General features: G+C 45.8%; 1 protein-coding gene across 1 annotated transcript; it reads right to left on the bottom strand.

Annotated features, from left to right (window-relative positions):
- Positions 1-27,828: 27,828 nt before the first annotated feature.
- On the bottom strand, positions 27,829-64,427 carry LOC137425965 (carbohydrate sulfotransferase 9-like). Its single transcript, XM_068114685.2, has 3 exons — positions 64,298-64,427; positions 28,790-28,913; positions 27,829-28,561 (listed from the first exon to the last, which is right to left on the bottom strand). The coding sequence occupies exons 1-3, from the start codon at positions 64,377-64,379 to the stop codon at positions 27,829-27,831; spliced, it is 939 nt and encodes a 312-aa protein (XP_067970786.2). The 5' UTR covers positions 64,380-64,427.
- Between the last annotated feature and the right edge of the window lie 7,662 nt (positions 64,428-72,089).

Below are 72,089 nucleotides of genomic sequence, written 5' to 3'. Positions count from 1 at the left end.
GTGGTGGTGAGGTGTTTTTAATAACGTGGTGGTGAGGTGTTTTTAATTACGTGGCGGTGAGGTGTTTTTAATTTTGTGGTGGTGAGGTGTTTTAAATTACGTTGTGGAAAGGTGTTTTGAATTTAAGTGGTGGTGAGGTGTTTTGATAACATGGTGGTGAGATGTTTTTAATTACTTGGTGGTGAGGTGTTTTGAATTACGTGGTGGTGACGTGTTTTGAAATACGTGGTGGTGAGGTGTTTTTAATAACGTGATGGTGAGGTGTTTTTAATAACGTGATGGTGAGGTGTTTTTAATAACGTGGTGGTGAAGTGTTTTTAATTTTGTGGTGGTGAGGTGTTTTTAATAACGTGGTGGTGAGGTGTTTTTAATAACGTGGTGGTGAGGTGTTTTTAATAACGTGGTGGTGAGGTGTTTTTAATAACGTGGTGGTGAGGTGTTTTTAATAATGTGGTGGTGAAGTGTTTTGAAATACATGGTGGTGAGGTGTTTTGAATTACGTGGTGGTGAGGTGTTTTTAATAACATGGTGGTGAGGTGTTTTTAAAAACGTGGTGGTGAGGTGTTTTAAATTACATGGTGGTGAAGTGTTTTGAATTATGTGATGGTGAGGTGTTTTGAATTACGTTGTGGTGAGGTGTTTTAAATTACGTAGTGGTGAGGTGTTTTAAATTACATGGTGGTGAGGTGTTTTTAATTACGTGGTGGTGAGGTGTTTTTAATAACATGGTGGCGAGATGTGTTTAATTTCGTGGTGGTGAGGTGTTTTAAATAACGTGGTGGTGAGGTGTTTTTAATAACGTGATGGTGAGGTGTTTTTAATAACGTGGTGGTGAAGTGTTTTTAATTTTGTGGTGGTGAGGTGTTTTTAATAACGTGGTGGTGAGGTGTTTTTAATAACGTGGTGGTGAGGTGTTTTTAATAACGTGGTGGTGAGGTGTTTTTAATAACGTGGTGGTGAGGTGTTTTTAATAATGTGGTGGTGAAGTGTTTTGAAATACATGGTGGTGAGGTGTTTTGAATTACGTGGTGGTGAGGTGTTTTTAATAACATGGTGGTGAGGTGTTTTTAAAAACGTGGTGGTGAGGTGTTTTAAATTACATGGTGGTGAAGTGTTTTGAATTATGTGATGGTGAGGTGTTTTGAATTACGTTGTGGTGAGGTGTTTTAAATTACGTAGTGGTGAGGTGTTTTAAATTACATGGTGGTGAGGTGTTTTTAATTACGTGGTGGTGAGGTGTTTTTAATAACATGGTGGTGAGATGTGTTTAATTTAGTGGTGGTGAGGTGTTTTAAATAACGTGGTGGTGAGGTGTTTTTAATAACGTGGTGGTGAGGTGTTTTGAAATATGTGGTGTTGAGGTGTTTTTAATAACGTGGTGGTGAGGTGTTTTGAAATATGTGGTGGTGAGGTGTTTTTAGTAACGTGGTGGTGAGGTGTTTTTAATAACGTGGTGGTGAGGTGGTTTTAATAACGTGGTGGTGAGGTGTTTTTAATAACATGGTGAGGTGTTTTTAATTACGTGGTGGTGAGGTGTTTTAATAACGTGGTGGTGAGGTGTTTTAATAACGTGGTGGTGAGGTGTTTTTAATAACGTGGTGGTGAGGGGTTTTTAATGACGTGGTGGTGAGGTGTTTTTAATAACGTTGTGGTGAGATGTTTTAAATACGTGGTACGTGAGGTGTTTTTAATAACGTGGTGGTGAGGTGTTTTTATTAACGTGGTGGTGAGGTGTTTTGAAATGCGTGGTGGTGAGGTGTTTTAATAACGTGGTGGTGAGGTGTCTTTAATTGCATGGTGGTGAGATGTTTTGAAATATGTGGTGGTGTGTTTTGAAATACGTGGTGGTGAGGTGTTTTTAATAACGTGGTGGTGAGGTGTTTTTAATAACGTGGTGGTGAGGTGTTTTAATAACGTGGTGGTGAGGTGTTTTTAATAACGTGGTGGTGAGGGGTTTTTAATGACCTGGTGGTGAGGTGTTTTTAATAACGTTGTGGTGAGATGTTTTTAATACGTGGTACGTGAGGTGTTTTCAATAACGTGGTGGTGAGGTGTTTTTATTAACGTGGTGGTGAGGTGTTTTGAAATGCATGGTGGTGAGGTGTTTTAATAACGTGGTGGTGAGGTGTCTTTAATTGCGTGGTGGTGAGATGTTTTGAAATATGTGGTGGTGTGTTTTGAAATACGTGGTGGTGAGGTGTTTTTAATAACGTGGTAGTGAGGTGTTTTTAATTACGTGGCGGTGAGGTGTTTTTAATTTTGTGGTGGTGAGGTGTTTTAAATTACGTTGTGGAAAGGTGTTTTGAATTTAAGTGGTGGTGAGGTGTTTTGATAACATGGTGGTGAGATGTTTTTAATTACTTGGTGGTGAGGTGTTTTGAATTACGTGGTGGTGACGTGTTTTGAAATACGTGGTGGTGAGGTGTTTTTAATAACGTGATGGTGAGGTGTTTTTAATAACGTGATGGTGAGGTGTTTTTAATAACGTGGTGGTGAAGTGTTTTTAATTTTGTGGTGGTGAGGTGTTTTTAATAACGTGGTGGTGAGGTGTTTTTAATAACGTGGTGGTGAGGTGTTTTTAATAACGTGGTGGTGAGGTGTTTTTAATAACGTGGTGGTGATGTGTTTTTAATAATGTGGTGGTGAAGTGTTTTGAAATACATGGTGGTGAGGTGTTTTGAATTACGTGGTGGTGAGGTGTTTTTAATAACATGGTGGTGAGGTGTTTTTAAAAACGTGGTGGTGAGGTGTTTTAAATTACATGGTGGTGAAGTGTTTTGAATTATGTGATGGTGAGGTGTTTTGAATTACGTTGTGGTGAGGTGTTTTAAATTACGTAGTGGTGAGGTGTTTTAAATTACATGGTGGTGAGGTGTTTTTAATTACGTGGTGGTGAGGTGTTTTTAATAACATGGTGGCGAGATGTGTTTAATTTCGTGGTGGTGAGGTGTTTTAAATAACGTGGTGGTGAGGTGTTTTTAATAACGTGATGGTGAGGTGTTTTTAATAACGTGGTGGTGAAGTGTTTTTAATTTTGTGGTGGTGAGGTGTTTTTAATAACGTGGTGGTGAGGTGTTTTTAATAACGTGGTGGTGAGGTGTTTTTAATAACGTGGTGGTGAGGTGTTTTTAATAACGTGGTGGTGAGGTGTTTTTAATAATGTGGTGGTGAAGTGTTTTGAAATACATGGTGGTGAGGTGTTTTGAATTACGTGGTGGTGAGGTGTTTTTAATAACATGGTGGTGAGGTGTTTTTAAAAACGTGGTGGTGAGGTGTTTTAAATTACATGGTGGTGAAGTGTTTTGAATTATGTGATGGTGAGGTGTTTTGAATTACGTTGTGGTGAGGTGTTTTAAATTACGTAGTGGTGAGGTGTTTTAAATTACATGGTGGTGAGGTGTTTTTAATTACGTGGTGGTGAGGTGTTTTTAATAACATGGTGGCGAGCTGTGTTTAATTTAGTGGTGGTGAGGTGTTTTAAATAACGTGGTGGTGAGGTGTTTTTAATAACGTGGTGGTGAGGTGTTTTGAAATATGTGGTGTTGAGGTGTTTTGAATTACGTAGTGGTGAGGTGTTTTAAATTACGTAGTGGTGAGGTGTTTTAAATAACGTGGTGGTGAGGTGTTTTTAATAACGTGGTGGTGAGGTGTTTTGAAATATGTGGTGGTGAGGTGTTTTTAGTAACGTGGTGGTGAGGTGTTTTTAATAACGTGGTGGTGAGGTGGTTTTAATAACGTGGTGGTGAGGTGTTTTTAATAACATGGTGAGGTGTTTTTAATTACGTGGTGGTGAGGTGTTTTAATAACGTGGTGGTGAGGTGTTTTAATAACGTGGTGGTGAGGTGTTTTTAATAACGTGGTGGTGAGGGGTTTTTAATGACGTGGTGGTGAGGTGTTTTTAATAACGTTGTGGTGAGGTGTTTTGAAATGCGTGGTGGTGAGGTGTTTTAATAACGTGGTGGTGAGGTGTCTTTAATTGCATGGTGGTGAGATGTTTTGAAATATGTGGTGGTGTGTTTTGAAATACGTGGTGGTGAGGTGTTTTTAATAACGTGGTGGTGAGGTGTCTTTAATTGCATGGTGGTGAGATGTTTTGAAATATGTGGTGGTGTGTTTTGAAATACGTGGTGGTGAGGTGTTTTTAATAACGTGGTGGTGAGGTGTTTTTAAAACGTGGTGGTGAGGTGTTTTTTTTAAGGTGGTGGTGAGGTGTTGTGAAATGCGTGGTGGTGAGGTGTTTTTAATAACGTGGTGGTGAGGTGTTTTGAATTATGTGGTGGTGAGATGTTTTTAATAATGTGGCGGTGAGGTGTTTTTAATTTTGTGGTGGTGAGGTGTTTTAAATTACGTGGTAGTGAGGTGTTTTTAATTACGTGGCGGTGAGGTGTTTTTAATTACGTGGCGGTGAGGTGTTTTTAATTACGTGGCGGTGAGGTGTTTTTAATTTTGTGGTGGTGAGGTGTTTTAAATTACGTTGTGGAAAGGTGTTTTGAATTTAAGTGGTGGTGAGGTGTTTTGATAACATGGTGGTGAGATGTTTTTAATTACTTGGTGGTGAGGTGTTTTGAATTACGTGGTGGTGACGTGTTTTGAAATACGTGGTGGTGAGGTGTTTTTAATAACGTGATGGTGAGGTGTTTTTAATAACGTGGTGGTGAAGTGTTTTTAATTTTGTGGTGGTGAGGTGTTTTTAATAACGTGGTGGTGAGGTGTTTTTAATAACGTGGTGGTGAGGTGTTTTTAATAACGTGGTGGTGAGGTGTTTTGAAATACGTGGTGGTGAGATATTTTTAATAACGTGGTGCCGAGGTGTTTTTAATAACGTGGTGGTGAGGTGTTTTTAACAACGTTGTGGCGAGGTGTTTTTAATAACGTGGTGGTGAGGTGTTTTTAATAACGTGGTGGTGAGGTGTTATTAATAACGTGGTGGTGAGGTGTTTTTAATAATGAGGTGGTGAGGTGTTTTTAATAACGTGGTGGTGAGGTGTTTTTAATAACGTGGTGGTGAGGTGTTTTTAATAACGTGGTGGTGAGGTGTTTTTAATAACGTGGTGGTGAGGTGTTTTGAATTAGGTGGTGGTGAGGTGTTTTGAATTAGGTGGTGGTGAGGTGTTTTGAATTACATGGTGAGGTGTTTTGAATTACGTGGTGGTTTGGTATTTTGAATTACGTGGTGCTGAGGTGTTTTGAATTACGTGGTGGTGAGGTGTTTTGAATTACGTGGTGGTTAGGTGTTTTGAATTACGTGGTGGTGAGGTGTTTTGAATTACGTGGTGGTGAGGTGTTTTGAATTACGTGGTGGTGAGGTGTTTTTAATAACATGGTGGTGAGGTGTTTTTAAAAACGTGGTGGTGAGGTGTTTTAAATTACATGGTGGTGAAGTGTTTTGAATTATGTGATGGTGAGGTGTTTTGAATTACGTTGTGGTGAGGTGTTTTAAATTACGTAGTGGTGAGGTGTTTTAAATTACATGGTGGTGAGGTGTTTTTAATTACGTGGTGGTGAGGTGTTTTTAATAACATGGTGGCGAGATGTGTTTAATTTCGTGGTGGTGAGGTGTTTTAAATAACGTGGTGGTGAGGTGTTTTTAATAACGTGATGGTGAGGTGTTTTTAATAACGTGGTGGTGAAGTGTTTTTAATTTTGTGGTGGTGAGGTGTTTTTAATAACGTGGTGGTGAGGTGTTTTTAATAACGTGGTGCTGAGGTGTTTTTAATAACGTGGTGGTGAGGTGTTTTTAATAACGTGGTGGTGAGGTGTTTTTAATAATGTGGTGGTGAAGTGTTTTGAAATACATGGTGGTGAGGTGTTTTGAATTACGTGGTGGTGAGGTGTTTTTAATAACATGGTGGTGAGGTGTTTTTAATAACGTGGTGGTGAGGTGTTTTTAATAACGTGGTGGTGAGATGTTTTTAATAACGTGGTGGTGAGGTGTTTTTAATAACGTGGTGGTGAGGTGTTTTTAATAACGTGGTGGTGGTGTTTTTAATAACGTGGTGGTGGTGTTTTTAATAACGTGGTGGTGAGGTGTTTTTAATAACGTGGTGGTGAGGTGTTTTTAGTAACGTGGTGGTGAGGTGTTTTTAATAATGTGGTGGTGAAGTGTTTTGAAATACGTGGTGGTGAGGTGTTTTGAATTACGTGGTGGTGAGGTGTTTTGAATTACGTGGTGGTGAGGTGTTTTGAATTCCGTGGTGGTGAGGTGTTTTAAATTACATGGTGGTGAAGTGTTTTGAATTATGTGGTGGTGAGGTGTTTTTAATTACATGGTGGCGAGGTGTTTTTAATAACATGGTGGTGAGGTGTTTTTAATAACGTGGTGGTGAGGTGTTTTTAATAACGTGGTGGTGAGGTGTTTTTAATAACGTGGTGGTGAGGTGTTTTTAATAACGTGGTGGTGAGACATTTTTAATAACGTGGTGGTGAGTTGTTTTTAATAACGTGGTGGTGAGGTGTTTTTAATAACATGGTGGTGAGGTGTTTTAAATAACGTGGTGGTGAGGTGTTTTTAATAACGTGGTGGTGAGGTGTTTTTAATAACGTGGTGGTGAGACATTTTTAATAACGTGGTGGTGAGTTGTTTTTAATAACGTGGTGGTGAGGTGTTTTTAATAACGTGGTGGTGAGGTGTTTTTAATGACGTGGTGTTGAGGTGTTTTTAATAATGTGGTGGTGAGGTGTTTTGAAATACGTGGTGGTGAGGTGTTTTGAATTACGTGGTGGTGAGGTGTTTTTAATAACGTGGTGGTGAGGTGTTTTTAATTACGTGGCGGTGAGGTGTTTTTAATTTTGTGGTGGTGAGGTGTTTTAAATTACGTTGTGGAAAGGTGTTTTGAATTTAAGTGGTGGTGAGGTGTTTTGATAACATGGTGGTGAGATGTTTTTAATTACTTGGTGGTGAGGTGTTTTGAATTACGTGGTGGTGACGTGTTTTGAAATACGTGGTGGTGAGGTGTTTTTAATAACGTGATGGTGAGGTGTTTTTAATAACGTGATGGTGAGGTGTTTTTAATAACGTGGTGGTGAAGTGTTTTTAATTTTGTGGTGGTGAGGTGTTTTTAATAACGTGGTGGTGAGGTGTTTTTAATAACGTGGTGGTGAGGTGTTTTTAATAACGTGGTGGTGAGGTGTTTTTAATAACGTGGTGGTGAGGTGTTTTTAATAATGTGGTGGTGAAGTGTTTTGAAATACATGGTGGTGAGGTGTTTTGAATTACGTGGTGGTGAGGTGTTTTTAATAACATGGTGGTGAGGTGTTTTTAAAAACGTGGTGGTGAGGTGTTTTAAATTACATGGTGGTGAAGTGTTTTGAATTATGTGATGGTGAGGTGTTTTGAATTACGTTGTGGTGAGGTGTTTTAAATTACGTAGTGGTGAGGTGTTTTAAATTACATGGTGGTGAGGTGTTTTTAATTACGTGGTGGTGAGGTGTTTTTAATAACATGGTGGCGAGATGTGTTTAATTTCGTGGTGGTGAGGTGTTTTAAATAACGTGGTGGTGAGGTGTTTTTAATAACGTGATGGTGAGGTGTTTTTAATAACGTGGTGGTGAAGTGTTTTTAATTTTGTGGTGGTGAGGTGTTTTTAATAACGTGGTGGTGAGGTGTTTTTAATAACGTGGTGGTGAGGTGTTTTTAATAACGTGGTGGTGAGGTGTTTTTAATAACGTGGTGGTGAGGTGTTTTTAATAATGTGGTGGTGAAGTGTTTTGAAATACATGGTGGTGAGGTGTTTTGAATTACGTGGTGGTGAGGTGTTTTTAATAACATGGTGGTGAGGTGTTTTTAAAAACGTGGTGGTGAGGTGTTTTAAATTACATGGTGGTGAAGTGTTTTGAATTATGTGATGGTGAGGTGTTTTGAATTACGTTGTGGTGAGGTGTTTTAAATTACGTAGTGGTGAGGTGTTTTAAATTACATGGTGGTGAGGTGTTTTTAATTACGTGGTGGTGAGGTGTTTTTAATAACATGGTGGTGAGATGTGTTTAATTTAGTGGTGGTGAGGTGTTTTAAATAACGTGGTGGTGAGGTGTTTTGAAATATGTGGTGTTGAGGTGTTTTTAATAACGTGGTGGTGAGGTGTTTTGAAATATGTGGTGGTGAGGTGTTTTTAGTAACGTGGTGGTGAGGTGTTTTTAATAACGTGGTGGTGAGGTGGTTTTAATAACGTGGTGGTGAGGTGTTTTTAATAACATGGTGAGGTGTTTTTAATTACGTGGTGGTGAGGTGTTTTAATAACGTGGTGGTGAGGTGTTTTAATAACGTGGTGGTGAGGTGTTTTTAATAACGTGGTGGTGAGGGGTTTTTAATGACGTGGTGGTGAGGTGTTTTTAATAACGTTGTGGTGAGATGTTTTAAATACGTGGTACGTGAGGTGTTTTTAATAACGTGGTGGTGAGGTGTTTTTATTAACGTGGTGGTGAGGTGTTTTGAAATGCGTGGTGGTGAGGTGTTTTAATAACGTGGTGGTGAGGTGTCTTTAATTGCATGGTGGTGAGATGTTTTGAAATATGTGGTGGTGTGTTTTGAAATACGTGGTGGTGAGGTGTTTTTAATAACGTGGTGGTGAGGTGTTTTTAATAACGTGGTGGTGAGGTGTTTTAATAACGTGGTGGTGAGGTGTTTTTAATAACGTGGTGGTGAGGGGTTTTTAATGACCTGGTGGTGAGGTGTTTTTAATAACGTTGTGGTGAGATGTTTTTAATACGTGGTACGTGAGGTGTTTTTAATAACGTGGTGGTGAGGTGTTTTTATTAACGTGGTGGTGAGGTGTTTTGAAATGCATGGTGGTGAGGTGTTTTAATAACGTGGTGGTGAGGTGTCTTTAATTGCGTGGTGGTGAGATGTTTTGAAATATGTGGTGGTGTGTTTTGAAATACGTGGTGGTGAGGTGTTTTTAATAACGTGGTAGTGAGGTGTTTTTAATTACGTGGCGGTGAGGTGTTTTTAATTTTGTGGTGGTGAGGTGTTTTAAATTACGTTGTGGAAAGGTGTTTTGAATTTAAGTGGTGGTGAGGTGTTTTGATAACATGGTGGTGAGATGTTTTTAATTACTTGGTGGTGAGGTGTTTTGAATTACGTGGTGGTGACGTGTTTTGAAATACGTGGTGGTGAGGTGTTTTTAATAACGTGATGGTGAGGTGTTTTTAATAACGTGATGGTGAGGTGTTTTTAATAACGTGGTGGTGAAGTGTTTTTAATTTTGTGGTGGTGAGGTGTTTTTAATAACGTGGTGGTGAGGTGTTTTTAATAACGTGGTGGTGAGGTGTTTTTAATAACGTGGTGGTGAGGTGTTTTTAATAACATGGTGGTGATGTGTTTTTAATAATGTGGTGGTGAAGTGTTTTGAAATACATGGTGGTGAGGTGTTTTGAATTACGTGGTGGTGAGGTGTTTTTAATAACATGGTGGTGAGGTGTTTTTAAAAACGTGGTGGTGAGGTGTTTTAAATTACATGGTGGTGAAGTGTTTTGAATTATGTGATGGTGAGGTGTTTTGAATTACGTTGTGGTGAGGTGTTTTAAATTACGTAGTGGTGAGGTGTTTTAAATTACATGGTGGTGAGGTGTTTTTAATTACGTGGTGGTGAGGTGTTTTTAAAAACGTGGTGGTGAGGTGTTTTAAATTACATGGTGGTGAAGTGTTTTGAATTATGTGATGGTGAGGTGTTTTGAATTACGTTGTGGTGAGGTGTTTTAAATTACGTAGTGGTGAGGTGTTTTAAATTACATGGTGGTGAGGTGTTTTTAATTACGTGGTGGTGAGGTGTTTTTAATAACATGGTGGTGAGATGTGTTTAATTTAGTGGTGGTGAGGTGTTTTAAATAACGTGGTGGTGAGGTGTTTTGAAATATGTGGTGTTGAGGTGTTTTTAATAACGTGGTGGTGAGGTGTTTTGAAATATGTGGTGGTGAGGTGTTTTTAGTAACGTGGTGGTGAGGTGTTTTTAATAACGTGGTGGTGAGGTGGTTTTAATAACGTGGTGGTGAGGTGTTTTTAATAACATGGTGAGGTGTTTTTAATTACGTGGTGGTGAGGTGTTTTAATAACGTGGTGGTGAGGTGTTTTAATAACGTGGTGGTGAGGTGTTTTTAATAACGTGGTGGTGAGGGGTTTTTAATGACGTGGTGGTGAGGTGTTTTTAATAACGTTGTGGTGAGATGTTTTAAATACGTGGTACGTGAGGTGTTTTTAATAACGTGGTGGTGAGGTGTTTTTATTAACGTGGTGGTGAGGTGTTTTGAAATGCGTGGTGGTGAGGTGTTTTAATAACGTGGTGGTGAGGTGTCTTTAATTGCATGGTGGTGAGATGTTTTGAAATATGTGGTGGTGTGTTTTGAAATACGTGGTGGTGAGGTGTTTTTAATAACGTGGTGGTGAGGTGTTTTTAATAACGTGGTGGTGAGGTGTTTTAATAACGTGGTGGTGAGGTGTTTTTAATAACGTGGTGGTGAGGGGTTTTTAATGACCTGGTGGTGAGGTGTTTTTAATAACGTTGTGGTGAGATGTTTTTAATACGTGGTACGTGAGGTGTTTTTAATAACGTGGTGGTGAGGTGTTTTTATTAACGTGGTGGTGAGGTGTTTTGAAATGCATGGTGGTGAGGTGTTTTAATAACGTGGTGGTGAGGTGTCTTTAATTGCGTGGTGGTGAGATGTTTTGAAATATGTGGTGGTGTGTTTTGAAATACGTGGTGGTGAGGTGTTTTTAATAACGTGGTAGTGAGGTGTTTTTAATTACGTGGCGGTGAGGTGTTTTTAATTTTGTGGTGGTGAGGTGTTTTAAATTACGTTGTGGAAAGGTGTTTTGAATTTAAGTGGTGGTGAGGTGTTTTGATAACATGGTGGTGAGATGTTTTTAATTACTTGGTGGTGAGGTGTTTTGAATTACGTGGTGGTGACGTGTTTTGAAATACGTGGTGGTGAGGTGTTTTTAATAACGTGATGGTGAGGTGTTTTTAATAACGTGATGGTGAGGTGTTTTTAATAACGTGGTGGTGAAGTGTTTTTAATTTTGTGGTGGTGAGGTGTTTTTAATAACGTGGTGGTGAGGTGTTTTTAATAACGTGGTGGTGAGGTGTTTTTAATAACGTGGTGGTGAGGTGTTTTTAATAACATGGTGGTGATGTGTTTTTAATAATGTGGTGGTGAAGTGTTTTGAAATACATGGTGGTGAGGTGTTTTGAATTACGTGGTGGTGAGGTGTTTTTAATAACATGGTGGTGAGGTGTTTTTAAAAACGTGGTGGTGAGGTGTTTTAAATTACATGGTGGTGAAGTGTTTTGAATTATGTGATGGTGAGGTGTTTTGAATTACGTTGTGGTGAGGTGTTTTAAATTACGTAGTGGTGAGGTGTTTTAAATTACATGGTGGTGAGGTGTTTTTAATTACGTGGTGGTGAGGTGTTTTTAATAACATGGTGGCGAGATGTGTTTAATTTCGTGGTGGTGAGGTGTTTTAAATAACGTGGTGGTGAGGTGTTTTTAATAACGTGATGGTGAGGTGTTTTTAATAACGTGGTGGTGAAGTGTTTTTAATTTTGTGGTGGTGAGGTGTTTTTAATAACGTGGTGGTGAGGTGTTTTTAATAACGTGGTGGTGAGGTGTTTTTAATAACGTGGTGGTGAGGTGTTTTTAATAACGTGGTGGTGAGGTGTTTTTAATAATGTGGTGGTGAAGTGTTTTGAAATACATGGTGGTGAGGTGTTTTGAATTACGTGGTGGTGAGGTGTTTTTAATAACATGGTGGTGAGGTGTTTTTAAAAACGTGGTGGTGAGGTGTTTTAAATTACATGGTGGTGAAGTGTTTTGAATTATGTGATGGTGAGGTGTTTTGAATTACGTTGTGGTGAGGTGTTTTAAATTACGTAGTGGTGAGGTGTTTTAAATTACATGGTGGTGAGGTGTTTTTAATTACGTGGTGGTGAGGTGTTTTTAATAACATGGTGGCGAGCTGTGTTTAATTTAGTGGTGGTGAGGTGTTTTAAATAACGTGGTGGTGAGGTGTTTTTAATAACGTGGTGGTGAGGTGTTTTGAAATATGTGGTGTTGAGGTGTTTTGAATTACGTAGTGGTGAGGTGTTTTAAATTACGTAGTGGTGAGGTGTTTTAAATAACGTGGTGGTGAGGTGTTTTTAATAACGTGGTGGTGAGGTGTTTTGAAATATGTGGTGGTGAGGTGTTTTTAGTAACGTGGTGGTGAGGTGTTTTTAATAACGTGGTGGTGAGGTGGTTTTAATAACGTGGTGGTGAGGTGTTTTTAATAACATGGTGAGGTGTTTTTAATTACGTGGTGGTGAGGTGTTTTAATAACGTGGTGGTGAGGTGTTTTAATAACGTGGTGGTGAGGTGTTTTTAATAACGTGGTGGTGAGGGGTTTTTAATGACGTGGTGGTGAGGTGTTTTTAATAACGTTGTGGTGAGGTGTTTTGAAATGCGTGGTGGTGAGGTGTTTTAATAACGTGGTGGTGAGGTGTCTTTAATTGCATGGTGGTGAGATGTTTTGAAATATGTGGTGGTGTGTTTTGAAATACGTGGTGGTGAGGTGTTTTTAATAACGTGGTGGTGAGGTGTCTTTAATTGCATGGTGGTGAGATGTTTTGAAATATGTGGTGGTGTGTTTTGAAATACGTGGTGGTGAGGTGTTTTTAATAACGTGGTGGTGAGGTGTTTTTAAAACGTGGTGGTGAGGTGTTTTTTTTAAGGTGGTGGTGAGGTGTTGTGAAATGCGTGGTGGTGAGGTGTTTTTAATAACGTGGTGGTGAGGTGTTTTGAATTATGTGGTGGTGAGATGTTTTTAATAATGTGGCGGTGAGGTGTTTTTAATTTTGTGGTGGTGAGGTGTTTTAAATTACGTGGTAGTGAGGTGTTTTTAATTACGTGGCGGTGAGGTGTTTTTAATTACGTGGCGGTGAGGTGTTTTTAATTACGTGGCGGTGAGGTGTTTTTAATTTTGTGGTGGTGAGGTGTTTTAAATTACGTTGTGGAAAGGTGTTTTGAATTTAAGTGGTGGTGAGGTGTTTTGATAACATGGTGGTGAGATGTTTTTAATTACTTGGTGGTGAGGTGTTTTGAATTACGTGGTGGTGACGTGTTTTGAAATACGTGGTGGTGAGGTGTTTTTAATAACGTGATGGTGAGGTGTTTTTAATAACGTGGTGGTGAAGTGTTTTTAATTTTGTGGTGGTGAGGTGTTTTTAATAACGTGGTGGTGAGGTGTTTTTAATAACGTGGTGGTGAGGTGTTTTTAATAACGTGGTGGTGAGGTGTTTTGAAATACGTGGTGGTGAGATATTTTTAATAACGTGGTGCCGAGGTGTTTTTAATAACGTGGTGGTGAGGTGTTTTTAACAACGTTGTGGCGAGGTGTTTTTAATAACGTGGTGGTGAGGTGTTTTTAATAACGTGGTGGTGAGGTGTTATTAATAACGTGGTGGTGAGGTGTTTTTAATAATGAGGTGGTGAGGTGTTTTTAATAACGTGGTGGTGAGGTGTTTTTAATAACGTGGTGGTGAGGTGTTTTTAATAACGTGGTGGTGAGGTGTTTTTAATAACGTGGTGGTGAGGTGTTTTGAATTAGGTGGTGGTGAGGTGTTTTGAATTAGGTGGTGGTGAGGTGTTTTGAATTACATGGTGAGGTGTTTTGAATTACGTGGTGGTTTGGTATTTTGAATTACGTGGTGCTGAGGTGTTTTGAATTACGTGGTGGTGAGGTGTTTTGAATTACGTGGTGGTTAGGTGTTTTGAATTACGTGGTGGTGAGGTGTTTTGAATTACGTGGTGGTGAGGTGTTTTGAATTACGTGGTGGTGAGGTGTTTTTAATAACATGGTGGTGAGGTGTTTTTAAAAACGTGGTGGTGAGGTGTTTTAAATTACATGGTGGTGAAGTGTTTTGAATTATGTGATGGTGAGGTGTTTTGAATTACGTTGTGGTGAGGTGTTTTAAATTACGTAGTGGTGAGGTGTTTTAAATTACATGGTGGTGAGGTGTTTTTAATTACGTGGTGGTGAGGTGTTTTTAATAACATGGTGGCGAGATGTGTTTAATTTCGTGGTGGTGAGGTGTTTTAAATAACGTGGTGGTGAGGTGTTTTTAATAACGTGATGGTGAGGTGTTTTTAATAACGTGGTGGTGAAGTGTTTTTAATTTTGTGGTGGTGAGGTGTTTTTAATAACGTGGTGGTGAGGTGTTTTTAATAACGTGGTGCTGAGGTGTTTTTAATAACGTGGTGGTGAGGTGTTTTTAATAACGTGGTGGTGAGGTGTTTTTAATAATGTGGTGGTGAAGTGTTTTGAAATACATGGTGGTGAGGTGTTTTGAATTACGTGGTGGTGAGGTGTTTTTAATAACATGGTGGTGAGGTGTTTTTAAAAACGTGGTGGTGAGGTGTTTTAAATTACATGGTGGTGAAGTGTTTTGAATTATGTGATGGTGAGGTGTTTTGAATTACGTTGTGGTGAGGTGTTTTAAATTACGTAGTGGTGAGGTGTTTTAAATTACATGGTGGTGAGGTGTTTTTAATTACGTGGTGGTGAGGTGTTTTTAATAACATGGTGGCGAGCTGTGTTTAATTTAGTGGTGGTGAGGTGTTTTAAATAACGTGGTGGTGAGGTGTTTTTAATAACGTGGTGGTGAGGTGTTTTGAAATATGTGGTGTTGAGGTGTTTTGAATTACGTAGTGGTGAGGTGTTTTAAATTACGTAGTGGTGAGGTGTTTTAAATAACGTGGTGGTGAGGTGTTTTTAATAACGTGGTGGTGAGGTGTTTTGAAATATGTGGTGGTGAGGTGTTTTTAGTAACGTGGTGGTGAGGTGTTTTTAATAACGTGGTGGTGAGGTGGTTTTAATAATGTGGTGGTGAGGTGTTTTTAATAACATGGTGAGGTGTTTTTAATTACGTGGTGGTGAGGTGTTTTAATAACGTGGTGGTGAGGTGTTTTAATAACGTGGTGGTGAGGTGTTTTTAATAACGTGGTGGTGAGGGGTTTTTAATGACGTGGTGGTGAGGTGTTTTTAATAACGTTGTGGTGAGGTGTTTTGAAATGCGTGGTGGTGAGGTGTTTTAATAACGTGGTGGTGAGGTGTCTTTAATTGCATGGTGGTGAGATGTTTTGAAATATGTGGTGGTGTGTTTTGAAATACGTGGTGGTGAGGTGTTTTTAATAACGTGGTGGTGAGGTGTCTTTAATTGCATGGTGGTGAGATGTTTTGAAATATGTGGTGGTGTGTTTTGAAATACGTGGTGGTGAGGTGTTTTTAATAACGTGGTGGTGAGGTGTTTTTAAAACGTGGTGGTGAGGTGTTTTTTTTAAGGTGGTGGTGAGGTGTTGTGAAATGCGTGGTGGTGAGGTGTTTTTAATAACGTGGTGGTGAGGTGTTTTGAATTATGTGGTGGTGAGATGTTTTTAATAATGTGGCGGTGAGGTGTTTTTAATTTTGTGGTGGTGAGGTGTTTTAAATTACGTGGTAGTGAGGTGTTTTTAATTACGTGGCGGTGAGGTGTTTTTAATTACGTGGCGGTGAGGTGTTTTTAATTACGTGGCGGTGAGGTGTTTTTAATTTTGTGGTGGTGAGGTGTTTTAAATTACGTTGTGGAAAGGTGTTTTGAATTTAAGTGGTGGTGAGGTGTTTTGATAACATGATGGTGAGATGTTTTTAATTACTTGGTGGTGAGGTGTTTTGAATTACGTGGTGGTGACGTGTTTTGAAATACGTGGTGGTGAGGTGTTTTTAATAACGTGATGGTGAGGTGTTTTTAATAACGTGGTGGTGAAGTGTTTTTAATTTTGTGGTGGTGAGGTGTTTTTAATAACGTGGTGTGAGGTGTTTTTAATAACGTGGTGGTGAGGTGTTTTTAATAACGTGGTGGTGAGGTGTTTTGAAATACGTGGTGGTGAGATATTTTTAATAACGTGGTGCCGAGGTGTTTTTAATAACGTGGTGGTGAGGTGTTTTTAACAACGTTGTGGCGAGGTGTTTTTAATAACGTGGTGGTGAGGTGTTTTTAATAACGTGGTGGTGAGGTGTTATTAATAACGTGGTGGTGAGGTGTTTTTAATAATGTGGTGGTGAGGTGTTTTTAATAACGTGGTGGTGAGGTGTTTTTAATAACGTGGTGGTGAGGTGTTTTTAATAACGTGGTGGTGAGGTGTTTTTAATAACGTGGTGGTGAGGTGTTTTTAATAACGTGGTGGTGAGGTGTTTTGAATTAGGTGGTGGTGAGGTGTTTTGAATTACATGGTGAGGTGTTTTGAATTACGTGGTGGTTTGGTATTTTGAATTACGTGGTGCTGAGGTGTTTTGAATTACGTGGTGGTGAGGTGTTTTGAATTACGTGGTGGTTAGGTGTTTTTAATTACGTGGTGGTGAGGTGTTTTGAATTACGTGGTGGTGAGGTGTTTTGAATTACGTGGTGGTGAGGTGTTTTGAATTACGTGGTGGTGAGGTGTTTTGAATTACGTGGTGGTGAGGTGTTTTGAATGATGTGGTGGTGAGGTGTTTTGAATTACGTGGTGGTGAGGTGTTTTGAATTATGTGGTGGTGAGGTGTTTTGAATTCCGTGGTGGTGAGGTGTTTTGAATTCCGTGGTGGTGAGGTGTTTTGAATTACGTGGTGGTGAGGTGTTTTAAATTACATGGTGGTGAAGTGTTTTGAGTTAAGTGGTGGTGAGTTGTTTTGAATTACAGAGATAGCAGAGAGTCTTGATTTTGGCAGTTTCACCATAAGAGGGTTGCTGGTAGATCTTGTGCGACCTGAAGGAATATGTGGGGGACAGAGCACAGACAGAGCTGGGGGAGCAAGGCCGGAGAGGAGTCGGTAGAAGACAGAAAGACCACCAACCTGCCTGCGGTGAGCGAGTGAAATGCACTCAGAATCAGCTTCACTGTGGGAGATACCAGTGATTCTGAAAGCTTTGGTTTCTGCAGCGTGAAGCCGAGCTAGGTGTGAGGCAGGAGCACCAGCCCAGAGGGGAGATACAACTTTAAACGTTTATTTACAAAGAAACAGAACCCTCAGGAACATGAACCAAATATTTATTGAAAGCTTATGACATGATTTCTCTCACTGATTGCTATTGCAGTAAGTCACTGCCAGAGTTAGTGAGAGCCCAAGGTCTGAAATTGCCATTTACGCAAAATCCTTGTAATTGACGTTCCCGATGTGACCTTCGGCCCTTTCAAGTACCTCTCAGTGATCTCCTCAAGTGGTTCTGCTCCCCAGAAAATGTTGGTCTGGTTGTTGATGGCACCGTTGAAGTGGAAATGGGCTTCATCACTGAACCACATCTGGTTGATCCAGTTTGGGTACCGCTCCATCCTGTCATTGAGCCAATTGCACATATCAAGTCTCCTTCTCATGTCATCTTGACTCAGTTTATGCCTAATGGAGATGATGTTTGGGAAAAGCTTCAGTTCCTAGGTGAGGATACGCCCTACTGATGTTGGTTTGATGCCCAGCCCCTGGGAGCGTCGGCGGTGGGACTTCTTGGGACTGTCCACTGCAGAATCCCGCACGGCGTCGATGTTGGCTTGGCTCTTGGTTACTGATGCTGGCCTGCCACTGTTGCCCTTGCTCTGGTTGTGCACTGTACCCTTGTGCTCAAAATGTTTCACAATACGTTGAATGGCACAATTTGTGGGTCCATCACGTGTTCTGAGGTCGTATTCCCGGCAGAACCTCCGGCGGGTGTCTACATATGATTTAGTCTCATACCACAGAGTAACCACTTTTGTCTTCTGCTCCACTGTCAATGGCATAGTTGAGCTACGGAGCTAGAAATCCCAGGGAACAAATACCACGATAATACCACCAAACCCTGCAAAGGAAAACGGTATAGGTAAAAAAACAAAGAAATGGTAGGAAGTCAAATTTGTATCAATCTTTTTGAAACATCCTGTATATACAGTATCGTGGCTAAGACGAAGGGGATAGTTGAATTCGATATGTTTGATGTTTCATATGTGTTATTTTACATGTCTATCATTTCTCTGATTATTTTCCTGTTTTTATGATTCTATATTCCATGTTCTTCACGGTAGCTTCATGCATGACTTGACTTAAGTGACTGAGCCTCAGGCCACATCCTGATTGGACAGTCTGTACCAGGGTATGAGTGTTCCGCTTGCTGGACCAATCATAGATTGCAACCTTTGGATGTTTTCTACCAGTGTTATCTGAACTGACATCTGCTCCTTCAATCAGGACGTGGATAATCAATCCTCCAATCAGAAAGGCAGGATGACATATCTCCACAAGTTGGTGCAGAATTGGATGCTTGGCTGGATTGGTTCACGATGTACTTACTGCAAGAAGAGAAAAATCCAATGTGCTCCATTGAGTTCGTTTTGCTGAGAGCTCTGCAAACATCTCAGTCCCATGGAGTTTGCTTCACCAGGGGACCTGCCAACTCACAAGGTCCCCAGGAGTTTTTGACGAGTTGCCCCAGGTGAGTATACCATAATTTAAATAATGCATGATCAATGTGGAGTACAGAATGAATAACACAGGTGAAGAAAATTATAATTTCAATTTATTAATGCCACCAACATTTATTGAAATAATCTTTACACAAGTTGTCAATATGGGTTTTCCATGACAATTTATCATCAATTCTTAGACAAAGTAACTTGGTACAATAAACTTTGTTCATATTTATATATGAACACAGGTGAAGGTGAAGAAATAGGTGAAGGTGAAGAAAAGGTGAAGGCATAACACAGGTAAAGAAAATTATAATTTCAATTTATTAATGCCACCAACATTTATTGAAATAATCTTTACTCAAGTTGTCAATATGGGTTTTCCATGACAGTTTATCATCAATTGTTAGACAAAGTAACTTGGTACAATAAACTTTGTTCATATTTATATATGAACACAGGTGAAGGTGAAGAAATAGGTGAAGGTGAAGAAAAGGTGAAGGCATAACACAGGTAAAGAAAAGTATAATTTCAATTTATTAATGACACCAACATTTATTGAAATAATCTTTACTCAAGTTGTCAATATGGGTTTTCCATGACAATTTATCATCAATTCTTAGACAAAGTAACTTGGTACAATAAACTTTGTTCATATTTACATTGTCAATCATAATCCCTGGGAGGATAATTATGGAATTACTAAACACCATGTAATTCGTTTTCGGTAAATTAAGTGAGTCGGTACTAAGTCCACTACTTTTTGTAGCTGTGATGGAGGTGCTGGCTCAGAACGTAAAGGAGGGTTTACCGTGGGAGTTGTTGTATGCAGATGATCTGGTGTTGATTGCGAAAGTATGGATGGACTGAAGGAAAAGATGAACAAGTGGAAGGAATGTATGGAGACAAAAGGTCTGAAGGTGAATATCGGAAAGACGAAGGTGATGGCAAGTGGTAAAGCATGTGGTGAGGTGGAAAGAACTGGGAAGTGGCCATATGCTGTGTGCAGGAAGGGTGTCGGAGTGAACTCCATTCAATGCCCAATGTGCGCTGAGTGGGTTCATAAAAAATGCAGTGGTCTGAGAGGGTCATTAACCAGTGTGGCAGCTACATTCAAATGTAAGGTGTCCACAGAGGGAGGAAATGTTGAGTTGGATCTTGGAGACGGCATGAAGCTGGAAGGTGTGAAAACATTTTGCTCCCTCGGAGACATGCTGAATGGAGAAGGTGGATCAGACTCGGCAACGGTTGCTGGAGTGAGATATGCATGGAAGAAGTTTCGGGAACTGAGTGGCGTGCTGATGAGGAGGAGAGAGTCGTTGAAGCTGAAGGGAAAGGTGTATGCTGCATGTGTGAGAAGTGTTATGATTTATGGGAGCGAGACATGGGTAATGAACGTAGAGCAGCAACAAAGGCTGGAAAGGGTGGAAATACGAATGGTTCGGTGGATGTGCGGAGTATCGTTGAGAGAGAGGAAGACAAATGATGAATTGTGAAAGATGATGGGAATAGAGCCTGGGATTGATGCTGTGAAGAGGAACAGGTTGAGATGGTTTGGTCATGTGTTGAGGAAGGATGAAAGTGACTGGTTCAGAAGAGTGATGGAAATGAATGTAGAAGGAAGAAGAGGACGGGGAAGACCGAGAAAGACCTGTCTAAAGATGGTGGAAGAAGAAATGCGGGCAAGGGGGTTAACAAGGAGAGATGCAGAAAATAGGGCAAAACGGAGAAGATGCTAACCCCCGCTCTTGCAGGGAAAATGGCCTAAAATGCATGTTGTTGTTTGTTGTTGATTGATCTTAAGAGAGTCTTTTGTCCATGTTGATGTAGATACATTTTAAAGTTAGAATAACTTTTGATGTACACAATCATATTTTTGTCATAATCTGACATAAGAATGTCCATAAAAATATCAAAACATTGATTTACACTTTCTAAATAATAAAGCTTTGGCCAGTTAACTAGATTTAAGACTTTTGCATCTTCAGAGGCATAGGGCTGCTGGAGCAGTTTCTTCGCTATTGGGCACAATCCTGGATGGGTCGCCACTCCAACGCAGGACACTCAAATGGATCATTCATTCCAGTAAGCTGGTACTCATTTTGTCGACCTTGGAATGACGGCAGGCTGAGTCAACCCACCTGGTGTTATTTCATTGGAATGACAGGGGCTCAAAATCAGGACCCTGAGATGTTAAGCCAGCCACCACCTTTGGGGAGCAGTTGAATATTGGTAAAAAAAAAAAAATCAACAAATCAGGTTGGCTGACTGGCTGGACAAAGAGGAATAAAAGCAGTGAAATCTTCACTTGCCACTTTGCATCACTTTTGGAGACTTTCAGCTTTCGACTTCGATTACCTCTATTACTTACATTCTCAGTTTCACATACACCAAACAAGGAGTCTGGCCACGGTTTATTGCATGTAGTGTCCTTCACGTGCAAATCTTGCATTTTGAAATGATGCAACATGGAGATCCTTGCCATAATATCCTGCTCTGTATCGCAGATATCCTGCTATGTCATAATATCCTGAGATATCCTGCTATGTCATAATATCCTGAGATATCCTGCTATGTCATAATATCCTGAGATATCCTGCTATGTCATAATATCCTGCTATGTCATAATATCCTGAGATATCCTGCTATGTATCGCAGATATCCTGCTATGTATCGCAGATATCATGCTATGTCAGAATATCCTGAGATATCCTGCTATGTATCGCAGATATCCTGAGATACCTTGCTATGTATCGCAGATATCCTGCTATCTCATGATATCCTGAGATATCCTGCTATGTATCGCAGATATCCTGCTATGTCATGACTCATGATATCCTGAGATATCCTGCTATGTGTAGTGAAAATGTATCAAAGTTGAACCCAGGAGTGATGCTCACTTAAACCACTGAGGGGCGTCTATAAGACCTCGGACGTCCGCGATGCTGAGCCACTCCTGTGACATTTTACTATGACATGTAGTCTTGAATGGTACGTACCCGCACATATTCTAGGCTTGCTTGCATTGACTAATATTATCGATCTTTCTTATATGATGCCAAGATCCTGATATCTATTGCATGATTGTATTTTACAGGATGATGCCAAAGATCTGATTGTGATTAAACCTACCTATGGGACAAAGATGTGGACTCGATTAATTTCCACAACATTTAATCACAATCAAGATCTACGGAAATGGCGGGACACAAGATGATCCATGTACTGACATTCAGCGCCGACCCACAAGCTGTGGATTCGGGCTCGGAGTTAACTCACTGGCTCAAGTCACTGGAGAACCAGTTCAGAGCCCAGGATACCGTTCCCACTGCTGAAACGAAACTGGACGTGCTGCAGACTAAAGTGGACCACCACGTCTACAGGAGCATCGAACGATGTACGACGTACAATGCCGCTGTGGCAGAGCTAAAGCGAATTTACATTAAGAAACGGAGTGTGGTGTACACCAGGTATCTGCTCTCATCGCGGCGTCAACAGCCCACTGAGTCGATAGATCGTTCGCCCAGGAGCTGCGACAACTACTTGCGGACAGTACTCAAGAGGTACGCACTCACGAGCAAGTCCAGAATGATCTTGTCCGAGATGCTTTTGTCTCTGGGATCAGCTCTTCGACTCTTAGGCTAAGACTTTTAGAGACAGCTGACCTGACGTTCACGGAGGCTCTACGGGTGGCACACGTCTACATTGAGGCCCGGGAACAATCTATCGCCTATGACCACACACGGGTCGTTGCGGGGACTTCTCAACTCGCGCGACCGGACAGGGCTACCGCCGAGGATACGGGAGCGGACTCGACCACGCTAGCGGAGCCCCTGGCCGCTCCCGAGGTGGACCCGGATTCCGGCTTGGCGGCAGCTATGGCGGCCAGGCCAAAGCCTGCACGAAACGCTACGTGTTACTTCTGTGGCAACCGACAGCATCCCAGGTTGGCGTGTCCGGCTCGGGAAGCAATATGCCATTTGTGTTCGACTAAAGGACATTTTGCAAAAGTCTTCCGAAAGACGGCACAGGGCACACAAACTCGCGTGACCTTGAATGGGCTTATCGCCGAGCCAATGGACCGAGCACAGAGCGGGGCGCCTCACCCAGCTTTGATGAGCGGTCCTCCTCCTCGTGGGCCCCTGGCTGCACGCTCGACCTTGGTGAGATACATCGGGCCGCCTATACAAGTGGCGCGAACACGACCGACCACGGAGCGACCGTCCTTGACTGGAATCCGAATGCCCTCCGAAGGCTACTCATACGATCGACAAGCTCCTGCTTTGGCACGGCAAACAATGCACGTGACACGAGCGCCATCCGACGGCAGCTCATACGAACTACACGCTCTTGCTTCAGCACGTGAAACTACCGTTGGCTGCGATCCTTCTCGCGTGACACGAGCGCCATCTGACGGCAGCTCGTACGGACTACAAGCTCCTGCTTTGGCACGACCAACTATGTGTTTGACACGAGTGCCCTCCAGAGGCTGCTCAAACGACCGGAAAACTGCAGCCGGCGTGGGATCCACACGCGAGGCGCGATCTTCTCGCTCGGATGGCTCAATACCTGTCGGATCTTCCGGCCTTGCTCAGGCCATTATTCCACTCATGGTCGAAGGCATTTTTGCATGGGCTTTAGTCAACACGGGGTCTACGGATAGTTTTATCGATCATCGACTGGTGCGTAAACATGGGTAGCCGGTCCTCGGGACAACACGACGGATCTTTATGGCCTCCCAAGGGCTTAGGCTCAGCACAAAAGGGGAATGTCGATTGAAGCTTGTGATAAAGGGACGCATGTTTCCAGATGTACATCTCATGGTCTTCGCTGCTTTATGTGCTGACATTCTGTTAGGACACGATTTTCTAAAACGACATGGACGTTTGGAAATGGAATTCGGTAGGACTGACATGCTTGCTGTGTGTGCACTCGCGAAAATGGAAATTGAGCCTCTTTCGCTGTTCCCCAACCTGACCACTGACCTGTAGCAGTAAAATCACGGTGCTACTCACGAGCAGACGCGCAATTCATTGCGGAAGAAACGGCCCAGCTCTTAAAGGAAGGTATTATAGAACCCAGCCGGTCGCCGTGGCGGGCCCAGGTCTTGGTGGTGCGAAGTGAGGCACATCGCCGACGCATGGTAATCGACTATTCACAGACGATTAATCGCTTTACACAGCTGGATGCCTACTCCTTACCGGGGATGGACGCGCTGGTACGACAGGTGGCCCAGTACTCAGTCTACAGCACTCTCGATCTGCGTAGTGCATATCATCAGATCCCCATCTCTAGGGCTGATCGCATCTATACCGCCTTTGAATCGGGTCAAAGGTTATACCAGTTCACCCGACTACCTTTTGGGGTGACGAACGGGGTCTCCTGTTTTCAGAGGGCTATGGACGACCTCATTACTAAGGAGAACTTGACAGATGTCTTTGTATATCTGGACAAACTTACGGTTTGTGGGTATGACCAGGGGCATCATGATGCTAATCTGAAGTGCCTCCTCGAGGTCGCGCAGAGGTATCGCCTAACCATGAATGAGGCTAAGTGTCGTTACTCTCTACGCACGATAGATCTTCTGGGGTACACCGTGACCCATGGCTCTGTCGCTCCAGATAAGGAGCATCTGGGACCTTTGCTCGATATGGCTCCGCCTAGCGATCGAGCTTCGCTGAAGCGTGCTCTCGGGCTGTTCGCCCATTATTCTAAGTGGGTGCAAAATTTCTCCATGAAGCTCCGCCCCCTTGTGGCCTGCGACATGTTCCCCATGAGCCCAGCCGCCTTGGCAGCCTTTGGGGGCCTTAAGGCCGACATCGCTGGCGCCGCTGGGGCGACGATTGACGAGAGCGAATCTTTCATCTTCGAAAGTGATGCCTCGGATCATGCGATAGCGGCGACACTCTCCCAGGGGGGGGCGCCCTGTGGCTTTCCTTTCGCGGACTCTCACCTCCGCTGAGCGGAGGCATTCGTCTGTCGAAAAGGAAGCGTACGCGATCGTCGAGTCGATTCGGCGATGGCGACCGTACTTACTCGGGCGATGCTTCCAAATCATCATGGACCAACAAAGCGTAGCGTTCATGTATGACACCTTACATGATCAACGCATTAAGAATGAGAAAATCACTCGCTGGCATATCGAACTCGCCGACTTCTGCTACACCATCAAATATCGCCCGGGGAAGGATAACCTGGCCGCCGACACCTTATCGAGGCCGGCTACGTGCGCGGGTATCATAACTCTGGAGGGTCTGCGCACTTTGCACGGCACTATGTGTCATCCTGGGGTGACGCGTTTTGCTCATTTTGTGCGTCGTGGTAATCTGCCGTACTCGATTGAGGACATCCGCCGGATCTGCCGCGACTGCGCTATATGTGCGGAACTCAAACCGCGTTTTTACAACCCTCCCATGGGGACGCTGGTTCGGGCTACTAGACCGTGGGAGAGATTGGCAATGGATTTCAAAGGGCCGCTGCCGGTGTCGAGTAACTCTCGTTATCTGCTCACTTGAGTACTCGCGATTCCCTTTTGCTTACACGTGCGTGGATATGACGGCTGCCACGGTCATACGGTGCCTGCAGAATTTGTTTTCTATGTTTGGGTATCCAGCCTACGTACATACCAATCGGGGTGCGGTGTTCCTGCCTCAGGAAGTGAGAGGTTACTTGCTCCAAAATGATGTCGTTTCGAGTTACACCACACCGTACAGACCCCAGGCGAATGGGCAGGTCGAACGCTTCAATGGGATTATATGGAGGGCCGTCATGCTAAGCCTCAGGACCCTCGGCCGGGGCCTCGATAAATGGGCTTGGTCGCTACCTGCGGCGCTGAACTCGATCAGGGCTCTTCTATGTACGGCCACCAACCAGACTCCTCACGAAAGACTGTTCCACCACCCTAGAAGCTCGGGTAGTATCCGATCTTTACCCAGTTGGCTCGCTGAGCCGGGGCCGGCCTATCTCAAATGTGCGGTTCGCACAAGCAAGTACGACCCCTTAGTGCATAAGGTGCAGGTACTCCAGGCTAATCCCGAGCATGCTCGTGTGATGACGGCAGATGGACGTGAGTCCACTGTCTCCGTACACCATCTCGCCCCATGTGGGGTCATCGACCATTATAGGGATATCGACGAACCGATCTATGAGTCTATGGACTCTCCCAAAGCTTCCTCTATGGAACTTCTGCCGTCCCTTCCTTCGTCAAATACACCCCTGCCTGAAGGCTCTCAGGTGCCCCCTCCGACACCTGCCTCCAGCGGCTACTCCGAAGCAGGGGACTCCGGGCTTGGGGATGCCGTACCCGGTAGTTTCTGGACACGTGCTGGCAGGGTAATTCGCCACCCTGACCGCTACGGGTGGACTGACTGACATGGAATTACATCCCCAATCAATTAATGCTGATGCACGCTTGATTCCTGCCTGGCGGCAGTGTAGTTCTAACGGCGGGGAGAATGTAGTGAAAATGTATCAAAGTTGAACCCAGGAGTGATGCTCACTTAAACCACTGAGGGGCGTCTATAAGACCTCGGACGTCCGCGACGCTGAGCCACTCCTGTGACATTTTACTATGACATGTAGTCTTGAATGGTACGTACCCGCACATATTCTAGGCTTGCTTGCATTGACTAATATTATTGATCTTTCTTATATGATGCCAAGATCCTGATATCTATTGCATGATTGTATTTTACAGGATGATGCCAAAGATCTGATTGTGATTAAACCTACCTATGGGACAAAGTTGTGGACTCGATTAATTTCCACAACACTATGTATCGCAGATATCCTGCTATGTCATGATATCCTGAGATATCCTGCTATGTATCGCAGATATCCTGCTATGTCATGATATCCTGAGATATCCTGCTATGTATCGAAGTGATGACCTATGTCTTTTTCTGCACCAATTCATATATTTTCCTGTATTTCCTTGTATTTCATCTTTCAGATTGATTCATTCAATTATTATCGCCTAATGCAAGTTAAAATAAAATATTTTAATGATCATAAAACTATTATCTGTCTTCTATATATATAAAATAAAGTTTTTGTTTGTTTGTTTGTTTGTTTGTCTGTACGCGCTAATCTCCTGAACGGTGAAAGACAGGAGGAAACCTCTAAAACAAAAAATGTCGGGACGGGCCCCGGGAAAGTTATAGGCGAGGTGGCGAGGCCGGGCGAGGCCCATTTAGCAATAAATCTTCTTCTTCTTTAAAAATTCTCTTGAAGTACAACTTATGCACTTAATAGGAATATCTGACTGATTGCAACACATGCTTTCAAAGTTCTCTCTCGCGGGGCCCGACAGAAGAAAGAACAAGGAATCGTTGAGCACTAACTGATACAGGGCTCGTGTCAGACCTATGTACAGAAGATTAAATTCATTCAAAAATAACCCGGGCAACGCTGGGTGCATTCAGCTAGTCTACTATATAAGAGAGCCCTTGGTCTGTGTGTTGCCATTTTTCACAGAGATGGCTGAACAGATCTTCGTCAAACTTTCAGAGGTTCATCAGTGGGAGTGTTTTAGGCAAAAAAAAATTATTGTGAAAAAAAAAAAGTTTGTTTTTTGGATTTAGAAAAAATTGCTCTATAGTGCCAAACCCTTTTTGATTCATGACAGTTATATATAAGTACACATTCGCATAAATAAATACAAAACAATTACCAGACGTTTGAACACAAATAATAAAACAATTCCGGAAGCGGTCAAAGTTGGTGGTACGGCTTCTTCTCTTCCAGAATGTCGTCACACTTAACTCAGAAACGTGATGAACGGCACATTCATCAGCATATATTCAGTAAAAAGGTAAAATGATGATTTGACATTTGTGATGGATTCTTATTTGGATGCAATTGCTCTTCCATTATATTTGCCCTCATTTCACATATGTTAATGGTTTTTTTCGCTTGAGCAACGCCGGGTACTCCAGATATAAACGCTTTTGTACTTTACTTGGGGTTCAAATACAAATACAACGTTGTCTTGGGGGTAACATCGGCTATGTGGCTGCGGCCTCATTCGGGGGTGTGGGGGACAAGAAGAGGGGTGTAAATGCTCTATGTAAATGTGTACCATGTACCGCCACCTGGTGATTGTGGCAGAGGGTATTACAATTTCCTTTTTTTACATGTGCAACACTAAGGTTATAAAGCACTCTGAGAACGGGAAAAAAATTTCCTCCTTCCCTTCCCCCTCCCTTCCCCCACCCCCCCCCCCCCCCCCCCCCCACCAAAATATGTAAATGTAGTATATCTTTCCACTCTCCCCTCACCTCCCCCTCCCACCCCCCCCCCCCCCACCCCACTCCGGGTACTCCTGCTAGCTGAATATAATTCTGGTTTAGTTAGCCTCTGACTTCCAACATGCTCAACCAATACCAAACGTTGCCGTATCTGTGGTATAAATCTACAATTCTGGACGGGAATAGTTGAATATCTCGTAATCTCGCTGATAAAATTTATATAGTGCCTTGCGTTGCTCATGGCTTAGTTGTTGCACAAAGTGCTTTGTCAAAGCCACATCAGTCCTTGGATCATTTGTCGCCTTATGGCGTGAGTATGAAAGAGGCACTCCAACACTCTCTAAGAACCATGGTGCTTCAACAGAAATATGTTCAATTTTCCCAATGAAGTCATAGTTAATATCACAGGGATAACAGATATTTTCAACGGGAAACCAGTGTCTATCCTTGAAATTATTATGTTGGATGACAAATTGGGCAAATTCAGAAAAAGTTACATTATCACCAGTGGCAAGTAGAGATTTATCGGCATTGGGCCGAAACTCTCTTAGGATGACACGACCTATAGCTTTATGGTAAATAGGATTGGGTCGCTCCATCTTATCACGGTAACAAGAGACCAGGCGGGTGAAGGGCTCACGTACGAACAAGAACTTGGTATAGTTCTGGAGCCGCACACGTATTTCATCTTCACTGTAAGAGGAAAGCGAGCGCAGAGCTTGACTGGAATGTATATCGTTCCCTGTTAGTGAATCAGGTGGGACTTTCACATGACCACCAAGTACAATCAATAATCGACGCCAGTTGGAGCAACCCACCTTGGGCACCTCACAGTACAGCAGCTGAAAGTTGTCTTCGACAAATATTCTTTCCAGCATCTCTAGCTTCATGTTCTCACTGGTTTCAGCAAATGGAGACATGGAAAATATTAACTTGAAGAATGCATTATATACTGTAGAGTCTCATTTAGAGGAGCAGTTCTTCAGAAGGATTTTCTGAGATAATAGGAAAATATTGTTAAATATTTATTTATTTCCTTGTTGTTATTTTATTAAAATTAATCTCAAGTCGTGTAACAATTAAGGAAACCGTTGTGTACATGTATATTCACTATAATTTGTTTACCTTTTTTGACTGTTATTCCGCCTGCAGACAGAATTAATAATGGCTTTCCGTCTTATTTGTTCCAATTGCATGTCCTTGAATACTTCTCGCTGTGTGTCAACCTTCCACTTGCTTCCAAAAGGACCTGTAACACAATTTATGCTCATTTAGTAGCATTACAAGCTGGCCTGCAGGAGTATATATTATGTACTTTTAGGACCAATTTATTTCCTGTTGAAAGTGTGGATAATTGGTTGTAATTGAAGGAAGAAATATTTTTCCTATTGACATTGTTAGCATCATTATTTTTCATCTTCCACATTATTTTCAAATCACTGTTCATTTATAATTAAATCAATTCAAAGCCATCACATTGTCCATTTTAGTCCATGGGCCAGACCAGATATCGGTACCACCCGAGGTGGCAAAAGTTCCATGGTGCCAATTTATTTGTTACACCCATATAAGTAAAATAATATGTGATAGCAATTCCAAATGGGTAGCTTTTTCATTTTTCTTGCAGGAAAGCTGTTTTTGCATTAATCGCGATACCGCAACTCCGCGCTGTTGTTACTAGTATCATCTTCCAAATCATTTTTTTAGCTGAATAGACAATGTAACATGCTTAAATATCTTAGCAAATGGATGTTTGTAATAAAGACATGTATGTTATACTATATAATACATATTCTTGTATTTATTCATGTGTGGAAACTAACTTTTTCTTCAGTTTTAGTGTCTTAGTTAAGAACAAAATATATGTTGGATGCTGGCAGTGTCCAGTTTTCTTCCGTATTCCGTATACTTGGCCACTGGTGGATACTTCCTGGTAGGTGAGGCAAGAACAAGAGGCTCTGCAATAATTATGTCTATTTAGTTAAGCAGAAAATATATGACAGATATGTAAAGTGCTGATTTCCCCTCATCAGTGGTGATATACATTTGCAGCCTGGTTAGAATAAGTCCAGTCATGAATGCTTGATTTGCTTTCAGATATCAGTCCACTGGTTTCACCAGTCTAATTAAGTGTAATTAAATATAATTAAGGACTGGCAGACTACTAATTTGTGCAACATAGTAATGTGGATTGATAATTCTATGTTGCAGGTGAAAACTGACTGAACATGGCCTCTGACGGAGCAAGCAGCCTGCCACTAAAGCGGCCACGAGTGGAGTGCATCATCCACTGTTCCAATGACAATACAGACAAGCTGGTTTCACTACAAGACATTGACTCATGGAGAACATTGCTGAGGGCAGCCCAGATCAGAAAACATGCAGCAATTTTGAAACTAGCTACGAACCTTCCTGATGGACAGATTCCAACAATCCAGTACCACAGAAAATGTCGCAGTCTCTTCACCATGAAAAGACATCTTGATGGCATCCTCAAATGTGCCAGTGCCAGTGAACCTGCTCAAGACACAGGATCACAGAGAGCAGCTAGACAATGTGCAAGCACATCAAGGACTTATGAGGCAGAGTGCATTTTCTGCCAGAAAGACACCAAGTATGCTAAAGGACAGAAGACGAGAGAAATCCTCATACAATGTCGAGAACTGCGAGCTGACGCCACAATCAGGAATGTAGCCATGGAGAAAATGGACAGCAGAATCCTTGCCATAGTCAGCAGAGACCTGGTAGCTGCAGAAGGTCACTATCATAGGTCGTGCTATCGGTTCTATACCAAAAGAGAGGTTCGCAGTGGACAGGATGCAAGCCAAGATGATGATGCTGAAGCTCAGTATGGCGCTGCTGTGGATCAGGCCTACAATGAGCTGTTCCTGTTCATCAGAAGGGAGCTTTTTGGCAATCCTCAAGTGATGACAATGACTGATCTCTCTTCTAGACTGGTGGCTTCAATGAACTCTCTTGGTATTGCCCATGTAAGGGAATCAACCAAGAAACACATACGACGGAAACTGGAAAGCGAGTTTGCAGACTCCCTGCACATCTTCTCTGAGGGAAAAGGGAAACTCCTCCTGTTTCCAGACAACCTGTCCATATACGAACTTGCCAAACAATACCAATCGCTACAAGCAGAGCTGCATACTCAGAAAGGCCTCCATGCTGAAGATGTGGTCTCCAAAGCAGCCCTGAAAATGAGAGCTGACATCAAGAACCAAGATGCCCCTCAAGCCTGGCCACCGGAAGTCAAACCAGAAGCAGAGGACACTACCATTCCAGAGTCGGTCATGGTCTTCCTGTGCTATCTACTTACAGGTTCCAATGACCCTGATCATGCATCTCAAAGAGTCCAGCGGCTTCTGTGTTCACTCGGCTATGACATGGTATATGCTGTAACACGTGGACTGATAAAGCCCCCGAAGCACATCGTTCTGCCATTCGCTATCAAGTCACTGACCGGGAATGTAGAGTTGATACACATCCTCAACCGACTCGGCCATAGTGTGTCCTATTCTCAGATGGAAGAGATCGACACTGCTCTGTGTCTCCAAAAGCTCTCGCTATCAGGGAGTGATGTTGCCCTCCCAGGTAACATCCATCCTGGCATATTCACAACCTTAGCCTGGGATAATATCGACCGTCTGGAAGAGACCACCAGTGGAGAAGGAACATCTCACAGAGTGAATGGGATTGCCGTACAAGCAAAGCCAATCACTCCAGTGTCCACCAGAACCATGCTGACTGTAGGAAAAACAAAGCAGAGAAGTATTGATGCACCACCACCAATGCTACCAGCATACAACGCTGGACAACGAGTGGGACCACCACAGAGCAAAAGTGCAGATGCTGACACTGCAGCTGAGACTCAGCTCGCCAAAGAGAAGAATCTTGTCTGGGTCATGGCACGCATGTCGCAACAAGAAGAGCAATCAATCAGCAGCTGGACAGGCTTCAACATCCGGACTCGAGATGACGTGACAGTCATTCCAGACAATGTAGGCTACCTGCCTACCATTAATGCTCCAGCGACACAAATGTCGACTGTCAATGAAGTGCTAAACCAGTCACTGAACATCATGCACTCCTTGGACCTGACAAAGATTGTCTGTGTCTTTGACCAGGCACTGTATGCAAAGGCTGTGGAGATTATATGGAAACACCCTGACAAGTTCCAAAACACCATCATCACCAGGCTCGGAGTATTCCACACCATCTGCACACTGATGGGAATAATAGGGAAGCGATTTCAAGATGCTGGATTGCGAGATCTCTGCATCGAGTCTGGTGTGATCGCAGAAGGTTCCATTAATGGTGTCATGGATGGCCGCAAGTACAACAGGGCAGTCCACCTACACAAGAATGTCTATGAGGCACTCACTCGACTGGCCTGGAAGGGTTTCCTCTCGTGGCTGGAAGCCACTCACGCCAACGATGTGGTCCACATGGATGAGACACTGAGGATCATTGACAGCCTCTGCAAAGATATCTCACAGGCATCCCTGAAGCAGGTCCTCGGTGACCGCTCATGCGCACGCATCATGGAACTGTTTGGAATATACCTCGAGTTCCTCAGAGGTGGAAACGGCAGCCTCTCAGCATTCTGGATGTCGTATCTGGACATTGTCGAGATCTTGCTGGGTCTCATTCGAGCATCAAGAGAGGGAGACTGGGTGCTACACCTGGCATCAATTCGTGCAATGATCCCATGGTGCTTCGCATATGACAGGCTGAATTATGCACGCTACCTCCCATACTACTATGCCCAGATGTCCCAGCTGCCCACCACACACCCAGACGTGTATGCTGAGTTCATGCAAGGGGGATTCTCAGTTCAACTCGGTCCCAACAACCCCTTCGGAAGAATCCCTGTCGACCAAACGACCGAAGAGACAGTTAACAAAGACACCCAGATGGCAGGAGGGACAAAGGGGTTCAGCTTGAAACCAGGGGCTGTGAGCAAGTACTACCTGACAGCTGAGTACAGGACCATGTATCTGAGAGCACTGAGGGACATGATAGGTCAGGGCAGTTCCAAACTGTCTCATCCAGATATACATGCTCCAAGGATCAGGAAAGACGAAACTGCTGTCAAGTCCCTCATAGATCTCATGGAAAACAACTGGCTGAATCCAATGTTCCCTGACAACACTGACCTGATTGGTCTGTCCACTGGCACCATGGCTCCACCCGACGTGGCCAGGGACCTTCTGAAGGCGCTTGAAATAGGAGAAGAAGCGTACCAGACATTCAAGAAGACAAGGTTAGATGAGGATCAACCATCTGTCAAATTCCACGACAAGATGTCCAAGCAAAGCCTGAAGACATTCGCCAATGTCACCACAAAGACATCCCGTGGAAAGAAAGCACAAGATGTTGTTCTGAAGGCAGATCGAAAACTGTTCAGCCATATGATCCTTGTCGCTGAGAGCAGAAAGGTGAACATGAAGGATGTCCTGGCCCACCCACTAGGTCCGTTACCGTGGGCACTGGCAAATGCTGATGGATCCCTACGAAAGACGAACAAGGCCGTAGTTGCCAGGGAGCTTGAGAAGAATGTATCTCCTGCAGACACTATCCCAACACCTTCGACGTGCATCATTGATGGGATGAGTCTGGTGCAAAAGATTAATGGAAACAACAAAACCTTTGCACAGCTAGCAGAGGTGGCCTTGTCTAGGGTCCTGCATGAGTGTGGACAGAGTCAGAGGGTTGACGTGGTATTTGATGTTTACCGCCAGCCTTCGATCAAAGATGCTGAAAGGCTCAACCGTGGTGCAAGCACAGCCCTTCAGTACAAGAGCCTTGCAGGGGGGCACAACATCCAGCAATGGAGAAAGTTCCTGTGTAGCGCCTGCAACAAGACCAGCCTCATCAAGTTCCTGGTGGAGCAGTGGAAACTCCCAAGGTTCCAAGAGATGCTGCATGACAAGGAACTGTATGTGACTTGTGAGGAAACATGCTACAAGATAACAGAAAATGAATGGGTGGAAGTGTCAGAGCTGCAGTCGACACAAGAAGAAGCAGATACCCGTCTGCTCCTGCATGCATTTCATGCTGCAAATGATGGCTCAAAGGCAGTCGTAGTCACAGCTGAGGACACTGATGTCATGGTGCTCTGTGTAGCCTTCCAGAAGGAGATCCCCTGCCCCCTCTACCAGAAATGTGGCACACAGAACCGCACACGGTTTGTCGACATCAGCAAACTGGCAACCTCAATTGGAGACAGCATGTGTGACAGCCTGGTTGGGCTACACGCCTTTACAGGGTGTGACACTGTGAGCGCATTCGCTGGCCGTGGGAAGCTGATAGCACTGAAGCTGGTGAGGAACGACAGTAACTACCAGGAGACGTTTAGACAGCTTGGTCAGTCATGGGATGTCAACCCAGAACTATTTGAGAAGGTACAGCAGTTCATCTGTCGCATGTATAGTGCAGCTGCTAGGACTGGTGAGGTCAACGAACTGCGCTACCAGCTCTTCTGCGCAAAGAGGGGAGGAGTCGAGTCCAGCCAGTTGCCACCATGTAGAGACTGTCTCTTCATGCACGTCCTACGAGCCAACTACCAGGCAGCAATATGGAAGTGCTGTCTGCAGGCTCGCCCAGCGGTGCCAAACCCTACCGAGCATGGATGGACAGTGGATGAAGATGGCAAGCTCGCCATCCACTGGATGCGTTCACCACCAGCACCAGATGTGGTCTTGGAACTCTTAGCTTGCAAGTGTGTGCGTTCCTGCAAATTGCCAAAATGCACATGCCTGACCAATGGACTGTCATGCACAGACATGTGCAAGCTACAAACCTGCAGTAACCAGAAACAACAGGAAGATGAAGAATCCTTCGAACTCGGAGACTCCGATGAAGACGAGCAGTTCGATGACTGACTATGATATCGCTAGTTTGGTACATTGACATACTCAGTATTATTCTGAAGAGCACAGGACGTGCTTTCCCTGGAAACACCCTCAGAATACATGTAGACATGTAGACATTTTGATAATGTGTTGTGTCATTTCATCTTTATGTGAAGCACTACCTGACCATACCGGGTACATAGCCTACAGTCTGTTAGTTCTGTTAGTATGTGATTTCCAACCATTTTGTATAACATTTGAGTACTAGTACTGTTTATAGCTATTGTGGCATACATGTACTTGAGATGGGCTCAGCAGATGAGCTCAGTACAGCCTCTGGACTTTCTTTCCCTTGATTCAGAAAACCGTTTGATTAATATGTGTTGTGACCTTTTCATGTTGTGACATGTTTATGTGACAATTTCCATAACAATCACGTACGTGTATTATAGTAGCTGTTGTATTCCAAAATTACACTATGTGAAGATTGTATGTTTAAAATAAGACATAAAGCGATAATTTTGGGATCTACGTTGTCTCAGTACTTTCTGATTAATATGCCCAATTAGTCCATGGGCCCGTACCCAAAATTTCACACATGGACTAAATCAATCCGAACCGTCGAACGCCTTTTCACAGGGTGCGGGTATAAAATAGCTGATAACTACCACTAAGCTACCAGTCCAGAATTGCTATCACATCAGCATGTATCCCACATACATGCACCTTTCCAAAAATCATTACTAGAACTTGCCACCTCGGGTGGTACCAATTAGTGAAATTTCGGGTCCGGGCCCATGGACTATTTGTCATATATCAAATTTGAAATGAAAACATTCAAAACTAGAACGCCACTCAGTAGAGCGCATACTCCCACCGTGGGTCAAGTTGGAATAGTACGATTTCACAAAAGTTTGAGGGAGCAGTTCATTGACAACACAACACAAGACAACACAAGACAGACACTGCACAGATATATATTTAGAATATATAGAAGATAATGTTAAAACAAGTACAAAAAGTTTTAATTAAAACAAAAGCCGCGTCGATGTTACACAATGCCTAGATGCAGCTGTGCCTATAACGTCGATGTTATAGGCACAGGACATTCCTATTGATTCGATTACTTGATGTTATTTTTGTGCAAAGTGAAAATATATCTTGGCAATTTCCCGTGTGTGGCGACGAATTTTTAATATATCTCGGCATTTTCCCGTCTGTTATTTCAGGCGGTGTATGACTGACCATGCCGCGATTTAAAAAATATATATCTCGGCAATTTCCCGTGTGTGGCGACACGTGAACGAAGCTATGCTCCTCTCTCCACATTATTGTGACGACGTATAAATTAAATATTTCATCGTGACGATTGTCATCAAATGGACGAATTTTTAATATATCTCGGCATTTTCCCGTCTGTTATTTCGGGCGGTGTATGACTGACCATGCCGCGATTTAAAAAATATATATCTCGGCAATTTCCCGTGTGTGGCGACACGTGAACGAAGCTATGCTCCTCTCTCCACATTATTTTGACGACGTATAAATTAAATATTTCATCGTGACGATTGTCATCAAATGGACGAATTTTTAATACTAGGGCATGCCCGTACGTGGGTGCAATGTGGGTACGTGGGTACGTGGGTGCGAGTACGGTGACAATCCCCCCCCCCCTCTATTTACATGAAATGGTTTGGTCCATGAAATGTTTTGGTCCATTCGCAACGCCAAAGCGAACGGCGAACGCTTTACATGAAATGGTTTGGTCCATGAAATGTTTTGGTCCATTCGCAACGCCAAAGCGAACGGCGAACGGCTTGCGAGTACAGTGACAATCCCCCCCCTCTATTTACATGAAATGGTTTTAATTAGTTTTAAAACATAGTTTAACGCCAACATAGCGGCAACATAGTTTGCCAACGTGAAATAAATGAATACGCTCTCAAATGTGCCGTCCGAGGCAGAGTGTGTTCGCCACGTTCGGCACACGCGATAACTCGCTGCTCTCTGATTGGTTGAATCGTTTTTTGGACATAGCTCGGTAAGTACTTGTCCGATTAATATGAAACCTTGAAAAGGCACATCCTCGGGTCCCCAGCAATATACCTGGCAAGTTTAAAGTATATCGGACCCGTGGTTGTCGAGAAACAGCGGTCACAGACAAACATACACACATACACACATACACACAGAGATTAATGGAATTATAGATAGATATCTCGGCATTTTCCCGTCTGTTATTTCGGGCGGTGTATGACTGACCATGCCGCGATTTAAAAAATATATATCTCGGCAATTTCCCGTGTGTGGCGACACGTGAACGAAGCTATGCTCCTCTCTCCACATTATTGTGACGATGTATAAATTAAATATTTCATCGTGACGATTGTCATCAAATGGACGAATTTTTAATATATCTCGGCATTTTCCAGTCTGTTATTTTGGGCGGTGTATGACTGACCATGCCGTGATTTAAACAAAATATATATATCTCGGCATTTTCCCGTCTCTTATTTCGGGCGGTGTATGACTGACCATGCCGCGATTTTAAAAAAAAATATCTCAATGGACTTGAAGTTACAGGCCTTTGAGAATTCATTTCGTTCTATAAAGGGCAACTTTCATCGGATTTTCTTCCCGTTTTTTTTCAACCGAGTCTAAAACTATGTTAGCGACTGTGAAAAATGAAATGATATATCGAATTTGATTTGAAATAAAACTGTGTGAGAGAGGAAGACACCACGGGCCTACAAAACAGGCCTCAAAGCTATGCGAGTTAATAAAATGGTGGATATTTGTTTATATGAAGGCTCTCCCAGAATGGGTGGAGCTATGGTTCCCAGAATGGGTGGAGCTTTGAGGTTTTGTCTTCGATGCAAGAACAAGAACAAGCAGAACAACAACAACAACAGCAGAGGGCACTCTATGAGCAGCGTCTGCGACGCGGCTAAAAAAAAAACAAGCCATTTCCCTTACATTTTAAGATTCAGCGTTCAATTCTATATAAGTGAGTGTATTTTGAGGCATGTGTGACTTCAAATAAAATTGTAAGCCAGGAAAACGTTCGTTTCATTCCTTAGGGATACAACATGTAAAACTGGCCCAAACGTCAAAATAAAACTCGCTCATTTTAAGTCGTACAAGCTAATGCGACCACTCATTCTTCTGGGAAGAATCCCGTGCACATGCTTGTCACACTTATAACTCACCTAAGTCTTTATAAGTTCATCAAATACTGACACCGCGATTGACATTCGCTGAGGTATATGTTGATATCTCTGAGCTAAAAAAAAAAAAAAAAAACAGTTTTAAAGTATTATACGTATCAAACGATACATTTTATGAAACAGGGAAACCGAATACACACTTTGGTGGTTTTAAAATGCCAGAATATGTCTTTATTAGAAAAAAAAATGAACATTGAAGACGACGCTTCTAACAAAATACACCGCTCTAACACATAACCACGAGTTTAAACTACATTTACAACAAATATGAAAACTATTTTCATATCACAATGTTAAATATAGAATATATAGAAGATAATGTTTAAAAAAAAAGAGCCCTATCTTCCAATGGTGAACAATCCTTCAAAACATTCCTGGATCTGGAATAATATCCTGAGCTTCACCAAACACTAATCAATTCTTCCTTATCCCAAGGGCAATCATCCCACCAACTTTCATCCAAATCCGTTCAGAACTTTTCCAGATATCTTGTTCACAAACACACACACACACACACACACACACACACACACACACACACACACACACGATCGAATGCATTACTCCCTGACGGAAGTAAAAACTAGAACGGCAATCAGTAGAGAGCATACCTCCACCTAGTGAACAGTTTACGTTTTGTCTTTCAGAGTAGACCAGAAAATCACAATACAGAATCACATTTAATCAAAATCAATCACAGGAATCACCATAGATCCAGTCTTTCATACCCTGATCTACCCCTCATTTTTGGGCATATCACTTAGGCCTAATGGTGAAGAATCACTTAGGCCTAATTCAACTAGCTGGATCCGGATCCGGATCCGGATCTTCACCAAAGTTGAATCGACTCTTTCTTGTCACACACCCAATCGATCCACCAAGTGTTGTCGAAATCCGTCCACAACTTTTTGAGATATCCTGCTATGTATCGTTTTTGGCCCTATCTCCCAATGTTGAAGAATCACTTGAAAAATTATAGTAGCCGGGTCTTCACCAAAATCTAATCATTTCGTCCTTGTCACATACGCTACATCTCTGCCGAATTTCGTCCGAATCCGTCCACAACTTTTTAAGATATATTTTTCACAAATTGACATACAAACAGACAGCCAGGGGTGAAAACATAACCTCCATCCACCTTTGGTGGCGGAGGTAAAAATGTAGCAATGTGTTATATTTTGCTGTTATTAACATGCAGTTGTAGCGGTTGCCGCTAAACATACACAATCGCCTTACACCTGCTGAGGACGCAACCACGGAGCGATCGCTGTGCCGGGCTCGCCCAGACCGCCCGGAGACGCTCAGTCTCGCCTTTCCTGGGCATGTCCAGACTTGCCTTTCCCGGGCTCGCCCAGGCCGCCCGGGCACGCCCACTCTCGCCGTGTTTGATTGTATATATATATCGCTACCCGATAAACGGGCTTCACAGAGTGTGCTGGGTTCTGTACGAATAAACATGCTTTGAACTCAACCAAATGGCCTCGTTCTCTCGCCGTCCACGACTCCTAGACTGGTGACCTCGTCTACCCCCGAACGGATTCGGGGGCTGCAAACGAACACGGCGGTTTCTATCGTGCTGCCGGAGTTTTGGCATCGACGAGCGGCCATGTGGTTCGCGCACCGCGCTCGGCTCCTCCTCTACGACCGGAGGGACGAGCCCGCTCCAGGACCCTCCGAAGGAACGCAGTTACGCGATGTGGGTGGCACTGCTGCTCATCTCTTGCGCGCGCTCTGACGTTCGCGGCACGGCTGCTTCGTTACCTTCGCGTGCACTGCTGTTAGCCACCTTCGCACAACTTCACTCTACAACTACAGCCGCAACTACTTCTCCGACCCTGCATCCTCGGGAGGCCCGCGAGGAACCTTGGCAGCCTCCCCTGAGGCCTTGACCAGCCCCTCGGTTGGCTCAACCGCTTTTCGCGTGCACCGACGCCGAGCGCTGCTCGAACCTTCTCGGCACTGCACCCGCGAACTGCAACCTCGGGAGGCCCGCGAGGAACCTCGGCAGCCTCCCCCGAGGACTTGACCAGCCCCTCGGTCGGCTCAACCCCGGTCCTGCGTCCCCCCAGCGCTTCGCACAGCGGAGTATGTCGCGGCGAGGCCGCCCCCCGTCCACGGTTCCCCCCGCTCGACCACCCACCACCACACCGGACCCCCCCCCCCCCCACGACCCTCCAGGGGTCGCTTCGGCCGGGTCATCCGGACCCCCCTTAAATTGACCCTGCCGGTGCAAGCCGATTCTGGGGGGGCGCGTGTAGCGGTTGCCGCTGAACATACACAATCGCCTTACACCTGCCGAGGACGCAACCATGGAGCGATCGCTGTGCCGGGCTCGCCCAGACCGCCCGGAGACGCCCGGTCTCGCCTTTCCCGGGCATGTCCAGACTTGCCTTTCCCGGGCTCGCCCAGACCGTCCGGAGACGCTCAGTCTCCCCTTTCCCGGGCATGTCCAGACTTGCCTTTCCCGGGCTCGCCCAGGCCACCCGGGCACGCCCACTCTCGCCGTGTTTGATTGTATATATGTATACTGCTACCCGATAAACGGGCTTTACAGAGTGTGCTGGGTTCTGTACGAATAAACATGCTTTGAACTCAACCAAATGGCCTCGTTCTCTCGCCGTCCACGACTCCTAAACAGTATTCAAATAGTTTGAAATATTCACATGATACACCAATATGCTAATTAAGCCATTTGCTACGCCTCGGAGTTAAAACTCGATTGGTCATCCGTCACCCAGGAGTGTTAATCCCGGCGGTGAACATACTAACTGGCGTCAGGAGTTTGGGATGTGAACGCGGCGGACACTCAGTGTCCGAGGGATGCGAGTTCGACACCCGTTGAGGGCGAAATTGTACCCAGCTTTCGGAATCAAAAATTGTAATGATTGTCTTTCTCTCGTCGAGGGGGAGGTAATTGTAGTGACCGGGGTGTCATTTTCTTTTTCTCTGAGGTAAATTTAAATTATTTAAATTAAAATAAATTTAAATTTTCTTTTTGTCTGAGGTAAAATTAAGCACGCGCGGGACAACCGCTTGGTCGGCAAGTAATGGCGGATGTGAATGAAATGGCCGAGCAGAGGGAGCGCTCTGAGGAGCTCGGAAGCGAGCCGGGGATATAGGGGTTTGTGGGAGCTGTGCTCGCATGATAAAGCCAGACAAAATGGATGACACAGGAACGAAGTTTCACTGAGCTATTTATTTTAGCTCAACCCGAAAGAACTCAAAAACACTGAATCAGCCCATCGAACGGGCGGCAATTTATCAGGGAAAACTCAACACACAAAAGCCACGCCTCTCAGGCGGGGCGTGGTATACAAATAGGTAAGCCACGCCTCTCAACGGGGCGTGGTATGCAAGACAAGTGTTCACCTGGGAAAGGCAAGTCTGGACACGCCCGGGCGAGTCCGGACAAGTGACCGCTCGCTGGGTGCGTCATCGGCCGGTGCACGGTAATTGTGTCATGCTTCCGGTAACCGCTGCATGTGCCCCCCCAGAATTAATATGCACCGGGAGAGTCAGTTTGAAGGGGGTCCTGATGACCCGGCCGAAACGACCCCTGGCGATTTGTGTGGGGGTGGTAGGTGGCGTGGCGGTGGATGGTCGGGCGGGGGGCTTGGTTGACGGGGGATGGCCCCGTCGTGGAGGAAGGGCCAACCGTGGAGGTTGGTCGAGGTCCAAATGGGCCGGCTTGAGGCGGTCCACAGAGATGCGGTCCGGCTTGCCACCGATGTCGATGATGAACGACTCGTCGTCCCTCTTCAGGACCCGGAAAGGTCCATCGTACGGCGGCCGGAGCGGTCAGCGGTGTGCGTCGTGCCGGATAAAAACGTACTCCGCAGTGCGAAGTGCTGGGGGGACGTGGGGTTGGGGGCAGCATTGGTGGAACGTGGGCACGGGGGCAAATCTCCTGGCGGCCTCCAGGAGGACCGAGCGTTGGCAAGCCGCGGACCAGGGGCCGGTGGCGTCAGGGATGAATTCGCCCGGCACGCACAGTGGCTGGCCGTAGATCAGCTCGGTGGTGGAAGCCTGGAGGGTCCTCTTTAGGGGCCGTTCGGAGGCCCAATAGGACGCACGGGAGCCTGTCGGCCCAACCGTCGTCCTGGAGGCTGGCCCTGAGAGCGGCCTTCATCGAGCGGTGGAACCGCTCGCACAAGCTGTTGGCTTGGGGGAGGTAGGCCGTGGTGCGGTGAAGCTTGACCCCCAAGGCCTGGGAGACCGCGTCCCAAAGCTCGGAGGTGAATTGCGAGCCTCTGTCGGAGGAGATGTCCGAGGGGGCGCCGAAATGGGCAATCCAAGTGCCAATGAAGGCCTGTGCCACGTCGGCGGATGTTGATGATGCCAGCGGGACGGCCTCCGGCCACCTGGTGGTCCTGTCCACCATCGTGAGGAGGTGGGTGAAGCCCGCGAGGAGGAAAGGGGTCCCACCAGGTCCACATTGACGTGGTCGAAGCGCCGCGCGGGCACGTCGAATGGTGCCAACGGGGCCTGGGTGTGCCGGTGGACCTTCGCGCGCTGGCAGGTGACACAGGCATTGGCCCAGTCGCGGACGTCTTTACGGAGCCCGTGCCAGACGAATTTCGCTGCCACGAGCTTCTGTGATGCTTTCCGGCCCGGGTGGGAAAGGCCGTGGAGGGCGTCAAAAATGTGCCGCTGCCATCCAGTGGGCACGATGGGGCGAGGTTGGCCCAGGGAAACTCTGCGCATGCGCAAACTTGATCATCTGCGCATGCGCAAGATTGGTCGTCACGTCTCTTCAAAGCTGTCCCCGCGCGCACGCTTTCGAAGTTAAGTAATTTTTCACAATTGTGTTTTTGTCGAATCTGTATCTTTCTTTCGGTGTATGTACCTTTTGGGGTGACTTTAATAGGTTTCTCGGTGTTGGTTTTTCATACCTGTGTACAGAATCGTCGTTTTTTTCGTATCGTGTATTCTGAGGCCTAGTGTAGTACTAGTAGGCTACCGTGTCAGCCCTTGGCTTGAGGCTTTATTTTTGTCTCAGCGGTTCTTCGATCGCGCTGCAAATTACTTTCGGTCTCTATTTTTCACGGTCTTTTCACCCCATACTTCCTTGTTTTAAAATCTCAAAAAAAAAACCCCAAAAAATGTTTTCCTTCTCTGTTCTTATCCGTTTGCTCGTTCTTATTTGTTCGTTCGTTCTTTGACCACGTTGTTCGTGATCACGTGATCACGTTGCTAAAAAATGTTTCATCTGTCCCCTGAAGAACTTTATTTTGTCATATTCTATAACACCTTTTTCTTCTTCTTCTATAAAAGGATGCTTTCGACTTGCTCACCAAATCTATTCATTCCAAAAAAAAATTACATCTCTTACAGTGCATCTTTCATTCATTCCCTAAACTCTCCAGAACTCCACCCATCCTTCAGCGTCCTCAAATGTATTTTTGACTCGAATGTCTCAAGAAACTCATTTTGCAATAAATGTTCGTTTCCCATTAATCGTACACTTTTCAAAATCCAATCTCACCCCTTCCCTCCAAATGTTCCCCATCACCCATCTCTTTCAAATCTTCCCCCTTGCCCCTCCCCCCCAAATCTGCCCCATCACCCATCCCTTTCAAATCTCCCCCCCTGCCCCTTCCCTCCTAAACTCCCCCCAAACCCCTCCCCTCCGAGACTCTCCCTCACTCCTCCCCTCCTAGACTCCCCTCTCACCCCTCCTCCTCAAAGCATCCTCCCTGCTTCTTCCCCCTTCCAACTTTCACCTTCTTCTCCCTCAACCTTCTGCCTCACTCTTCCCCCTCCTCAAATAACACCTCACTGCGCCTCACCCAATCACCATCAAATCTTTTGTCTGCCCCATTCTTCCCTTTCTCCAAGCTATTCTGTAATCTCTGACACACCTTCAACAGCTCTCCCTACCTCTTCCTCCTCTTCCACATCTTACCCTATCGCTCCCCCCCTCCGCCCCCCCTGTTCTGTATCCGATGCTCCCCCTTCCTCTTCCTTAACAGTATGGACCTCAAATATCCGGGGCCTTCGCTCAAACTTAACTGATCTCTCCATACAGGTTGCTTCTGACAAACCAGACGTGACAGAAACTTTCCTCCTTCATGATGTCTCTGATTCCTTGGTATCTTTCCCAGGTTACTCCCTCCTCCGGTATGATAGACCTGAGCCTCGTCCTGGAGGTGGGGTTGCTATCTTTATTAAAAAAAACTCTCTTCCTCACTCGCCCTGCACTGCCCTCTCTCCACCTCACCCCCAGGAATACCTTTGGCTACGGCTTCCCCTTCGCTCCCACCTTTTGTTCATATGTGTGTTGTACCGTCCACCAAACAGTGATGACTCCATCTACATCTCGCTGTCTGATAATATGGACCAACTTCTATCTACCCATCCCAACTCTCTCTTCCTCATATGTGGTGATTTCAACTGTCACCATGCCAGTTGGCTGGGGGTGGGTACCTCTCTCACCAGCCATGGCTCTTCAGCAAAGGACTTCTGTGACTCACTGGGACTGACACAATCTGTCAATTTCCCAACCCGGATCTCAGTCAACGGAGCATCTTCTCTTCTGGACGTGGTTATGACTAACTTCCCTGAAAATGTCTGCTGCTCTTCTTCTGCTCCAATCGGCTCTTCTGATCATGTGCTTGTTAAAGTGGACATCTCTCTGACCATTCTCAGAGAGCCTCCTCAGCGTCGACGAGTCTGGCATTTCACTCAGGCCAACTGGCACGGTCTTCAAGCAGCCATCAATCATCTGGACTGGTCTCCCATCTCTACTGCCTCTGACATCAACTCACCCTGTGAATTCTTCCAAAGTAAATTGCTCTCTCTCATGCACAGATTTATCCCATCTCGTCTTCAGTTGTCATACCCTTCCTCCCGTCCATGGTACACGGAATCTTGTGGTGAGGCTATTGCCCAGAAACAACTTGCTTTCGTCTCCTGGAAAGCAAATCCAACGGAAGGAAATCTCATTTCCTTTCACAAAGCCCGAAACAAGTGTGTGTCCACCCTCAGGAGAGCCAGGAAACAATATCTCTCCGTTCTCAGGACAGAACTCTCTTATCTGTCTCCCTCTTACAAATCCTGGTGGCGTCTGGTCAAATCTGTTTCTGGTGTTTGTTCCCCCTCCATCCCCTCCCTCACCTCAAATGGCCACACGGCTGTCTCCGCACGTGAAAAAGCTGAATGCCTCAACTCTGTGTTTGCCTCTAAATCTTGTGTCCCAAACCCATCCCTCTCTGTACCCACCATACCCAGTCGTACCCAGCTGCTCCTGGACTCTGTGTCCTTTCCTCCTGACAAGGTGGAAAAGTTTCTGTCAACCCTCGACTCTGATTCTGCAAATGGACCTGACGGCATCAGCCCACGGGTCCTAAAATCATGTTCTTCCGCTCTTTCACTCCCTCTCTCTGTTCTCTTCACCCTCTCTTTTGATCAAGGTCATCTTCCATCTGCTTGGAAATCTGCCAACATCACCGCTTTGCACAAAAAAGGTGCAAAAACAGATCCCAGCAACTACAGACCAATCAGCCTCCTCCCAATTATCAGCAAAGTCATGGAATCCATCATTGCTTCAGATATGAAATCTTTCCTCTTCTCCAATGGCTTGATCTCTGATCATCAATTTGGTTTCAGACCTGGACACTCCACTCTGGACATGCTGCTTCTGCTTTCTCAACAATGGATGGAGGTCCTCAATGCCAAACAGGAAATTAGAGCAGTCTCCCTTGACATATCACGTGCCTTCGATACGGTCTGGCACCCCGCTCTGCTCACCAAACTCTCCTCTTTTGGTATCCATGGAAATCTCCACGCATGGCTGGCGGACTTCCTCTCTAGTCGTAGTCAACGTGTGGCCCTGAATGGGTTTCTCTCATCTCCTCTTCCTGTTCAGGCTGGAGTTCCCCAAGGCAGTGTTCTGGGCCCTGTGCTTTTTCTGGTCTTCATCAATGATCTCTCTGACTCTCTTGAAAATCCTCTCTATCTCTTTGCTGATGACTCTACTCTCTGTCGCTCCATTCTTCATCCCTCAGATCGGCAGTCTGCAGCCTCCTCACTCTCTGCAGACCTTGACAAAATCACAGACTGGGCAAACAAGTGGAACATGTCTTTCAATCATGACAAATCTCACACTCTTACGATGTCTCTCCGAAAAGACCGACTGGACAACCCTCCCATCCACTTTCTGAATAATCCTCTCCAAGAAGTTCTGTCACTCAAGCTTTTGGGTCTCACTATCTGCCATGATCTTTCCTGGGAAAACCACATTTCAAATCTGGCCTCCAAAGCCAGTCGCCGACTAGGCATCCTCCGTCGTGCGAAGTCCTTCCTTGGCACACCTGAGCTCCTCACCACATACAAGGCTTTCATCCGCAGCTCAATGGAATACCGCTCTCCCCTCTGGGCTGGTGCTCCCGCCTCACACCTAGCTCGCCTTCACGCTGTTGAAACCAAAGCATTCAGAATCATTGGAATCTCCCGCGATGAAGCTAACTCCAAGGGCCTCTCACTCACTCACCGCAGGCAGGTTGGTGGTCTTTCCATCTTCTACCGACTCCTCTCTGGCCTTGCCCCCCCAGCTCTCTCTGGGCTCTGTCCCGCAAATATTCCTACAGGTCGCACAAGATCTGCCTGCAACCCTCTTATGGTTAAACTGCCAAAATCAAGACTCTCTGCTCACCTTCAATCCTTCATTCCTCTTTTCTCCCGCCTCTGGAACAAACACCCTCACTCTCTTCAATCCCACTCCACCCTCCAAGTCTTTAAAACAGCTGTTCACCACCATCTCTTATCTTCCCCCATCCAAAACCTTGATCTTTTCTACCCCCGCTAATTTCACCCCAATTCCACTTTTTTGAAATACCAACTTCTGTCCAGGAAGTCCTTGGTGTCCTTGTGTTTTATACTTCTCCCTCCCCCCCCCCCCCCCCCTTCCCATGCCTTCTCCCCCCGGGCCCTCTCCCTTCCACACATCTCCCTGCTCTCGGATGTTGTGTTTGTGTGCTTCCCCTTCTCTCCCCATCTTGTCTTCCGCTCCCTCTTTTTGGGTATTTTGTTTGTCTGGTTGATTTGTTTGTGAAGTAAATGTTAGCTCTTTCATGAGCCTCGATTCAGTATACAAAAAAAAAAAGAAAAGAAAAAAAAAAGTCGAACAGGAGAACCGTGCCTGTGTCCTCGAAGGGGACATCGGCCAACCGCAGGCCTGTGTCCACTGTCCGGGGGGCTTGCACTGTGGGGTTGGCGGTCTGGTTGGCTGCCATGCGGGCGAAGTCCACACCCAGGTGGACGGCGTTCGCGCCGGACCGGGAGAGGCAATCGGCCACAGCGTTGTCCTTGCCCGCGACGTGCCGGATGTCCGTCGTAAATTCGGACACGGCAGAGAAGTGGCGCTGCTGGCGGGCCGACCACGGCTCCGTAACCTTGGCCATGGCGAAGACCAGGGGTTTGTGGTCCACAGACGCCGTGAACCGGCGGCCCTCCAAAATATGGCGGAAGTGGCGAACAGCCAGGTAAAGGCCGAGGAGCTCGCGGTCGAAAGCGCTATACTTGCGCTCGTTAGGGCGAAGCTGTTGGCTGAAGAAGGCCAGCGGTTGCCAAGCCCCGTTCACCCACTGTTCATGCACGGCGCCCACCGCGGTCGGAAGCGTCCGTGGTGAGGGCGATGGGTGCGTCGAGCGCCGGGTGCGCCAGCATGGTCGCGTTGGCGAGGGCCAGCTTAGTGCCCAAGAACGCCGCGTCCATCTCTGTGGTCCAGGCGACGTCATGCTTGGCCGGCTTGCCCCGGAGGGCTTCGTACAGGGGTCGCATGAGTTGGGTGGCGCGAGGCACGAACCGGTGGTAGAAATTTACCATCCCCAAAAATTCCTGTAGGGCCTTGATGGAGTGGGGGCGCGGGGAAACTTGTGACTGCCTCCACCTTGGTAGGCAGCGGGACGGCCCCCGCGCTTCGTGATGCGGTGCCCCAGGAAGTCGACGGCCGTTACGTCAAACTGGTATTTCGCCGGGTTGTTGATAAGGCCTTGCTGGCCGAGGCGCTCAAAAAGCGTGCGCAGGTGGATGAGGTGCTCCGCCCGGGAAGTGCTGGTGACGAGAATGTCGTCCAAGTAGACGAAAAGGAAGGTGAGGTCACGCAGCACGCTGTGCATCAGCCGTTGGAAGGCCTGGGCCGCATTCTTAAGGCCGAACGGCATGCGAAGGAACTCGAAGAGGCCAAAAGGTGTAATTACCGCCGTCTTCGGCACGTCGGCCGGCCGGACGGGTACCTGGTGGTAGCCCCGAATGAGGTCGACCTTGGAAAGGATCACCCGCCCCGCCAAATGGGCGGAAAAGTCCTGAATGTGTGATATCGGGTACCGGTCGGGGGTGGTGGCGTCGTTGAGGCGGCGGTAATCACCGCATGGTCGCCATCCGCCACCCGGTTTGGGAACGATGTGCAGGGGCGAGGCCCACGTGCTATTCGAGTGCCGCACAATGCCCAATCGCTCCAGCGCATCGAATTCCACCTTCGCCACGGCGAGTTTGGCCGGGTCGAGGCGGCGAGCCCTGGTGTAGACCGGTGGACCTGTGGTCGGGATGTGGTGTTCGACGCCGTGCTTGACGGCGACGGCCGAAAACATCGGCTGCGTGAGGGCGGGAAACTCGGCGAGTAGGTGGGTGAAATTGTCCACGGCCAGGAGCGCGCAGGCTAGCTTGGTCGGAGCGGAGCCGCTCAATGAGCAAGCGAGCGAGCTGAAGGTCTCTGCGTTGATGAGCCGACGCCGTTTGACGTCGACCAAAAGCCCATGCACGCAAAGAAAATCTGCACCCAGCAAGGCCATGGGCACGTTCGCCGTGATGAAGTCCCACCTGAAGCGCTGGCCCCCGAAGCAGAATGCGACGCTGCACGAACCGAAGGTGCGGATGGAGGAGCTGTTTGCGGCGACCAAGGCGGGGCCGCACAGTGCGGCCTGTTTGTCCTGCACTGAGGCGGGTATCACGCTCAGCTGAGCGCCGGTGTCACACAAAAAACGCCGCCCGGACTCTGTGTCCGTGATAAACAGAAGGCTGCCTGAATGGCCGACGCTCATGGAAGGCAGCGAGCGCCGGCCTGGTTGTTTCCCGACCTGCCGAAAGTGCATGGTGGGCGGCACGTTCTGGCCTTCTGCCCGAACCTGGCGTGGTAATAGCACATGGTCCGCTCTGGTGGAGGCTCCGGCGGTCGCGTCGGGTTCGGTCGACGTGGCGTCGCGGTGGCCGCCGCCGTCAGTGGCACGGACTCGGCCGGTGGTGGCGCCGGTCGTGGCGCGGGCGTTGCCTCGGTCGGCCCAGGGTTCCAGGCGGCTGCTCCGACGTGTCGCCTGGCCGAGAAAAAATTATTGGCCTCCTTGGCCAGGGCGCGGGGTTCCGTGATGGGTGAGTTAGCCAAAGCTAACCGTACCTGCCCGGGTAGCCACCGGAGGAACAGCTCGCGGAAGAGGAAGTCCTGGCTGTGGTCACCGAGAAGAGCAAGCATGTGGTCCATGCGTTCGGATGGACGGGCCTCGCCCAGCTCCGGGAGGTCGAGTAGTTGTCACGCGCGTTCGGTCTCCGTGAGTCCAAACGCACCGAGGAGTAGGTCTTTGAGCGCGCCGTATTTGTCGGCATTCGGCGGGTTCTGTAGGAAGCTCAGGACCCGGGCCACGGTGGAGGCGTTGAGCGCGGAGACCACATGGTGGTAGCACGTCGTGTCCTCCGTAATCTTCCGCAGGGCGAATTGAGAATCCGCTTGAGCAAACCAGACGGCCGCATGCGACTCCCAAAAGCCCGGGAGCTTCAAAGCTACAGCTGACTGCATCGCCGTGTTCTTAGAAAGGGGTCACCATTTGTGGGAGCTGTGCTCGCACAATAAAGCCAGACAAAATGGACGACACAGGAACGAAGTTTCACTGAGCTATTTATTTTAGCTCAACACGAAAGAACTCAAAAGTACTGAATCAGCCCATCGAACGGGCGGCAATTTATCAGGGAAAACTCAACACACAAAAGCCACGCTTCTCAGGTGGGGCGTGGTATGCAAATAGGTAAGCCACGCCTCTCAACGGGGCGTGGTATGCAAGACAAGTGTTCGCCCGGGAAAGGCAAGTCTGGACATGCGCGGGCGAGTCCGGACAAGTGAGCGCTCGCCGGTTGCGTCATCGGCCGGTGCACGATAATTGTGTCATGCTTCCGGTAACCGCTACAGGTTTAAAGATAGGGATGGAACCTCCCCCGTCCCGAGCGTTAGTCCACCCCCCTCTCCTGTGAGGGAGCCTGGGACGCCGGGAACAGGTGCCATATCCGACCAGGTCTTGGTTCAATTATTTATGAAAATGGAGGGTAATATAAAGGAAATGAGTGATCGGTTGGAGGGAGAAATGAAGGGATTGAATGAAAAAATGAAAACCCAAGAGAGCAAACGAATGAATAAACGAAGAAAAAATGAACGAATTTGGGGCACAGGAGCAGGAATGGGCACTATAATTCGATTCAAAACGGGAAGAGATGGCATTGGAAATTGAAGAGGGTGAAACCCCGGTGATACAATTGGGGCACAGGAGAGGGAATTTTCGAAAGTAAATCGGGAATGTTCGGGAGTAAATGAGGGGAATGTTTGTTAAATGATGACCTGAAAGGCTGTCGGACGTACGTAGATGCCAGATTGCACCAGCAGGGGGAGGAATTGGAAATTGTGCAGCACCAGGGCGGTGGTTCAGGTAAAGGAATTGGAGGCCCATGTAACGGAACCAGACCGGGTTTTATAGATAAAGACCTGTTGGGGCCACAATAGGTTGGGGATGAGATTCATGATGTGACAGGAGCAGCCGAGCACCTTGGACAGTATCGTCGGCGAGGAGATTACTCGGGTCAAACAGAGTCTGGGAAATGAGGTGAGTCGGTCCGTTGAATATCCCCAGGATGAGATTAAAGCGACCAGGGAGACCCTCACAATGAATCACGATTGGGCACCGGAGGCTCCGAAATTAGAATACCTAGCCGGGGGGGGTTGGGGGAGGGGTGTTTGGTCCCACGAGCTGGACTTCAACACGGAGGAGTCGGGAGAAGGAGCCTCGGAAAAAGCGGTTCTCATAGTGAATTTGGAACAGCTGCAGGGAGGGACAGAAAAACCCAAAGAAGTGGTTGTGACCTGCAGCTGCGGTTGGGCACACGAGGCCAAAATTTTAAAAAGTACATTTAAACTCAAATTGCAATGGGAGTTTAATTTGGAGCAGCCATTGCAGGTGTTGTCCCCGGGCTGCCAAATTCGGACCAGGAGAGGTCATTGGGTTCGGTCTCGGAGAAAATGTGCCCCTTTCGAAATTGGATTGTGCCAGCCAGCTGGGGGCTGTGTTAGCAGCATTTGGACGTGGGGTCCGACCATGGGTGTTGTGGTACGGCCCGGGCCCCACGGAGAGTCTGGTGGAGTGTGGCGTCCCTTGTCCATCGGGGCGCCCTCCGAGCGAGTGTCTCGGGGTGAGAGGGTCGCCGGACCCTGGTGGGGGTTAAGACCTCCTGGGGTCTGAGGTGGTGACTAATGGGCACCTAACATGGTGTATCATGAGGACCACTAGGGGGAGGTGTTGCAGGTCACGCTTTGGTGGTGGCATCACAGACGGCCAATAAGGGCCCGATGTGTTGACCGTCCGGGCATGCAGCCTGACAGCCTCTCCCTGAGACTCTGGACCAGCCAGTATATGGTGTCCTGCCATGCTGTGCTGGACTATGGACGTGGGTCGTACCGCATGGATAGGAATGAGTATAGCCCACCGGACAACCATTGGGGCATCTGTGGAACATGGTGGTGTGAGCATGATCTTCCACACATATTCCGTTGTGATTTGTGGACTCTCGGCTTGGGAAGAAAGCCATGGGATAAATCGGGAAATTGGAACGAGCTGAGCATACGGGGCCATGCTCGGCTGGCAAGTGTATGGAGAAGCGCCCTTCTTTGGTGAAAGTCGTGAAATGTGAAAAAAATTGGCACGGGTAATCTGAGGGTTAGATGCAAAATTTAAGGGTGAATTTTGGTGAAGCCGGGGTGGGCACTGGGGACAGTGACACCATTATTGATCCAGGTGTGTTAGACCAAAGTGTTGGAGGCTGGGACAAAATAGATAGAGTAGCAGGACACAGCCTTCAACTGGCTACGGGGGCGACAGCGCCAATATTGAGATGCGTGGTTGTGGCTATGGAGTTGGGCAGTCTGGGGGTCAACATGGTGTTATGGGTGGCCGAGGTGTGCGGACCATGTCTTCTGGGATGGAATCTCCTGGTGGAACACGGCTGTTGACTCGGCCTTGGGTATGGTCATATGTGGGTGGGCAATGGGGGCTGCATTTGGTCGGACTGGGGGATGTGAAAGTTGCAGGGGACGTGATGTGGATGCCACGCACTGCGACCGTGCCACTCAGGTCCGAGGCCTTGGGAATGGCGGAGTTGGCAGCAGGTGGTCACCACATTGGCCAGCTGGGGATAGTCACTCCGTGGTCCTCACAGGGGGGCCGAAGGATGGATGGTTGTTCGCACCCTTATGGACACTCGTGGGTCATGTTGGCAGTTCGGCTGTTCAACTTACCCGGTGGCCCTCGCACGGTGCAGGAACAGAGCTGTCATAGCCAAGGGTAGTGGAGTAGTAAAGGTCACCGGAGGAGGCGGATCCACATTCTTGCCAGTGCAGCGGACAAAAGGAAATTTTGGGGAAATCGATTGGCCCCATGGGATAAATTTGGGATTCGGCCGGGTGGCACTCTTGGGTTTCGGCATTCGGCATTCTCTGAATGGCACTCTTGGACCAGACCAACCTGTGACGACCTGCTCATAAGGTAAGGCACCTTGATGCTTACTGTCCCATGGTTTCGGTACTTGCTCATAAATTGGGACATGAGTAATTTGGAATGGGGGCGGGTGAGAGTGATTACATGGTCGGTGAGGGGATCGGAGTGGGTGCCACAAAGTGTCTTCATGGGTGGCGTTTGTTTATGTGTGGAGGTTTTGTGTCTTTGTGTGGTCGTGAGAATGTAAAGAATTAAGATGTGATTGAAATGTGAATGGCGATATCACATGTATGCAGGCCATGGCAGTGTCTTTATTGAAATATGTGGTTGAGAATTGAATGGCAGTGAGGGAGGAAATGTTATTGTGGATTTTGTGGGTGGGGAAGGTGTTTATGTCCGCAGGTACAGATCAAGCTCTGGAGGAGAGGTGACTGCGCCCCTCCCAACCCCCCCCCCCTCCCCCCCCTCCCCGAGGTAATTTGCCCATGGCAGCCGGTGGTGTCTGGAGATTGGAAACCCATCGGTGGGAGGTCTGGTTGGGCGCCTTGAGGTATGGAGACCCCTGGCGACCCTGAGGCTATGAGAGCCTGAGGCCAAAGGAGCCTGGTATGTGGTATGGAGACCTTCCCGGCAGGACGACAGCTATGGGGCTGTTTGGCTGCCACGGGGCCGAGAATTGAAGGGGGGTGGGGGGGGTGAAGAATTCGCAAGTCGGGCACTTGCTTTTTGGACTGCAGGCACCACAGCCTGAAGCGCCCCCACCATCTTGCTTTTATGGTACCTCCCTGCTGCCTAGTTGAGGATCACATGGATGTAATGACATTTAAGCCATGGTCTTGCAGGGGGGTTGAAATGAGTTATTTTTTAAAATTCTTATTGCAATGTGTATGGCTGATTATTGGGTTTGTGTGAATGAATGGGGGAGGATCCACCGAGCCATGCCACTCACCTGTAACACCAGGACAGGGCCCGTGGAAATTTGTAAAAATTGGGAGGGCTCCGCAGATAACGTAGGGTATTGTGGCATCCACTAGGGGACGTGGTCTGTAGAGGGACCCAGGGTTTGTACAAATGTTTTTGAATTTTTGACTTTTGCAAAAGGTGTTGTGGTTAAGATAGAGTTTTGTGTGTTGACCATTTTTTTTACCCGCCCCAGGAATTGACAGAGAACTCGCCGGTGTAAATATGTGAATTGTTGCTTAAGGGTTGAAGAACGTTAAGGAGAACAGGTAAGTTAGCTACGGCTTGCTCCACACAGCCCCTCCTAATTTATTTCATCGGCTAATTAAATGTGAGTCCATAAGTCTTAAGGCCGGAGTGGTAATGCCTGCAGTGAGCTTGCAGGAGCTCCGATTCCGGGGGGGGGGAGGGGAGGGAGGAAGAGGCTATGTTACGTTTATTGGGGGTAGGCAATGGAATACCTTAGCCCAGGCAGATTGTATAGATTAACATGCTCCGAATGTTGTGCAAGGACACCATGATGTAATTAATGCAGGCCTTAGGCCAGGTAAGATTGTATTGGGTAGTGTGCTCCGTATGCCGTGTAGACACCTCGATGTAACTAAGTCAGCCCACATGTCCGGTAAGATCGTATATTTGTCTCCATGCGAGGGGTGGAGTGATGCTAATTACTTAGGGTATAAGGTAACTTTCCCTTTATGTAGTTGCCTCTGTGGTTTTCCCTTTGTTGCTTACAACACCAGCCATGCGATCAGCGCTTAAACTAAATAGACTACACAATCACTGACTGGATCCGGACATTCGACTATCACCGACGCCTCCAGCCGAGTCATCGCAAGGGTTTGGGGCCCCGCCCTGAGAGGTGATGATTGGTCGTGGCCATGGAGGGATGCGATGGCGCTCATTGATAGGCACGCGCATGACGTCATAACAGAACGTTCCAGCATGAGGGACAAAAAGGCAGAGCACCGCCATTTTCGCTCTCTTGGTCCCTGGCTGGCATCACAAGCGGTCATGGTTCATTTGCTCTCTTGCGCTGGGATTTCATTACAAACTGGTCACATTCTCTCTCTGTTCCTGGTGGCGGGGAAGGGCGGACGATCTCTCTGATCCCGGTGGTGGTGGCTTCGTGACGGCTGTGTTCAGTGGTGTGTGCGCCTGAGAGATCTCGGCACTTTGTGGAGCGTGCTACTGCGAGGAGAGAGCTTTGGCTGCCTTGCACGGGCGGCCGGCGGCTGCACGAGCTCGTGCCATTTGCCGTTTCCCGCGCAATGACATGGGGACCCGTTCGGCGGCCGGTAGAGACCACGGAGTAGCAGACAGATGCACCACATACACATTTTTACCTTAGTTTATTTCTCCCTGTGTCTGTTTCATGAGTCCGTGGGGAGACGTCTCAATTTAGGAATTTTAGTTTACTGTACAGTTCTGTTATCCTTGCATTTATTTTTATTAAACGCATTATTTGTTACATTTTCAATCCCTTGTGGTCTGTCGTGTTTATTTGTTGGTGGTTCGGAAAACCCGCTTCACGTCCGGCCGTGCAGGTAAGTCTTGTGACCTTCCACCCCCACACTTGTAAAAGCAGCTGCCATAGTTTGGGAATGCCTCAGAGTTAAAGTTCGATTGGTCATTCGTCTCCCAGGGGTGTTAATTCCGGCCGTGGATGTGACAACATATACAACAACAACAACAACATGCATTTTAAGGCCATTTTCCCTGCCAGAGTGGGGGTTAGCCTTGCGGTCCCCATGACGATCTTCTCCATTTTGCCCTATTTTCTGCATCTCTCCTTGTTAACCCTGAAGTTGGCAAATCCAACTGAAGGCAATCTCAGTTCCTTCCACCAAGCTCGGAACAAGTGTGTGTCTAGCCTCAGGATTGCCAGGAAGCACTATCTCTCCACACTCAAGATTAAACTCTCAAACCTGTCTCCTTCCTCCAAATCCTGGTGGCATCTGGTCAAATCCGTTTCTGGTGTTTGTTCCCCCTCCATACCCTCCCTTACCTCAAATGGCTACACAGTTGACACCGCACGTGACAAAGCCGAATGCCTCAACTGTGTTTGCCTCAAAATCTTGTGTCCCAAACCCATCTCTCTCTGTTCCCACCTTTCCCAGTCGAACCCAACTGCTCCTGGACTCTGTGTCCTTCTCTCCTGACAAGGTGGAGAAGTTTCTGTCAAACCTCGACTCTGATTCTGCAACTGGACCAGACGGCATCAGCCCACGGGTCCTAAAATCCTGCTCTTCCGCTCGATCTCACCCTCTCTCTGTTCTTTTCACCCTCTGTTTTGCTCAAGGTCATCTGCCAGCATCTTGGAAATCAGCTAACATTACCGCTTTACACAAAAAAGGTGCAAAAACAGATCCTTGCAACTACAGACCAATCAGCCTGCTTCCAATTATCAGCAAAGTCATGGAATCCATCATTGCTTCGGATATCAAATCCTTCCTCTTCTCCAATGGCTTGATCTCTGATCATCAATTTGGATTCAGACCAGGTCATTCTACTCTGGACATGTTGCTTCTGCTGTCTCAACAATGGATGGAGGTCCTCAATGCCAAACAGGAAATCAGAGCTGTCTCACTTGACATATCACATGCCTTCGATACGGTCTAGCACCCAGCTTTGCTCACCAAACTCTCCTCCTATGGTATCCATGGAAATCTCCACTCATGGCTTGCGGACTTCCTCTCTGGTCGAAGGCAACGTGTGGGCCTGAATGGATTTCTCTCATCTCCCCATCCTGTTCTGGCTGGAATTCCCCAAGGTAGTGTTCTGAGCCCTGTGCTATTTCTGGTCTTCATCAATGATCTCTCCGACTCTCTGGAAAATCCTCTCTATCTCTTTGCTGATGACTCCACTATCTGCCGCTCCATTCCTCATCCCTCAGATCGGCAGTCTGCAGCCTCCTCACTCTCTGCAGACCTGGAAAAAATCACAGACTGGTCAAACAAGTGGAACATGTCTTTCAATCCTGACAAATCACACACTCTTACAATGTCTCTCCGAAAGGACCGACTGGAAAACCCTCCCATCTACTTTCTCAACAATCCTCTCCAAGAAGTTCTGTCGCTCAAGCTTTTGGGTCTCACTATCTGCCATGATCTTTCTTGGGAAAACCACATTTCCAAGTTGGCCTCCAAAGCCAGTCGCCGACTGGGCATCCTCCGTCGTGCGAAGTCCTTCCTTGGCACACCTGAGCTCCTCACCACATACAAGGCTTTCATCTGCAGCTCAATGGAATACTGTTCCCCCCTTTGGGCTGGTGCTCCTGCCTCACACCTAGCTCGGCTTCACGCTGTTGAAACCAAAGCTTTCAGAATCATTGGAATCTCCTGCGATGAAGTTAACTCCGAGGGCCTTTCACTCACTCACCACAGGCAGGTTGGTGGTCTTTCTGTCTTCTACCGACTCCTCTCCGGCCTTGCTCCACCAGCTCTCTCTGTGCTCTGTCCCCCCAATATCCCTTCAGGACGCACAAGATCTGCCTGCAACCCTCTTATGGTTAAACTGCCAAAATCTAGGCTCTCTGCTCACCTTCACTCTTTCATTCCCCTTTTCTCCCGCCTCTGGAACAAACTCCCCCACTCCCTTCAATCCCACTCCGCTCTCCAGGTCTTTAAAACAGCTGTTCACCACCATCTCTTATCTTCCCCCATCCAAAACCTTGATCTTTTCTACCCCCGCTAATTCACCTCAGATACACTTTTTTTTTCTTCTTTAATTCCAACTTCTTTCCTGGAAGTCCTTGCAGTGTTCATATGTTTTATACCTCTCCCACCTCCCCTAAAGCCCTCCCCCTCCCACATTTCTCCCGTTGTCCCTGCTCTCAAATGTTGTGTTTGTGTCCTTCCCCCTCTCCTCTCTCCTCTCTCTCTCTCTCCCCATCTTGTCTGCCGCTCCCCTTATATTTTGTTTTGTGTGTCGGTTTGACTTTTTGTGTGATTAATGTTCGCTCTTTCACGAGCCTCGATCTTGTATACAAAAAAACCCCCAAAAAACCCCCCTTGCTCGCATTTTTTCTTCCACCATCTTTAGCCAAGTCTTTCTCGGTCTTCCCCGTCCTCTACTTCCTTCTACATTAATTTCCATCACTCTTCTCAACCAGTCACTTTCATCGTTCCTCAACACATGACCAAACCATCTCAACCTGTTCCTCTTGACAGCATAAATCACAGGCTCTATTCCCATCATCTTTCGTAATTCATCATTTGTCTTCCTCTCTCTCAACGATACTCCGCACATCCACCGAACCATTCGCATTTCCACCCTTTCCAGCCTACGTTGCTGCTCTACGTTCAGTACCCATGTCTCACTCCCATAAATCATAACACTTCTCACACATGCAGCAGACACCTTTCCCTTCAGCTTCAACGACACTCCTCCTCATCAGCACGCCACTCAGTTCCCGAAACTTCTTCCATGCACATCTCACTCCAGCAACCGTTGCCGAGTCTGATCCACCTTCTCCATTCAGCATGTCTCCGAGGTAGCAAAATGTTTTCACACCTTCCAGCTTCACGCCATCTCCAAGATCCAACTCAACATTTCCTCCATCTGCAGCTCCCTCTGTGCACACCTTACATTTGAATGTAGCTGCCACACTGGTTAATGACCCTCTCAGACCACTACATTTTTGATGAACCCACTCAGCACACATTGTACATTGAATGGAGTTCACTCCGACACCCTTCCTGCACACAGCACATGGCCACTTCCCAGTTCTTTCCACCACACCACATGCTTTACCACTTTCCATCACCTTCGTCTTTCTGATATTCACCTTCAGACCTTTTGTCTCCATACATTCCCTCCACTTGTTCATCTTTTCCTTCAGTCCATCCATACTTTCCGCAATCAACACCAGATCATCTGCATACAACAACTCCCACGGTAAACCCTCCTTTACGTTCTGAGCCAGCACCTCCATCACAGCTACAAATAGTAATGGACTTAGTACCGACCCCTGATGCACTCCCACCACTTAGTACCGATGTGACAACATATACAGTATATACAGTCACGTGAAAAAGCAAGTACACCCCATATAAACTTTTGACTTTTTCAACATATTTCAACATACAGCTATTTGATCTTCATTTCAACAATATTGATAGATAAAGGTGATATAATATAACAAATATCATTAAACATTGACATTTTGTAGTCCATTGTATAATTTAAATAAACATAAATGCAAATTTCGCACGTAGAAAAAGTAAGTACAGATATAATATAACAAATATCATTAAACATTGACATTTTGTAGTCCATTGTATAATTTAAATAAACATAAATGCAAATTTCGCACGTAGAAAAAGTAAGTACACCCCATGAAATGTTTTTTAAATCTTTTTAACATATGTGGACATATCAATATTTGATCTTCATTTAACCTGTATCTATCGATAAAGGTGATCTAATTGAACAAAAAACAATTAAAAATTGACTTTGCAATAATTAATTCAACAAAAAATTGATGCACAGCATGCACAATTGCATGCAAAGCTCGTTTCAAATCCCCCCCCCCCCCCCCCCACAACATCTCGATGGGAGTTAGATCGGGGCTTTGACTTGGCCATTCCAGAACCCTCCATTTCTTTCTTTTCAGCCATTCCTTGGTGGATTTACTGGTATGTTTAGGGTCATTGTCATGTTGCAAGGTCCACCTTCGGTTGAGCTTCATCTTTCCGACAGATGGCCTCACATTATCCTCAAGCACCCTCTGGTACAATAAATAAATTCATAGTGGATTCTATGATGGTGAGCTGCCCAGGCCCTGATGCAGCAAAGCTGCCCCAAATCATAATATTTCCACCACCATGCTTTACAGTTGGTATCAGGTTCTTGTGGCCAAATGCTGTCTTTGGTTTTCGCCAAACATGTTTTCTGGTACTGTGGCCAAATAGCTCTACCTTTGACTCATCTGTCCAGAGCACATTGTTCCAGAAGTGCTGGTCTTTGCCTAGGTGTTCATTGGCATACTTTAGTCTTGCCTTGATGTTCTTTCTGGACAGCAAAGTTTTCCTCCTGGCACACCTCCCATGTAGATCAAATTTGTGCAGCCTCTATATTATGGTAGACTCGTGCACTTTGACATCAACAGTGGGAAGAGCTACCTGTCGGTCCCGTGATGACATTCTGGGGTTCTTAGAGACTTCTTTCAGCATCTTGCGGGTCTGCTCTCGAGCTGAACTTGCTGGGGTGGTCTGGCCTGAACAAGTTGGCAATATTGTTTGGCATGTTCTCCACTTGTAGATGATCTTCCGGACAGTCGAATGATTGATTTCAAATTGTTTGGAGATCTTTATAAATCCCTTCCCAGACTCGTAGGCATCCACAACCTTCTTTCTGAAGGCGTCAGAGAGCTCTTTTGATCTAGGCATGGTGACGCCGCACACTTCAACAACAAAGCGCAAACCAAACTAAATGTCTGAGGTTTAAATAAGACAGGTTCCTCCAAGATCCTCTCTAACGATGTTCTAATCATTTGCACCTGAGCTGGTGCACCTGATTCTAATTTTAGGGATTTGAAGTAGTGATAGATTTAGGGGTGTACTTACTTTTTCCACATGCGAAATTTGCATTTATGTTTATTTAAATTATACAATGGACTACAAAATGTAAATGTTTCATGATATTTGTAATATTATATCACCTTATCTATCAATATTGTTGAAATGAAGATCAAATAGCTGTATGTTGAAATATGTTGAAAAAGTCAAAACTTTACATGGGGTGTACTTACTTTTTCACGTGACTGTATATACATATGTAGATATATATACACACACACACACACACACACACACACACACACACACACACACACACACACACACACACACACACACACACACACACACACACACACACACACACACACACACACACACACGGAGGTCGTGGGGATGGTACAGCACAGGAAGCATGGCTTGGGGTGGATGAAGCATGAGCGATTGTGAAAGGCATGTATGAAAGAGAGGAGGAAGATGGTGGAGAGGGATGTGAGGAGAAAGGAGGGGAGATATGTGAAAGCAGTCGGACAGGCACAGTAAGGTGCTTGGACGCGGTGGGAAGGTGTGCGGGTGAAGACATTGAAGTGGCAAGAGATTTCGAGGATGGAGCCAATATTGTTGAGTTTCCTGCTGCGGGCAACGTATGATGTGCTTCAATCACCAGTAAACTTGAGATTGTGGTTGTTGTTGCAGGAGGAGAGATGTTCTTTGTGTTGAGGTTTGGGAACGGTGCAGCATGCACTAAGTGCATGCTCAGTAGCATTGGCAGCAGGAAGATACAAGTGGCGGCGTGATCAGGTGCTGGCAGTGGTAGTGCAGATGGTGCAACAAGAGGTGCTGATATGTATATATATATATATATATATATATATATATATATATATATAGATAGATAGATAGATAGATAGATATATATATATATATATATATATATATATATAGATAGATAGATAGATAGAGAGAGAGAGAGAGAGAGAGAGAGAGAGAGAGAGAGAGAGAGAGAGAGAGAGAGAGAGAGAGAGAGAGAGAAAGAAAGAGAGAGAAAGAGAGGAGAAGGAGACCGAATGGGGGAGAGGTGTTGTTTGTCAAAGACGGCCAAGTGGTAAGATGTGGAAAGAGGAGGAGGTAGAAAGCAAGAGGGCTGTCAGATGCTTGTGATTGGCAGGTGGTGGCAGACCGAAAGCCACAATTGGTATTCCCAGAGATCTCTGTGACACGGTTGCGGCCCGACGTTGTCATCTGGTCACGTGCAACAAGACAGGTCTTCTTCGGGGAATTGTCTGTACCTTGGGAAGGGACATGGAGGAGGAGTACGAGAGGAAGAGAGGAAAGTACAGTGAGCTGGAGGCAGAGTGTCAGGAGAAAGGTTGGCGAGTTTCTTGTCAGCCATTTGAGGTGGAGTGTACAGGGTACATTGGCATTTCCTTTTCTGCATTTATTGCTCGGCTTGGAGTGTGTGGGACAGAAAGAGGAGGATGTGTGACAGAGTGGCCCAGGTTGCCTTGAAAAGGCTCACTTTGGATATGAAGGAAGTTTATGCAGGCATGTCGAACGGTGTAGGTTGAGGTTGTGGGTGGTGGTTCATTTCAGCATAAGGGGGTAGTGACTGAGCACGGAAGAGAAATGGAGAGATGTGTGAATGGTGTGTGTGTGTGTGTGTGTGTGTGTGTGTGTGTGTGTGTGTGTGTGTGTGTGTGTGTGTGTGTGTGTGTGTGTGTGTGTGTGTGTGTGTGTGTGTGTGTATACAGTCACGTGAAAAAGTAAGTACACCCCATGTAAAGTTTTGACTTTTTCAACATATTTTAACATACAGCTATTTGATCTTCATTTCAACAATATTGATAGATAAAGGTGATATAATATAACAAATATCATGAAACATTTACATTTTGTAGTCCATTGTATAATTTAAATAAACATAAATGCAAATTTCGCACGTGGAAAAAGTAAGTACACCCTTGGCTCTAATAGGTGGTATTGCCCCCTTTGGCAGAAACAACCTCAAGTATGCGTTTCTTATAACTGTCTACCAGTCTCTGACATCGACTGGGAGAAATTTTTGCCCACTACTCCTCCATGCAGAATTATTTCAGCTGTGCGATGTTTGAGGGGTTTCTTGCATGCACAGCTCGTTTCAAATCCCCCCACAACATCTCGATGGGATTTAGATCCGGGCTTTGACTTGGCCATTCCAGAACCCTCCATTTCTTTGTTTTCAGCCATTCCTTGGTGGATTTACTGGTATGTTTAGGGTCATTGTCATGTTGCAAGGTTCACCTTCGGTTGAGCTTCAACTTTCCGACAGATGGCCTCACATTATCCTCAAGCACCCTCTGGTACAATGAAGAATTCATCGTGGATTCTATGATAGTGAGCTGCCCAGGCCCTGATGCAGCAAAGCTGCCCCAAACCATAATAGTTCCACAACTATGCTTTATAGTTGGTATCAGGTTCTTGTGGTCAAATGATGTCTTTGGTTTTCGCGAAACATGTCTTCTGGTACTGTGGCCAAATAGCTCTACCTTTGACTCATCTGTCCAGAACACATTGTTCCAGAAGTGCGGGTGTTTGGCTCGGTGTTCATTGGCAAACTTTAGTCTTGCCCTGATGTTCTTTCTGGACAGCAAAGGTTTCCTCCTGGCACACCTCCCATGAAATGAATGAATGATCGTTTTAAGGCCATTTTCCCCGCTGGAGCGGGGGTTTGCCTTGCGGGCCCCATGACAATCATGGTTCCCTGTTTGAGGCAATGTTTTTATGGCCGGATGCCCTTCCTGACGCCAACCCTTGGTCGCCTCTTACGATGCGCAGGGATACGATGTACCTATTCTAAACTGGGGTACACACCGTGATCATTCATCCCAGCAAGCTGGTACTCAATTTGCCGACCTCGGAAGGATGACAGGCTGAGTCAACCCCCCTGGCGTTAATTCAGCGATCGACCGGGATTCGAACCCAGGATCCTAGGATCCCAAGCCGGCATGCTAACCGCTAAGCCAACACCAGGGCTTCCAGGGTAGATCAGGGTAGATCACCAGGGTAGATCAAATTTGTGCAGCCTCTTTCTAATGGTAGACTCGTGCACTTTGACATCAAAAGTGGCAAGAGTTACCTGTAGGTCCCGTGATGACATTCTGGGATTCTTACAAAGGGCTTAATCTCCCCTTGGTAAGGGTAGGAAGGGCGGCGGAAAACCATAACAATATTCTCGTTTTGTATTATTAATGAAGTTTCTGTAATTTGTAAAAAAAAAAATCACTTGGAAGTTATGGTTTATGATGTGTAAATAAAGGTGGAATTAGTCGGATTTAATGCAATTTAATTCCAGGTTATAAGGCAACATAAGGTGGTAATTTTAAAAGGGGGTGTAGACTTTCTATAGGCACTATATACAACAACAACAACAACAACAGGCATTTTAAGGCCATTTTCCCTGCTAGAACGGGGGTTAGCCTTGCGGTCCCCATGACGATCTTCTCCATTTTGCCCTATTTACTGCATCTCTCCTTGTTAACCCCCTTGCCCGCATTTCTTCTTCCCCATCTTTAGCCAAGTCTTTCTCGGTCTTCCCCGTCCTCTACTTCCTTCTACATTCATTTCCATCACTCTTCTCAACCAGTCACTTTCATCCTTCCTCAACACATGACCAAACCATCTCAACCTGTTCCTCTTCACAGCATCAATCACAGGCTCTATTCCCATCATCTTTCGCAATTCATCATTTGTCTTCCTCTCTCTCAACGATACTCCGCACATCCACCGAACCATTCGCATTTCCACCCTTTCCAGCCTTCGTTGCTGCTCTACATTCATTACCCATGTCTCGCTCCCATAAATCATAACACTTCTCACACATGCAGCATACACCTTTCCCTTCAGCTTCAACGACACTCCCCTCATCATCAGCACGCCACTCAGTTCCCGAAACTTCTTCCATGCACATCTCACTCGAGCAACCGTTGACGAGGCACTGTATATGGACCAGAATAGTAGCGTGTTCAGTTACTGATGGTAATTTTGTTCAGAATGAGCGAAAACGGCAAGATTATAGGCTCTAGAAATGCAGCGCTAGGAATCTAGTATGGAAATACTTCAAAAATCGCTTTGAACATTCGCTTTAAATAACAAGGTTTATTGAGAAACCAACTCCATCAGAACATATACTCATTACCTTGATCTGTTTATGATACGACAATAAATCACTTTCGATTTCATAATTTTAAAGATGAATCATTTCACATCGAAATATTGCAGTGAGATTAACTGTTTTCTCATCAATTGACCACAAAATTATAAAATGTATTTGAATGAAACCAACCTCGCTTCATGAACATGAAAATCGTCACCAACAGAGATGCCAACACGAAGACAAGGAAATGAGAAATCCTGAAGTGAGGCATTGCAATCACTTGTCTGGGACAAACTTGTCGTTCCGTGTCACCCTGGATTGTCTCACCGTGTGTGGGGCGTGTCTCACCGTGTGTGGGGCGTGGCTCATAGTGTGTGGGGCGTGTCCTCGCGCACCTGATCTCACATCAAGTACGTAACTTTTTTCATTAAGTAATATCATTAGCATGTGAATAAATAATTACAGTAAGGTTGTGAAGTTCTTGGAAGTTGTGCATTGTGGTTGATAACATTGCATTTGCGTATTTCAATGAAACAACAAAAACTAAGTGCTTCATCTGGTACAATGATTCCTCGGGTTTTCTTTTGCGACTAAACAAACTAAAACAGACCATTTTCTGCAACCCAGTAATGTAGCTTTAGATACATTATGTTTTCCTGTATTATGGGTTGAGGTATTATGGGATGAGGTATTATGGGTTGAGGTATTATGGGATGAGGTATTATGGGTCGAGGTATTATGGGATGAGGTATTATGGGATGAGGTATTATGGGTTGAGGTATTATGGGTTGAGGTATTATGGGATGAGGTATTATGGGTTGAGGTATTATGGGATGAGGTATTATGGGTCGAGGTATTATGGGATGAGGTATTATGGGATGAGGTATTACTGGATAACATTTTAATTATACTCGGGGGGGACCAAATTTTCATTGCTTTTCACCGCCTTGTAGCATACATGCCTGCCGGAGTTGGGGGGGGGGGGGGTTGGGGGAGTGGGGGGAGGTGGACATAGAGGCACACATATACACACACACGCACATATACAGTCATGGCCAAATATATTGGCCCCCTTGCACTTTTTTCAAATAACTCACAATTTTCTCTAAAAATAAGTTTAAATTGACAAAAGCATTTGGTCTCCACAATTCTTTATTTCACTGTTAATATTACAGAACCTTTGTTTTTGATTCAGAACTTAATATATCCTTTCAAATCAGAAAAAAATAAAAAGAAACGGCATTGACAAAATTATTCACACCTGAGACTTAATATTTGGTAGCATGGCCTTTGGACAAAATAACTGTAATCAAGCGCTTCCAATAGTCATGAATGAGCTTCCTCCACCTCTCTACTGGCAGTTTGGCCCACTCTTCTTGTGCAAACTGCTCCAGTTCTCCCAGATTTGAAGGGTACCTTCTCCCAACTGTTCTTTTCAGATCTCCCCACAGGTGTTCAATGGGATTTAGATCTGGACTCATAGCTGGCCTCGTCAACAAAGTCCAGCATTTTGTCTTGAACCATTCCTGGGTGATTTTTGAAGTGTGTTTGGCGTCATTGTCCTGCTGCAAGACCCATGACCTTCGACGAAGACCCAGCTTTCTGACACTGAGTTGAACATTGCGCTCCAAAATGCCTTGGTAATCTCATGATTTAATGATGCCATGTACACATTGAAAGCACCCAGTGCCAGAGGCAGCACAGCAACCCCAAAACATCACTGAACCTCCTCCATGTTTGACTGTAGGGAAGGTGGTCTTTTCTTTGAAGGCTTCATTTTGTTTTATGTAAACATAGAGATGATATGCTTTACCAAAAAGCTCAAATTTGGTCTCATCTGTCCACAGGAAATTTTCCAGAATGATTTGCCTTGTTTAGGTGTGTTTGGCAAACTCCAGTCGGGCTTTCTTATGTCTCTCTCTCTCAGCAGTGGGGTCCTCCATATAACCCCCTTTCATTGAGTTGGCAACAGATGGTACGAGTTGAAACTGCCGTACCTTGTGTCTGAAGGCCAGCTTGAATCTGTTTGGCAGTTGATCGAGGTGCTTTCTCCACCATTCGAACAATCCTTCGCTGCAATCTTCGATCAAGTATTCTCTTGCGGCCATGTCCAGGGAGGTTGGCTACAGTGCCATGGGCATTAAACTTCCTGATTGCATTGCGTACGGTGGACACAGGAACATCAAGGACTCTGGAGATGGACTTATAGCCTTGAGATTGTCCATGCTTGGCTACAATCTTGTGTCTGACCTCCTCAAACAATTCTCTGGTTTTCTTTGTTTTCTCCATGCTCATTGCGGTACACACAGTGACACAAAACAGCAGAATGGCTCCTTTTCTCTATTAAAACTGGTTGAATGAGTGATTTTTATATTGCAGGTACCTGCAACTCACCACACGTGAGTTCAATTACAAAGTAAAAGAGAATCACTTGCTTGAATTCTAATTATTTCTAACAACTTCTAAAAGGTGCCAATAATATTGTCAAGGCCATTTTAGGATTTCCGTGTGGAATAAGCTAAGATTTAGTAATTTTTTCAGCTTTTTTGTTTTGTTCCACTGAAAACCAAAGAAATACGTATGTGGAAACCAAAATATTTTTTTATTTCAACAATTTTCTGGAAGAAATGGTGCATTATTTGAAAAAAGTGCAAGGGTGCCAATATTTTTGGCCACGACTATATACACACACATACACACACACACACACACACACACACACACACACACACACACACACACACACACACACACACACACACATAGTAGATTATTTAATAATATAGTGGTGTGAGGGTGATCATAAAATCAGTGGTGCTTCACATAACATGTAATTAACAACTAAGTTCAGTGTGAAACACAAACAAAGCGATTATTAAAATGATCATCAAATAGCAAAAGGATAGGTTGCATGGGCCTTCCAATTACACTATGTATAGGCCTTAGGCTTCATTCCTTAGGCCTCACCTTTAGGCCACTTCAGACAAAATAGCACAAGTTTCTTAATACAATAGTATTGTTTTCTTAATAATAGTAGTAACATCAACAATAATATAGTAACTATAATTGTAACACTGCAATCCCTTTGTTGTGACTGCAAAGTTACCGGATTAAAGTTGTGTATGTGGTGTACGAATGACTGTAGGAGTATTGAATTAGCCGAGGTTTCTCATGGGGATTTTCTCTTTGCCGCGTGGGTCTTTTCTCCTTGCCGCGTGGGACTTTCCTCCTTGCCGCGTGGGACTTTTCTCCTTGCCGCATGGGACTTTTCTCCTTGCTACGTGGGTTTTTGATTGTGACTGGTGACCCTCAAGTGCTATTGCAGAAGGCCTTCAAACAGAAGGTCTAACGGGGTCTACATGATATTTTGGGTCTTAAAGGTCTAATGGTTAGAAAGAGTATTAGGGGTCTTAAAGGGTCTTTGGGTTATAAAGGGTCTAAAGAGTCATAAGGGCCTTACGGTTCTAAAGGATGGAAAGGTTCAAACAGTATAAAGGTCTAAAATGGTCTAAAGGGGTCTGAAAGGTTTAAAAGCTCTAAAGGTCGACAAGGTATGTTCCGACAGTCTGTAATTAATAGACTTAGTCAAGGTCCAATAATTAAGTAATTAATAGAAATATTCACAGGGGTCGACCAATACTTCACCTCAATGAGGGTTCACCATCCACCTGTGTTTTTCTGTTTTATATACAGTACATTAAGTCAACTTAAGTGAAACTACAGAACCAACTTAACAGGGACTTAAGAATACTACACAGGGCCAGGCAAAAATGATGCTTAAGTTGACTGAAATAATTAGTCATTTTGGCTCGTTTTTGTGCAATTTACTTACGTTATATTTTAAGTTTTACTTAAGTTATTTAAGTTTCTGTGTCGTCATTTTAAGTCGTTCTGTAGTAAATTGGCCCAATTTTGCACAAATAACTTAATTAAGTAACTGTGTAGTTGACCTAAGTAAGTCACTGTGTCGTATGCTTAAGGTGCTGTTAAGTTGGTTCTGTAGTTTCACTTTAGTTGACCTAAGTTATCTACTGTGTTCAAAAAGTATCCGACCTTTATTTTTCGTGCGTAAAAAAAAAGAAGCTAGGGAGGCGTTGATTGGTGCACGTATGTAGGCGATCCTAATGCACACGCGTGAATTTTTTCCCACCTGCAGAAGCTGTCATTCGACGGCAGACCGCCGATGAGTGAGGACATGTAAGTGAGCGCCGTCGGATTTTCGTTTTTGACAAAATGACGGAAAAACTTGAACAACGCTACTGCATCAAATTTTGTGTAAAGCTTGGCGATTTCCAGGTGGAAACGATCCGCAAGATTCAACACCGTTCATTCCATTATGAAGGAGGATTTGGGCTTCAGGAGAATCTCAGCGAAGTTCGTACCAAAGCTGCTAACGATTGAGCAGAAGCAACTCCGTTTGGAGATCGCACAGGACATGCTGGAGACTGTGAACAGCGATCCCAGCTTCCTCAACACAGTGATCACTGGCGATGAGTCCTGGGTTTATGGGTACGACCCAGAAACCAAGTTGCAGTCATCACAATGGAAGCATCCAACATCCCTGAGGCCAAAAAACACAAAATTTGATGCAGTAGCGTTGTTCAAGTTTTTCCGCATTTTGTCAAAAACTAAAATCCGACGGCGCTCACTTACATGTCCTCACTCATCGGCGGTCTGCCGTCGAATGACAGCTTCTGCAGGTGGGAAAAAATTCACGCGTGTGCATTAGGATCGCCTGCATACGTGCACCAACCAACGCCTCCCTAGCTTCTTTTTTTTTACGCACGAAAAATAAAGGTCGGATACTTTTTGAACACACTACGTAGATATCAAGTGAATCGGATGAAAATTTACGATTTGTGATCTTGACCTTTTAATCTAAAAAAACAAAAGGCTTCTAGCTTGTTTATATTACTAGTATAGTTGCTTATATTACTACTATATATATATATACATATATATATATATATATATATATATATATATATATCTATATATATATATATAGTTGCAGACCTCACCGTCGGCCCCTTTTCCCCTTACCAAAGGTGGATCAGTCCCCTTGTCTACGACTGTCCAACGTGAGTCCTGAAGCTGCCCAGCTCCCTCCAGAGAGGCAGGTGAGCAACCTCGTTCGAGACCGCGGACAAGATGTTAATTTGCCAAGCAGATTAGCAGCCGCGGCTCGAACCATTAACAGAAACTAGACCCGATTGTTATGTGTTGGCCAAATTGTGCCACAGGTATTCAATGATGGAAAAGACAAGGACGAACGGATGTGAAGGAAAGAAGGCAAGGTAGGAAGAACAGGATTTATTATTATTTACACAAGACTAAAGGAAGAAAAGCAATCAAAGTAATATACAGGAAAATGGAAGGATCAGAAGGACACAGAGCAATTTCTAGCTTATCTATACAGTCTTACTTAAAACCCCAGACAAGACAAACAAAACAAACTCACGTACACAAATGGATGAATGAGGGCAGGAACGAATGGCTGGAAGGAGAGGAAGGTTCAGCTGGACGCAGGAGAACGGCCGGGCCGGGAGCGAGCAGCCGCCGACTCTCCACCCTCGGGTCCACACTGCCGGGATGTTCGCAGCAGTGCGTCGGAGCTTGACGTGGCAAGGCTGGTTGTAAACAGCGTCTCCCTCACTCGTACTCCCGCAGGTTGCACGTCTCTCTTTACCAACTCAAGCACCTTCCTGACATAAACTGCCTTCGTGCTCCCTCGCTCATCTGTTGCCTCAATCGTCTGCTGGTGGGGGCTCTCCCCCCACGGGTTATATAGCCACGCCCTACCAAGCCATGACCACACCTTACCAGGCCGTGCCCACCGAGTCCTGGTTGGGCGCAAGGGCTTCCTGGCTTCACCTCCTGAAGACGATGGGCCGGCCACACCCTTCTTCCCCGAGTTGACCGCGTGCGTAATGGAGTCTTGGGGTGAAGGTGACACCAATAACCCCACCCAAAGTTACTGGCACTTTGAAGAGGCCATGGGGGCGTCGGAGGGATCCTATCTTATTTCAATTCGGTGCAATGCAGTGTCAATTAATGGGAGACAGAGCCTTAAGCTAATACACATAATAAGGAAATAACTATTTAGAAGGGTATATGGTGGCCTACGTGCTTGTACATGGACTAGCTACGGTGCACTCATTTCAATTAACAACCAATTAAAGGGGAAATGTACATAGGAAATTTTAATACTAAATTTACAAAGTGAAGGTTCTAAAAACCGTAACACAGCACCCTCATTCCTCACGGCCCGATTTCGGGCCGACAAAACTTTAACTTAGTGTGGCACGTAGGTGTAGTTCCCGCTACAATTAACCTGACCCTGAGTGTGACAGTTTTAAAACACAAATAAGTATGTCCCTCTGCTGCATTGCACCCTGCCTAACAGATTCACGCCCACAGGATAACCGAATTGCGGAATGGTTTTCAAACTAAACATGTACGGTGGGGAGCATTATTTACAAGTGACGCTATTTCATTATTTACACACGCAACCCAGGACCTGTGATTTTTTTCTTTTGGGGGAACAAAAAGAAAATCCTGTGGGAGGGGAGGAGACAGCATGCATCTGCACTGCATCGACGCACCAGCACCAATAAACACCAAAGCACCATAAAGCACCCAGTCAGTGCACAGTCACCATAGTTCAAAAAAAACAAACTGATGCTGGTCTTCCTCTTCGGCTCCCTCTGCTGGCCGTTGTTCTTCCAGATGTTGTCAACTTGTTCTTCTTACTGGCGGCCTATTTGGTGGATATAAAAAGCACAGAACGTGTCCATTTTTATTTATGGCCCACAGGGGCCGACGATGGGTGGTTCACCTGTGGGCTTGGTGCCACCTCACCGGGTCCGCAAGCAAGATCTTGGGCCATCGTGGCCGGTCCCAGCAGAGGGGCCATGCCCCAACCCGTGGGGTCCATGAGTGGTGCTCAGCCACAGACATGTGGTCCATAAGTGGTGCGTGGATGCAGGCAGCTGGTTGCAAGGATTCGGGCACACAATGGCGAACTCCCGCACGCTCCCCTCCGTGCCCAGAGAGCACGATCCTCGGGTTGGGGAAGGAAGACAGAGAAGACAGGTGAGTGAGGGGTAAGGTCACAAGGGTACACATCAACGAAGGCAATGCAGAGTGAGGTGCGTCTGGAGACTGAGCGGAGAAAAGCTCGTCCCTACCGTACGTCACCCCGCCCTGTTACCTACTCTACCCTTGCCCTCACCCCATATTTACAAAAATCTACACCCTTACCAATTCGTCACTAATGTCACGTCTTCCCCATATTTCCCCTATACCAAATTCGTCACAATCCCATTAATCCAAAATTTGCCATCATCCAATTCATCATCAATCCTCATAAGGAGGGAGAGATGGAACATCAGCACAATGTCACACCCACGTCATGATGCGTCTCACATTCCAAACATTTGCACAAAAAATAATAAAAACATGGCATGGTGTGGAGTTCTGTCACCTCAGGTGAGTGGATGTAGATGGTGCGAGGAGATTTCAATCCTAACTATCCTCTAAATGACTTTAATACACTTTACACTACCCGGGGTCTTCCCCTGCCAATCTATTGGCCATCTTACACTCTATGCGGTTTCAAGAATCAAATTCCCATTGACCAAACTGTGGTGCTTCCTCAATTTGGGGTCTCACTCCCCCGATTCAACTCCCTGTGCCTTTGCACAATTTCAAGGTCGACCCACCTGCACACCTCCACCACTGCAGTTGCTTCCGAGCTTACCTGCTCCTTACCCTAACCTATCTACCTGGGGAAGGCCCTCTGGCGCTCTCCCCACTCGGTGCCCTCTGGCACTGGGCTACCCGGGTCCGTCCTCCGGATCCTCGGGCCCCATCCACAACTCTAACGGCTCCCAGAGCCCACCTGCGGCCTCACCTGGCCGACATCCTCACAGTGGCGGAGTGCCCATTTAACTACACACACTAACAGGCCACATGCCCA

Source organism: Myxine glutinosa, chromosome 4, assembly GCF_964187855.1.
Source record: "Myxine glutinosa chromosome 4, kmMyxGlut1.1, whole genome shotgun sequence".
NCBI lineage: Eukaryota > Metazoa > Chordata > Myxini > Myxiniformes > Myxinidae > Myxine > Myxine glutinosa.
Note: the sequence above shows the minus strand (reverse complement) of the source record. Positions and strands in the feature narration are given on the sequence as shown.

Coding starts and splice junctions, on each gene's coding strand:
- LOC137425965 (XM_068114685.2), bottom strand. CDS start 64,379: ATGCCTCACTTCAGGATTTCTCATTTCCTTGTCTTCGTGTTGGCATCT. Junction 28,914..64,297: donor TTTCATGTTCATGAAGCGAG/GTTGGTTTCATT, acceptor ATTGTGTTACAG/GTCCTTTTGGAAGCAAGTGG. Junction 28,562..28,789: donor CGGAATAACAGTCAAAAAAG/GTAAACAAATTA, acceptor TGCTGAAACCAG/TGAGAACATGAAGCTAGAGA.